Here is a 70,948-nt window from a genome sequence, read left to right on the forward strand (position 1 = left end):
GGGTGTGTGTGGCCCAGGGCATCTTTTGTAACAGGAATTCCTTTGCGTGTTAAGCCACACACCCCTGATGCAGCCAATCCTCCTGGAGCTTCCAGTAGGCCCTGAAAGAGAGCCCGGTAAGCTCTTGGAGGACTGGCTACATCAGGGAGGTGTGGCCTAATATGCAAAGGAGCTCCTCCTAGAATTCCACCCCTGATGCAGCCAATCCTCCCGGAGCTTACAGTAGGCCCTGTAAGAATAGCCCTGTAAGCTCTTGGAGGATTGGCTACACCAGGGGTGCGTGGCCTAACATGCAAATGAGGTTCATGCTACAGAAGTAGCCTTGTGGAACACTGTAAGTGAGTAAGAAGGGAGTCAGGGGCAACAGGCCATCCTTGGGCCTGTGGCAATCACACCACAACAGGCCACCGGCCCTGCCTATACACTGCCTTCCTGGGGAGGCTGCTCTGCTGCTCCCCTGAAAACCTCCACCCATTTTCTTTCTGCGTGACAGGACACTGTCTGAGTCGGTAGAAAAGGTGGCGGTCCTGCCCGCCGCGGCACCTCTCTCACACCCACCTCTCTCGGTCACCATTTCCCATGCTGTCCCCCGGATGTGGTCTCTCCAATTTCCTCGCCCTCGGCGCCCGGTCCCAGCTTGGTGATGTGGCGTAAGAAAGATGTGGCGTTGAACGCTCGCTGCAACAGGAAGAGAGAGAGAGCAGGGTCACGCCAAGGGGGCTGAAAAAGACACAGCACTGGTGCCTAAAGATCGTTTGGCTATTAAGGGCAGGGAGGTGCCAAGGCTGCTGCGAAATCCCATGGCCCTGGGTGAGAATGAAAGAACATCAGAAGAGACCTGCTGGATCTCACAAGCGGTCCATCTAGTTGAACATCCTGTCTCACACAGTGGCCAACCAGCTCCTCTAGAGAGCCAACAACAGGGGCAGAGAGGTTGAGACCTTCATAAGAACATCAGAAGAGCCCTCCTGCATTAGACCAGTGGTCCATCTGATATAGCATCTGGTCACACTCAGAGGCCAACCAATTCCTCTGGAGAACCAATAATGGGACAGAGGCCGAGGCCTTCACAAGAACATCAGAAGAACCCTGGCGCCTGAGGGATCAGACCAGTGGTTCCTCTAGTCCAGCATCCCCCTGTCTCACACAGTGGCCAACAACAGGGCGTAGAGGACAAGGCCTTCATAAGAACATCAGAAGAGCCCTGCTGGATCAGACCAGTGGTCGATGGGTTCCTCTGGAGGGCCAACAAAAGGGCACAGAAGCTAAGGCTTTCATAAGAACATCAAAAGAGCTCTGCTGGATCAGACCAGTGGTCCATCTAGTCCACCATCCTGTCCCACACAGTGGCCAACCAGTCCCTCTGGAGTGCCAACGACAGGGCACAGAGGCCGAGGCCTTCATAAGAACATCAGAAGAGCCCAGCTGGATCAGACCAGTGAGGGTCCATCTAGTCCACCATCCTGTCTCACAGAGCGGCCAACCAGTTTCTCTGGAGGGCCAACAACAGGGCACAGAGGTCAAGGCCTTCATAAGAACGTAAGGAAGAACCCTGCTGGATCAGACCAGCGGTCCATCCAGTCCAGCATCCCATCTCACACAGTGGACAACCAATTCCCCTGGAGAGCCAACAACAGGGCAGAGAGGCTGAGGCCTTCACAAGAACATCAAAAGAGCCCTGCTGGATCAGACCAGTGGTTCATCTAGTCCAGCATCCCCTCTCACACAGTGACCAACCAGTTCCTTGGTTAGGTTACTAGACTGTAATTTCTTCTAAATAAATGCAATACAATAAAAAAATAACTTTTTGGATTTGGGGACTTCAGAATCAGCAAACATCTCAAAAACCCAAGCGGCCAGAGGGCGGGGGTTGGGGGTGAAGCTCAGTCTTTTCTTGCTTTACCGGCTGACTCGGCGATAGTCATGCCACTGCACCTTGGCCAAAAAAAGTATTTCAGAAGGAAAAAGAATGGAAGAATTCCACCTGCCCCTGAGCAACTGCCCCCCCCCCCCCCGCTCACCTTCCACTGACTGCGGGCAAAGTTCTTCTGAATCTGCTCACACACAGAACCGTGGATGTCTTTTTCCAGAGCCGTGTCTCCAGAGATCCTGAGAGAAAGAACAGGTAGGGCAAGATTTTTCATTAGGCTTTTTAATGGCTGGCCTAACGGCAGGGCTTTCTTTGTAGCAGGAACGCCTTTGCATATTAGGCCACACTCCGCTGATGAAGAAGAATTGCAGATTTATACCACGCCCTTCTCTCTGAATCAGAGACTAAAAGCAGCTTACAATCTCCTATGTCTTCTCCCCCCACAACACGAATCCTCCACGCCGAAGATGATATTGGATTTATATTCCGCCCTCCACTCTGAATCTCAGAGTCTCAGAGCAGTTCACAATCTCCTTTCCCTTCCTCCCCCACAACAGACAACCTGTGAGGTGGGTGGGGCTCAGAGAGCTTTCCCAGAAGCTGCCCATTCAAGGACAGAGTCTCAGAGCGGCCTACAGTCTCCTTTCCCTTCCTCCTCCACAACAGACACCCTGTGAGGCGGGTGGGGCTCAGAGAGCTCTCCCAGAAGCTGCCCATTCAAGGACAGAGCCTCAGAGCAGCCTACAATCTCCTTTCCCTTCCTTCTCCACAACAGACACCCTGTGAGATAGGTGGGGCTGAGAGAGCTCTCCCAGAAGCTGCCGTTCAAGGACAACTCCTATGAAAGCTATGGCTGACCCAAGGCCATTCCAGCAGCTGCAAGTGGAGGAGTGGGGAATCAAACCCAATTCTCCCAGATAAGAGTCCGCACACTTAACCACGACACCAAACTGACTCCCATCATTGAGTTTTCTGGAGGAGGAGGAGGAAAAAGAAGAGAGGAGGAAGAAAAGGAAGATGACAAAGAGGAAGAAGAGGAAGAGAAAGAAGAGGAGAAAGAAGAAGAGGGAGAAGAAGAAATTGGATTGGTACCCTGTCCTTCACTCTGAGAGGAGTGAGGAATCTCCCAGATGAGTGCATGCTTAACCAGTACACCAAACTGGCTCTCCAGGAAAGAAGGAAGGAATCAGAGACTCAGAGTGGCTTTTATCTCCTACATCTTCTCCCCCCACAACAGACACCCTGTGAGGTGGGTAGGGCTGAGAGGACTCTCAGAGCAGCTGCCCTTTCAAGGACAACCTCTGCCAGAGCTATGGCTGACCCAAGGCCATTCCAGCAGGTGCAAGTGGAGGAGTGGGGAATCCAACCTGGTTCTCCCAGAAAAGAGTCTGCGCACTTAACCACCTCACCAAACTGGCTCTCTAGCAAATCCTCCTGGAGCTTACCAGGCTCTTAGTACTTTAAGCTCCAGGGGAGTGGGGCCAAATATGCAAAGGAGTTTCCTGCTACAAAAAAAAGCTCTGCCTAGCAGAATCAACCTATGAGTCTCCGGCGTCCCAGATGTCCACGAGGGAGTCTCAACGCCGAGAGCCGGTTTGGTGTAGTGGCGATAAATGACCTGGGGGAAGAAGGGAAAGGAGATTGTAGGCCGCTCTGAGACTCTGTCCTTGAAAGGGCAGCTCCTGGGAGAGCTCTCTCAGCCCCACCCACCTCACAGGGTGTCTGTTGTGAGGGAAGAAGGGAAAGGAGATTGTGAACTGCTCTGAGATTCAGAGTGGAGGGCGGAATATAAATCCAATATCATCTTCTTCAGAATTTTCACCTTAAAACATGCATGAAGAAGATCCACAGAACACCAAAGCAAAGGCCAAAGGTCAGTTCTGGTCATGCGCGATCTGTTGGCATGGTTACGCACTTGCTGCCTCATCACACAGCTTTCACAAGGGAGGACCGTTTTCCAAAACCAAGCAAAGTATTTAAAATTAGGTCTCTGGCAGCGCCAGAACTCCCAGTGGGACATGACGTGGACGCAATTAGAGGATGAGACAATTCCACGTGATATTTACCCTTCTCTTAGGGACTAACCATGCAAGAGCCTGAAACCGTTTCAAAAGAGGGAAAAAAAAGAGGAGATGGAGAGTGAGGGAAGGGTGATTTGCCTTCTAGAAAATCTCTCTCTCTCTCTCTCTCTCTCACACACACACACACACACACTCCCCCCCTCCCCAGAACTTCCTTTGGCAGGTTCAGAATGTGCAGTTTGGTGTAGTGGTTAAGTGCATGGGAGAACCGGGTTTGTTTCCCCACTCCTCCACTTGCAGCTTATGGAATGGCCTTGGGTCAGCCATAGCTCTGGCAGAGGTTGTCCTTGAAAGGGCAGCTGTTGTGAGAGTCCTCTCCAGCCCCACCCACCTCACAGGGTGTCTGTTGTGGGAGAGGAAGAGAAAGGAGATCGTAGGCCACTCTGAGACCCTGTCCTTGAAAGGGCAGCTTCTGGGAGAGCTCTCTCAGCCCCAGCCACCGCACAGGGTGCTTTTTTTTGGGGGGGGGGGAGGTAAAAGGAGACTGAGCTGCTCTGAGATTTGGAGTGGAGGGTTGGATATAAATCCAATTTCTTCTTCTTGGAGAGCCAGTTTGGTGTAGTGGTGAAGTGTGCGGACTCTTATCTGGAGAACGGGGTTTGATTCCCCACTCCTCCACTTGTAGCTGTTGGAATGGCCTCCAGTCAGCCATAGCTCTTGTAAGAGTTGTCCTTGAAAGGGCAGCAGCCTTAAGAGCTCTCTCAGCCCCATCCACTTCACAGGGTGTCTGTTGGGGGGGGGGAGTGAGAAGGTAAAGGAGATTGTGACCGCTCTGAGATTCAGAGTGCACGGTGGGATATAAACCCAATATCTTGTTGGTGGAAGGAACATCACCAACTCCAGAGTGGGAAATTTCTGGAAATTGAGGGGGGGAGTGGAGACTGGGAAGGGTGGGATTTGAAGAGGAGAGAGACTTCAGTTGAGTATAATGCCACAGAGCCCACTCTCCAAAGCAGCCTTTCACCCCAGGGGAGCTGAGATCTCTGTCTTCTGGAGGTCAGCCAAAATTCCAGATCTCCAGGCCCTATCTGGAGGTTGGCAACCTTAGGTGGAAGCTGAGGGAAATTTGGAGTACAGAAAGCTCTGCCAGGGAAGAGGGTGAGCCTCTCCCCTCCTTCCCCTCTAATACTGGCCCCCTGTGAAATTACCTTGTTTTAATTTTAAAAAAATGTTCTTGGGACTTTGTTCCCAAACAGGGCTTTTTTTGTAGCAGGAACTCCTTTGCATATTAGGCCACACACCCCCTGATGCAGCCAATCCTCCTGGAGCTTCCAGTAGGCCCTGGAAGAAGAGCCCTGTAAGCTCTTGGAGGATTGGCTACATCAAGGGAGTGTGGCCTAATATGAAAAGGAATTCCTGCTATAAAAAAGCTATCTATCTATCTATCTATCTATCTATCTATCTATCTATCTATCTATCTATCTATCTATCTATCTATCTATCTATCTATCTATCTATCGCCTTTTCTTGTAGCAGGAACTCCTTTGCCTATTTGGCCACACCTCCCTGATGTAGCCAATCCTCCAAGAGCTTACAGGCTCTTAGTACAGGGTCTACTGTAAGCTCTTGGTGGATTGGCTACATCAGGGAGGTGTGGTCTAATAAGCAAAGGAGTTCCTGCTACCAAAAAAAGTGCTATCTGTCTATCGCCTTTTTTGTAGCAGGAACTCCTTTGCCTATTAGGCCACAAACTTCTGTGTAGTCAATCCTCCAAGAGCTTACAGGGTTCTTCGTACAGGGCCTACCGTAAGCTCTTGGAGAACTGGATACATCGGGAAGGTGTGGTCTAATATGCAAAAGAGTTGGGCTACAAAAAAAAGCCCTGGTTCGGTACATCTTCACAGAACACCATAATTAAGGAGCACAGCAGGCAACGTGAAAAGTGGGCATTCCAGATGGGACACCTCAGCTCATGCAAAACAAACACAAGCTATTTATTATGTGTGTCAACGTCTCTACTTAAAAATATCGTGCTTTTCTGCGTTCCCATTTTGCTCGCTTGTAAGTTCCTGTTTCTTTGGGGGAGGGGTCTCTTCCACACGTTTTAGTCCTCCTTGTGGTCAATTCGATATTACACTGCTTTATTGCTAGCGTGAACACCTGCAAAGAGATACGCCAGACTTAAAACTGTTGCAATATCGAATTGACCACTAGAGGGAGCAAACACATGTAGAACAAAAAAAGGAAGCAAAGAAAATGAGAATATGAAAAGCCCATACATTTTGCTTAGCTACACCAAAGTCCTCCTCCTTGGCCGGTGTCCTGGGCCCTCCCAGAGAAAATGCTAGTTGGTGGTTAAATTTTAATGACCCCTCACCAAAACATGTCTTTCTCTCAGGTGGGGCTTACCAAGGATGCTGAAGGGCCTGTTCACAGGTGAACCGTTTCTCAGGGTCACGTTCTAGAAGGTGCCGGATGAAATCTTTAGCTGGCCAGAGACAAAAACACAGGGCTTACTCAGAGATTCCACCAAAGTTCTCACCTGGCTACCAGAAAGAACACTAAGCGCATTATCTTGAATGCAGAACAACCATTTTGTGGTTTTATGTGATGAGAAGAATGAATGGCATGATGAGGAAAATTCCGTTCCGTTTTGTTCTTGGTAACAGACAGCTGAAAGTATGTGGCGTACATAACGTCAGGCCTTGTCTCCTTCCTTCTCATAAGAACATCAGAAGAGCCCTGCTGGATCAGACCAGTGGTCCATCTAGTCCAGCCTCCTGTCTCACACAGTGGCCAACCAGTTCCTCTGGAGGGCCAACAACAGGGCACAGAGGCTGAGGCTTTCATAAGAACATCAGAAGAGCCCTGCTGGATCAGACCAGTGAGGGTCCATCCAGTCCAGCCTCCTGTCTCACACAGTGGCCAACCAGTTCCTCTGGAGGGCCAACAACAGGGCAGAGAGGCCGAGGCCTTCATAAGAACATCAGAAGAGCCCTGCTGGATCAGACCAGTGAGGGTCCATCCAGTCTAGCCTCCTGTCTCACACAGTGGCCTCCCAGTTCCTCTGGAGGGCCAACAACAGGGCACAGAGGCTGAGGCCTTCCTAAGAACATCAGGAGAGCCCTGCTGGATCAGACCAGTGAGGGTCCATCTAGTCCAGCCGGAAACAAGGCAGATGTTTTTATGCACCTTTCCTGGGATCTCCCTCATCTCCATCCTGGCGCCCACTCACCCGATTCCGAGATGTCGTCCCAGTAGGGGGAGTCGAACTCGTATTCCGCTTTCAGAATCTGGTTGAAGAGCTCAGAGTCATTCTCGTCGTAGAAAGGGGGGTAACCACAAAGCCTTCAAGGTGGAGGAAGAATCACATATCTTAGCTTTGGGCACCACAAGAAGGTCACTCCAAATTTTAACCCAGGAAGCGGGGAGATACTCACAAGATGTACGAGATAACCCCAAGGGCCCACGAGTCCACAGCTTTTCCGTACGGCTTCTGTTCCAGAATCTCAGGGGCTGCGGAGGCCACAACGGCCCCGAAATGAGAAAAGAAACCCTGTAACCTTATTTTATTTATTATTTAAGTATCTTTCTACTCCACCCATTCCCCGCAGGGCTCAGGGCGGAGCACAACATATAATAAAACAATAAAATACAATAAAAACATTTTATGAACAGACAACTCAACAGCACTCAGAAGATTTCCATATCATCGCAGTATTGCCCGGCCCGGCCATCTCATATCAGGACAGAATGTTATCCCATAAAGATGGCGGATATTCTTCCATTTTATAGCACAGGTGACAGTGGCGACAGGGGAGGCCAACCAGATTAAAAAAAAAACAGACGCCTGCAGCCTCAACTAAAAGTCTGGCAGAACAGCTCCGTTTTACAGGCCCTAAAGGTCAAGGTAGTCTTTCCCTATGAAGAAAGGTTGAAACGCTTGGGGCTCTTTAGCTTGGAGAAACGTCGACTGCGGGGTGACATGATAGAGTTTGACAAGATTATGCCTGGGATGGAGAAAGCAGAGAAAGAAATCCTTTTCTCCCTTTTCCACAATACAAGAACTCGTGGGCATTCGATGAAATTGCTGAGCAGACAGGTTAGAACGGATAAAAGGAAGTACTTCTTCACCCAAAGGGTGATTAACATGTGGAATTCACTGCCACAGGAGGTGGTGGCGGCCACAAGTATAGCCACCTTCAAGAGGGGTTTAGATAAAAATATGGAGCACAGGTCCATCAGTGGCTATTAGCCACAGTGTGTGTGTATATATAAAATTTTTTGCCACTGTGTAACACAGAGTGTTGGCCTGGATGGGCCGTTGGCCTGATCCAACATGGCTTCTCTTATGTTCTTATGTCCCCTGTGCAAGCACCAGTCGTTTTTGACTCTGGGGTGACGTTGCTTTCACAGCGTTTTCACGGCAGACTTTTGACGGGGTGGTTTGCCATTGCCTTCCCCAGTCCTCTACGCTTTCCCCCCCACACCAAGCTGGGGGACTCATTTGACCGACCTCGGAAGGATGGAAGGCTGAGTCAACCTGGAGCCGGATACCTGAACCAGCTTCCGCTGGGATCGTACTCAGGTCGTGAGCGAGCAAGAGGGCTCCGACTGCAGTACTGCAGCTTTACCACTCTGCGCCACGGGGCTCTACAGGCGCTACGGAAGGCTAATAAGTCAGGTAGGGCCCGGATCTCTAGAGGGAGCTGACTCCACCAGGTCGGGGCCAGAACTGAAAAAGCCCTGGCCCTAGCTGAGGCAAGGCAGGGGCCAAGGACGGCCAACAGATGTCGGGAGCCCGAACGTTACGACCTCTCGGGCCTTCTGCTTCTGCCCTCTATGGGCATAAGGAGGGGTAGGTAGTCTCTGGCAGAGACTGCTGACAATCGTTTCACCCTTCCTCTGCTGTACAACCTACTTCCAACCATGCTTCCCCCGTCTAGTCATGGAACAGCAATATCAGAGAAGTACCTCTGAGCATGCACAGTAGGCCCTGGAAGAAAAGCCCTGGAAGCTCTTGGAGGATTGGCTACATCAGAGGGGAGTGGCCTAATAGGCAAAGGAGTTTCTGCTAGAATTTCACCCCTGGGCCACACACCCCTGATGTAGCCAATCCTTCTGGAGCTTACCATAGGCCCTGCACAAACACCCCTGTAAGCTCTTGGAGGATTGGCTACATCAGGGGGGAGTGGCCTAATATGCAAAGGGTTTTCCTGCTAGAATTCCAACCCCTGATGTAGCCAATCCTCCTGGAGCTTACAGTAGGCCCTGTAAGCTCTTGAAGGATTGGCTACATCAGGGGTGTGTGGCCTAATATGCAAAGGAGTTTCTGCTAGAATTTCACCCCTGGGCCACTCACCCCTGATGTAGCCAATCCTTCTGGAGCTTACCATAGGCCCTGTACAAAGAGCCCTGTAAGGTCTTGGAGAATTGGCTACATCAGGGGAGAGTGGCCTAATATGCAAAGGAGTTTTTGCTAGAATTCCAACCCTGGGCCACACACCCGATGTAGCCAATCCTTCTAGAGCTTACCGTAGGCCCTGTACGAAGAGCCCTGTAAGCTCTTGGAGGATTGGCTACATCAGGGGGGAGTGGCCTAATAGGCAAAGAAGCTCCCGCTACAAAAAAAAACCCTGGACTGAGGCCCGCCCTCCCCCATTCTCCCCGTGACGTACTCACCCACGTAGCCAGGGGTGCCACATGCCGTGGACATGATCCCATCGGCCTCAATCTTGGACAGCCCAAAGTCCGTAATCATGATTTTGGCGTCCTCGAACGGAGTGGCATAGAGAAGGTTCTCGGGCTGTTCAAGGAACAAAACAGATGAGTTGCCTGCCGTAGACCTTCAGAGGTGCAGACGGGCGTCGGCCATTTTCTCCTCCCAGCAAGGTCGCCGAGGCACACAGAGCTTAGCCCAAGAGACCGCCTTCTGGTTGCCAACCCCCTGGTGGCGGCTGGAGATCTCCTGGGATTGCAGCTCACCTCCAGACAATACAGATCAGTTCAGTCAAGAACTGAAAAAGGATAGTTGCAAACTAATATAAGGCCAATTACTAAAAACCATACATGAAACCTCAGGGCTTTTTTTGTAGGAGGAACTCCTTTGCCTATTAGGCCGCATCCCCCTAAAGTAGCCAATCCTCCTGGAGCTTCCAGTAGGCCGTGTAAGAAGAGCCCTGTAAGCTTGTGGAGAATTGGCTACATCAGGGAGGTGTGCTAATTTGCCTAATATGCAAAGGAGCTCCTGCTACAAAAAATCCCCTGTAAAATCTAAATATTACCAAAAATGCATGTATTTATTATCGAATGGTTAAAACATTTGTGGGCTCAATTGTAGCCTCATTACATAGTCATATCCAGGACTTTTTTTTTTTTTCAGCTGAAACTCCTTTGCCTATTAGGCCACACACCCCTGATGTAGCCAATCCTCCTGGAGCTTCCAGTAGGCCCTGTAAGCTCTTGGGGGATTGGCTACATCAGGGGGGCATGGCCTAATATGCAGCGGTGGAATTCTAGGAGAGCTCCTTTGCATATTAGGCCACACCCCCTGATGTAGCCAATCCTCCTGGAGCTTCCAGTAGGCCCTGTAAGAAGAGCCCTGTCAGCTCCTGGGGGATTGGCTACATCAGAGGTGTGTGGCCTACTATGCAAAGGACTTCCTGCTACCAAAAAAAAAAGCCTTGGTGGTATCTATGCACACTCTCTATGGTACATTGGCTCTTTCTGTTCTGTAATCTCCATTTGTACTCTCTGGAGCAAAACTGGAAGGCGTTCAGGAAGAAACATCGCTCAGCACTTCTGCAGCTGACGAAAGGCACAAGGCCAGACTCGGGGAGGCCTCGCAAACATTCTTTCGCTTTGTGTAATCTATTCTTGATTTTTAAAACTCCTTTTTTGGTCCTGCATCAACCTGTATATTGTTTCCGCATATTATACTACTGCAGAGGTGGCCAGCCTGTGGCTTTTTCCCACATCTTGTGTGGCTCTCAAAGCCCCCACTGTCCCATTGGCTAGCTTGGAGGAGGCATTTCTCTCTTTAAATCACTTTGCCAAGCCAAGCCAGCCAGAGGCTTGGAGAATGCCTTTCAAGTTAAAGTTACTTTCTTTCCACCTCTGCCTCCCTCCCCTCATCTATTTGTGCTTCCTTCCTTCCTGCTCTCAAACATCTGACATTCATGTCTTGCAGCTCTTAAAACATCTGGCTTTTATTCTACGTGGCTCTTCTTTTAAACAAGTTTGGCCGCCCCTGTACTATTGCACCGTAAGCCTTTATGTACAGACCCTGTTTGACCATTAAGAAGGTCTATTTGGGCTGAAACACATCCGGTCGCAATAGTTCTCTTTTGTATACGTTGTTGTTTTGACGCTGTCGTGAGGCAATAATTGGGCCCGCAAATGGTTTTAACCTTTCAATTGTAAATACATGTATTTTTTTGATAATATTTAGGTTTCATATATAGTTTTAAGTAACTGGCCCTATATCGGTTCGCAACCGATGCTCCCTCTAAGCTGAGGAGTCTTGTGAGCAAAAATTCTACTTTGCGGCTACCGGCATTAAAGTCGGGAGCTCCTGCATTGTCACAGCCCCGTGGCGCAGAGTGGTGAAGCTGCAGTCCTGCAGTCCTAAGCTCTGCTCACAACCTGAGTTCGATCCTGGCAGAAGCTGGTTCAGGTAGCCGGCTCGAGGTTGACTCAGCCTTCCATCCTTCCGAGGTCGGTCAAATAAGTCCCCAGCTTGCTGGGGGGAAAGTGTAGATAGATGACTGGGGAAGGCGATGGCAAACCAACCCATAAAAAGTCTGCCGTGAAAACGTTGTGAGAGCAACGTCGCCCCAGAGTCGGAAATGACTGATGCTCGCCCAGGGGACTGCCTTTACCTTTTTTACTGCATCAATTAGCACGCTCTGGGGCCATTTTTTCTCAGCTGAGCCAGAAACGTGTGAGCCGGAGGCTTAAAAACCTGCGAGCTAGCTCACACTTACACAGCTTAGAGGGAACACTGCTCGCAACTAACCTTTTTGGTTCATGATTCAATTCTCCTGGGTTAAGTCCTCTCCTGGGTTGAGATTCTTTTCTTAATACAGATTTCCCCTGGAGAAAATGGCTGCTTTGGAAAGCGGATTCTGTGGCATTGTACTCCACTTTAGTCCCTCCCCGAACCTGCCCACTTCAGGCTCCACTAGGGTTGCCAAGTCCCCTATGGCCTCTGGATTGTACCATAGAGTTTTCCCTCCCAAAATGCTAGAGCGTCCGGGAAAACCATAGAGTTTTCCCGGAAACGCCTAGAACGGCCAGCGCAATGACGTCACTGAACCCCCGCCCGGCCTGGGGGCTTGGCAGCACAAGGCTCCACCCCCAAGATCTCCAGGAATATCCCAACCCAGGGCTGGCAACCCTGTCTTTCTAGGTGGCCAGAGATTTGAACCCAGCTCAATGATCTATCTCTACAGAGGCTGCCCCAGATACATTATTTATTTAAAAACATTTAAGGGCCGCTTTTCTTACTTATGGCACTCGACACAGACGGAAACGTAGAACGCATTAAAAACATAAAACCCGAAATTTAAAATCACTTCAGGAATCCTAGTAAACTTAACCAAATGAGGGCCTTAAAAAAAAAAACATTTTGCGCTGCCTCCAAAAGACAGAAAGTATACCTCCCTGAGGCGATTGTTCCATAACTTGAGGGGCTGCCGCCAAAAAAGCCATGACTCATGTTCCCATTAAACAAGTTTTCTTTGCTTGATGGGGAAGTGCAGAGGACCTCTCTTAGTGATCTTAATTCTTCGGCAGAACACACGTCCCAAGATCTGCGTTATTGCTTAAGACCAGACATCCATAAATGACGAACTGGTTACACCTCATGGGCTGAAGCTCAGCTACCTGCCTGGCCGTCCGCCACCCTTCGTCCTCTTACCTTGAGATCTCGATGGACAATGCCCAGGCTGTGCAGGTAATTCACCGCTTCCAACACCTGTCGGACGAGAAGACTGGCGTCCTTCTCCGTGTAGTAGCCCCGCTCAATGATGCGGTCGAAGAGCTCCCCTCCGGTTACTCTGCAGGCCAAAGACAGACTGGTTCACAGCCCGCTTTTCCCTCACAAGTGTTAAATTATTTCGCCGCAAGGCGCTTTCTCAAACTGCCAAGGGGTGGCCAAACTGTGGCTCTTTCACACATATTGTGTGGCTCCTGAAGCCACCACCGGCTTGGAGAACGCATTTGTTTCTTTAAACCACTTCTCTAAGACAGGGGTGGCCAACGGTAGCTCTCCAGATGTTTTCTGCCTACAACTCCCATCAGCCCCAGCCATTGGCCATGCTGGCTGGGGCTGATGAGAGTTGCAGGCAAAAAAACATCTGGAGAGCTACCGTTGGCCACCCCTGCTCTAAGCCAAGCCAGCCAGAGGCTTGGAGAATGCATTTGAAGTTGCTTTCTTTCCACCTTCCCCTCCCTCCGCCTCCTATTTTCTTTGTTTTCCTTCCTTCCTTCCTGTCTTGCGGCTCTCCAACATCTGACGTTCATGTTTTACAGCTCTCCAACACCTGACGTTTATTCTATGTGGCTTTTGCATTAAGCAAGTTTGGCTACCCCGTCCTAACACCTGGTCCACAGCTACAACAGTGCGACTGGTTTCCTTCTGAGGAGTGGTCCGGCCTCCCCAGAAGGTGGGATCAAAGTCTGGACACATCTGAGGCCCTTGGAAGGTCAAGCGAGCTGCGGATCCACCAACAGGAGAAACCGTCAATTCAATGTACTCTTTTCTTTCAAATCTCTTTTTAGAAATCACTTTTTGATTAAGGACTGGGCTCCCATCTCTTACAGCACACTGCCACTCACGACAACAAGACCAGCCCCCTCTCCTTCATTCTGTTAGCACAGGCCCTGTCATCCAGTGAGACAAATTTCCCCTTAAGAACATCAGAGAAACCGTGCTGGATCAGGCCAATGGCCCATCCAGTTCAACACTCTGTGTCATACAGTCGCCAAAAACCCAGGTTTCATCAGGAGGTCGTCAGTGGGGCTGGGACACTAGAAGCCCTCCCACTGTAGCCCCCCAAGCACCAAGAATCCAGAGCATCGCTGCCCCAGACAGAGAGTTCCATCTGTACCTTGTGGCTAAGAACCACTGATGGTCCTCTGCTCCAGATGTTTAACCAGTTCCCTCTTGAAGCAGGCTATGCTTGCAGTCACCGCCACCTCCTGTGGCAGTGAATCCCATGTGTTAATCACCCTTTGGGTGAAGAAGGACTTCCTTTTATCCGTTCTAATCCGACTGCTCAGCAATTTCATTAAATGTCCACGAGTTTTCATATTGTGAGAAAGGGAGAAAAGTACTTCTTTCTCTACCTTCTCTTATGCAAGAGACTCCTCCTTCCAAACCCACCCTCCATTGAAGGGAACCTCAGAAAGAAAAAAGAAAGAGGAAGGAAGGAAGGAAGGAAGGAAGGAAGGAAGGAAGGAAGGAAGGAAGGAAGGAAGGAAGGAAGGAAGGAAGGAAGGAAAGGGAAGGGAAGGGAAGGGAAGGGAAGGGAGGCAGGGAGGGAGGGAGGGAGGAAGGAAGGAAGGAAGGAAGGAAGGAAGGAAGGAAGGAAGGAAGGAAGGAAGGAAGGAAGGAAGGAAGGAAGGAAGGAAGGAAGGGAGGGAGGGAGGGAGGGAGGGAGGGAGGGAGGGAGGGAGGGAGGAAGAGAGAGAAGAAGTGAGAGAGGAAGAGAGAGAGGAAGGAAGGAAGGGAGAGAGAGGGAGGGAGGGAGAGAGAGAGAGAGGAAGAGAGAGAGAGAGGAAGGAAAGAATGAAATTGTGTTTATCTGTGTCCTTTATAAAGTTTATATTTCTGCTCCCTGGCATTACTTTTAATGACACACAAGGCCCAGCCCGACAAGGTCTCATTTATGTCAGATCCAGCCCTTGTAGCAAATGAGTTTGACACCCCTGCCCTAAAGAGTCTTGCAAGAACATCCCCTCCCGCATACACACACAGGTTGAAAAGCAAGACCGCATTCAGAGCGCAAAGGATCGGAACTCACAGCTGCATGGCCAGGTAGAGGTGAGTGGGGCTCTCGTAGATGTCCTCCAGAGCCACGATGTTCTCGTGCTGAATCCTGCAACGCCAACGACAGGAACAGAAGTCAGAGACAGAAGACCCTGACGTGGATGGTCCTGGAAGCTAAGCAGGGTCGGCTGGGGTTAGCACTTGGATGGGAGTTCATAGAGGAAGGGTCGCTACGCAGAGGCAGGCAACGGCAAACCATCTCTTGCCCTGACCTGGATGGCCCAGGGTGGCCTGCTACCAAAAAAAGCCCTGTTGCCACCTACTCCCAGAACAAAGAGAAAACTCTCTGTGCAAAACACAATTCTGACTTGTTATGAATAACAGGTATCAAAATACAAAGAGAGTATCAACAGTACACAGGATCTCGGTCATGCGCAAAGTTAAAACCTTTGCTGACAATGAATGCATTAACTAGGGCGTCCCTGTTCCTGTGCATGAAAATGAGAGAAGGCTAGGCATTCTGGACTGACGTGGCTGAGGACTGAATAATTTTGGGCACTACTGGACCTAGAAAATTGCACGTAATATACAAGATTGGTCCCTAGAAGGATTAGAGATCCGAAACGGCTTGCAAAGCGGACCTTTTTCTCAAGCGCTGCACTGAATATAATATAGTGGCTTTGAGCCACATAAGGACAGTAGGAGCATCGTGGAACTTATGAGGGTTTTAACTTTGTGCATGACTGAGATGCTGATATGTGCATGACTAAGAGCCAGTTTGGTGTAGAGGTTACATGTGCGGACTCTTATCTGGGAGAACCGGGTTTGATTCCCCACTCCTCCACTTGCAGCTGTTGGAATGGCCTTGGGTCAGCCACAGCTCTCGCAGGAGTTGTCCTTGAAAGGGCAGCTGCTGTGAGAGTCCTCTCAGCCCCACCCACCTCACAGGGTGTCTGTTGTGGGGGAAGGAGATATAGGAGACTGTAAGCCGCTCTGAGTCTCTGATTCAGAGAGAAGGGCGGGGTATAAATCTGCAATTCTTCTTCTTCTGTGTACTGTTGATACTCTTTTTGTATTTTGATACCTATCGTTCATAACAAGCCAGAACTGTGTTTTACACAGAGAGTTTTTTCTTTGTCGTGGCTTAGTTTCTCCTCCGTGGTCCCGTCAACACTGTGATGTCACCTACTCCCAGACCTACAAGACTGGTTATTCAATTTTTTTAAAAAACCCACTCTGTACATGCTCAGAGAAACTCTCCTGATCTTTCCTTATCCACATGACTTGGGGCTGCATCGTGGGTCCTGAAAGCAGCTTCCACAACTTCAGCACCGGTTCACAACCCCTGCTCTGAAAAGACCAGGCCCTGTTTACTTACTTCTTGAGTACGGCAATTTCGTTCTCCACCGCTGCTTCCTTCCCCTCAGGGCTTTCTTGGGAATACACTTCAACGCCACCAACCGCTGGGATCCATGTTCCTGGGCCAGAACCACTTCGGAGAAGGCTCCTCTGACAGACAGAAGGCAGCAGGAGGTCAAATAGAACGGCGGGGGAAAAATATTTTACACTTGGAATAATAGCCTCTTACTAGGGCTGCCAATCCCCAGTAGGGGCAGGGGATGCCCCAGATTGGAGGCCCTCCCCCTGCTTCAGGGTCATCAGAAAGCGGGAGGAGGGGGGGATGGATGGAAATGTCTGCTGGGAACTCTATTATTCCCTATGGAGACTTATTCCCATAGGGTATAATGGAGAATTGATCCGAGGCTCTGAGGGGGGGGGCTGTTTTTTGAGGAAGAGGCACTGAATTTTCAGCATAGCATCCAGTGCCTCTCCCCAATATACCCCCCCGAGTTTCAAAAAGATTGGACTAGGGGATCCAATGCTATGAGCCCCCAAAGAAGGTTCCCGTATCCTTCATTATTTCCAATGGAGGGAAGGCACTGAAAAGGCGTGTGATCCCTTTACACGTGAGGGCCAGAACTCCCTTTGGAGTTCAGTTAGGCTTGTCACACCCTTGCTCCTGGCTCCACCCCAAAGTCTCCTGGCTCCATCCCCAAAGTCCCCAGATATTTCTTGAATTGGACTTGGCAACCCTACCTCTTACTGTTCTCCAGCACACACAGCCAAATCCCAGGAAGCCTTCGTGAAGTTATGGTTTCCGATGGTCACATACCTCTCTGACCTTGACATTTTGCCAAAAACCCCACAAATTTTATCATAATCTGATATTTTTCTGAAAGCAGTGGCACGCCTTTACTATCGCATTGTGGCTTTATTGTGTAATTTTTTATTTGTTTGTTTGTTTCCCCTTTTCTGGGAAGTTAGTTTCCATGCTTTCTATAAACTGGGCTCTTCTGAACTCGTCAGTGCGTATTCTCTACGCAGGGAGTTTACTTTGCAGCTTTTTATTATGATTGTATTGACTTGTTGTATCTGCCTCTTGAACTTCGCCTGTCTGAATCTGATCCTACGACAGGGGTGGCCAAACTTGTTTAATGTAAGAGCCACATAGAAGAAACGTGAGATCTTTGAGAGCCACAAGACATGAATGTCAGATCTGGGAGGGAGGGAGGAAGGGAGGAGAATAGATGGGGGAGGGAGGAGAGAGGGAAAGGTGGAAAGAAAGCAATTTTAATTTTAAATTTTATCTGAGCTGCCAGCTGGCTTAGCTTGGAGAAGTGATTTAAAGAGACAAATGCCTTCTCTAAGCCAGCCAATGAGGCGGTGGGAGCTTTGAGAGCCACTCAGTGTGTGTGAGTGAGCCAAATGTGGCTCCCAAGCCACACTTTGGCCACCCCTGTCCTAGGATATAGATGCTTTATTGCAGGTTTTTGTCTGGTGGGAAGGGGGATTCAAAGGGAGATGGATTTTGTAACTATTTGACTGCACTTGTCGTTTTTAAAAGTTTAATTTTAAAAAAGAGAATGAAAAGGGGAAAAAATATTCACAAGGAGCCTCGTTGCTACATTAGAAAGAGAGAAATCCAAGAAGTCCCCTAAGAGCTTTGGCAAGATCAACTAAAATCTGCAACGCGTTTGGCTACCTTTTTCAGAGTCACAAATGCTTCCCCCGCAGCTGAGAACCGAAACAAAACCGTGGGGAATAAACAGCGTGCGGCTGTTTATGATTCAAGAAGCTCTTTTTCTGGAGGGGAAAGTACTCAGGGTCAAACTATCTTGGAAAATATTTCCAAAAACACCAGTTTGAATGACGCTGCTTAAATAAATCAAATGGTTTTTGTTTTGATTTGTTTTGGGGTGGGTGGGGCTTGTTCAACTTGTCCGAACAGTCCCAAACCGTAGAAAGACGGAACCTTAAGGGGGAAGGTTTGCCCAAAAATCGCCACAGACAGGATTTTTTTTTTCCTAGCAGGAACATCTTTGCCTATTAGGCCACACACCCCTGATGCAGCCAGTCCTCCTGGAGCTTCCAGTAGGCCCTGTGAGAAGAGCCCTGTAAGGAATTCTAGCAGGACCTCCTTTGCCTATTAGGCCACACTCCCCTGAGGTAGCCAATCCTCCTGGAGCTTCCAGTAGGCCCTGTACGAAGAGCCCTGTAAGCTCTGGGAGGATTGGCTACAGCAGGGAGGTGTGGCCTAATATGCAAAGGAGCTGCTACTAGAATTCCACCCCTGAGGTAGCCAATCCTCCTGGAGCTTCTAGTCGGCCTTGTACAAAGAGCCCTGTAAGCTCTGGGAGAATTGGCTACAGCAGGGAGGTGTGGCCTAATATGCAAATGAGCTTCTGCTAGAATTCCACCTCTGAGCCACACACCCCTGATGCAGCCAATCCTCCTGGAGCTTCCAGTAGGCCCTGTAAGAAGAGCCCTGTAAGCTCTGGGAGGATTGGCTACTGCAGGGAGGTGTGGCCTAATATGCAAAGGAGCTTCTGCTAGAATTCCACCCCTGACCCACGCACCCCTGAGGTAGCCACTCCTCCTGGAGCTTCCAGTAGGCCCTATACAAAGAGCCCTGTAAGCCCTGGGAGGATTGGCTACAGCAGGGAGGTGTGGCCTAATATGCAAAGGAGCTTCTGCTAGAATTCCACCCCCGGGCCACACACCCCTGATGCAGCCAGTCCTCCTGGAGCCTACAGTAGGCCCTGTACGAAGAGCCCTGTAAGCTCTGGGAGGACTGGCTACAGCAGGAAGGTGTGGCCTAATATGCAAAGGAGCTTCTGCTAGAATTCCACCCCTGAGCCACGCACCCCTGAGGTAGCCACTCCTCCTGGAGCTTCCAGTAGGTTCTGTACGAAGAGCCCTGTAAGCTCTTGGAGGATTGGCTACAGAAGGGGGTGTGGCCTTATATGCAAAGGAGCTCTTGCTACCAAAAAAGCCCTGGTCACAGAATCACAGAGCTGGAAGGGACTTCAAGGGTCATCTAGTCCAGCCCCCTGCGCAAGGCAGGAAATTCAAAACGACGACTCCCCTGCGCTCGCCCAGTGACCCCTTGCTCTGTCCCCAGAGGAAGATGGTAAACTCCCAGGATCCCTAGGCCAATCTTGTTCGTGGTGGTCCTGGAAACGTTTTGCCCTCTTCTGAGCCTGAAGCACGCGGTCACTGGGAGAAGAAAAAGAAATTGGTTTTTTATCCCGCCCTATACTCTGAATCTCAGAGTGGCTCACAATCTCCTTTACCTTCCCCGCCCCCAACAACAGACACCCTGTGAGGTAGGTGGGGCTGAGAGAGCTCTCCCAGAAGCTGCCCTTTCAAGGACAACCTCTGCTATAACTATGGCTAACCCAAAGCCATTCCAGCAGCTGCAACTGGAGGAGTGAGGAATCAAACCCAGTTTGATGAAGTAGATAAGTGCAGGAACTCTTATCTGGAAGAACCGGTTTGAATTCCCATTCCTCCACTTGCAGCTGCTGGAATGGCCTTGGGTCAGCCATAGCTCTTGCAGAGCTGTCCTTGAAAGGGCAGCTGCTGCAAGAGCTCTCTCAGCCCCACCTACCTCACAGGGTGTGTGTTGTGGGGCGGGGTGGGGGGAGAAAAAGGAGATTGTGACCGCTCTGAGACTCTGAGATTCAGAGTATAAGGCAGGATATATATCCAATATCATCATCATCTTCTCCCAGATAAGAGTCTATGCAGTGCGGGGGAGGTCGTCATGAATTTAGGGGGTTCCCCAGTTCTCAGACCTGCAACCCAAATATCCCATATTATAAATTTACATCAAAAGATGCAACTTTGCATCTGTGATGACCGACCTGCAGTTGCTCGTGCGCAGCCATGCAACGCATTATCACTCGATGCGAGAGAGGGGGGGGGGAAACAAGCCTGCACGGTTGCAATTTTCTGGCTCAAGCAGATGTGCTTACTGTGGGAGAGCTGTGATTCATACTCCGGAACGCTTTTTAAAAAAATTCTAGATTCCACAACCTCTTGAAATCACACGCGCTTCGCTCCCTCCCCCCATCCCACGCTCCACACTGCATCACCCCCTTCCAAACTGGAGAAGAAAGCAAGATTCTTGGACTCGGCTAGGAAAGGGTTACACCATTCCCGACTCTTCCTTCTCCTTCTCAACCCCCCCCCCCAACTCCCTGAACTCCTGAGCTATTCTTGGTCCATGCGCGTCAGAGATGTCTGGGCGGGCCCCTCGGCCAATGGGAGGAGAGCATGCAAATGCAAGCGCATCAGGCTGCCGCAGCCCGGGGTTGCTCTGCAGAAAAGTGGCGTTTGTAGGGGAGCACGTCTGCCCACTAGAGCAGGCGAGGTTGGGGGTCTGGAGGCTGGAAACGTCCTGCAGAGCAGACGTGGGGTGCTAGGATACAGGGGAGCAGCAAAGGTGCAGGGCGGAAGACTCCAGAAAGCCACAACAGCGCCAATCAACACAAGTCATCATGTTCCCCCCCCCCCATGGGAAAAGCATTTTTTTTTTCTTTTGTGCATGCCACTGTACTGAACAGAATGCATGGAGTCCCCCCCCCCCGCAACTACCAACGCCCAGTCGTGAAGCTGAGCAGAGATGGGAAACGGCAGCTTCAATCAGCTTTGATACAGGATGAGAGACGGGGCTGCCAATCCCCAGTTGGCAGCAGCGGGTCCCCTGGTTTGGAGCCCCCCCCCCTACTTCAAGGTTATCAGAAAATGGGGGAGGGGGTTTGAATGTCTGCTGGGCACTCCATTATACACTATGATATTGGACTTATCCCACCCTATACTCTGAATCTCAGAGTCTCAGAGCAGTCACAATCACTTTTACCTCTTCCCCCCACACACACAAACAACAGACACCCTGTGAGGTGGGTGGGGCTGAGAGAGCTCTGACAGCAGCTGCCCTTTCAAGGACAGCTCTTTGAGAGCTATGGCGGACCCAAGGCCATGCCAGCAGCTACAAGTGGAGAAGCGGGGAATCAAACCCGGTTCTCCCAGATACGAGTCCACGCACTTAACCACTACACCAAACAGGCTCTCTATGGTGACTGGTCTCCATAGGGTATAATAACGAATCAATCTATGGGTCTCAGGGTGGCTATTTTTTGCAGCAGAAGCACCAAATTTTCAGCATAGCACCTAATGCCACTCCTCAAAAAAAAAAAAACCCCAAGTTTCAAAAAGATTGAATAAGGGGGTCCAATTCTATAAGCCCCCAAAGAATGAGGGGGTCCAGTTCTATAAGCCCCGTCCTCCATTATTTCCAACAGAGGGAAGGCATTTAAAAGAAGTGCGATTCCCTTAAATGTGATGGCCAGAAATCCCTTTGGAATTCAGTTTTGCTTCTCACACCCTGGCTCCTGGCTCTTCCCCCAAAGTCTCCTAGCTCCACCCCCAAAGTCCCCAGATATTTCCTGAGTCAGACCCAGAGGACAGTCTGAGACAGAATTTTGGGCTAGGAAAGAGGAGATTCTTGCAGAGATGGGTGTGGGAGGGGGGCCGTTGAGCCCCTTAGAAGCCTCCCAAACTTGGGAGGGTATTTTGAGGAGAGATACTGGATGCTATGCTGCAAATTTGGTGCCTCTATCTCAAAAAAACACCACCACCACAACCACCACCACCACCACCATGCCCAAGCCCCAGTTACCCGTGGATCTATTCTCCATTACACCCTATGGGAATCAGTCTCCTTAGGGAATAATGGAGAGCCCAGAAGTCATTTCCCTCCCTCCCCCCGGGGTGAGGGCCTCCAAACCGGGGGGGGTCCCCTGCCCCCACCTGGGGATTGGCAACCCTACTCCACGCTGATCCCTTAGCAGGCCTCTCCGTCCACTTACGCGCCCAGCTTTTCTTTGATGTCATAGACGGCAGTGATGTCCTCCACCTTTTTCTTCCAGCCTTTCCCGAACGGCATGGTGGTCAGTGATGGGTGACCAAGGCAGGAAGTGCTGCGGAGACGGGGGAAGAAGAGGAGGAAAAGAAATGTACACAAAGCGCCAAAGGTCACTAAATGGGGGGGAGGGGAGTCAGCCTGTTCCCACGACTTTTGGGGCCGAAAACCTCTCAGAGTTTCTTACGTCACGGCCTACTGAAAAATCCACCCACCAGAAGATCTGGGAGCTTGGAGTAGGATTTCAGGGCTCCAGATACACACGCAGGCACTGAATTCAGCAAGAGCTCACAGGAGCACAGCTCCCGAACCTTTCTGAAGGTTCCCCCTCTTCCTCCTCACCTACCTTGTCCATGGACTAGTCGGTGCAGCTGCATAACAATCCCTGGATTAGGAGAGCGGGCAGCCAGCCAGCCACCAGGGGCTTTGCCACACCCCCAGCAGCCCTTATTAACCCCTGGAGAAGCCCGCACCATCCTTTCTCCACTTCTTATGTGATTTTGGGCAGCGGGTGGCTTGCTGGCCTTTTGACTGGGGAAGGGGCAGCCAAGGAGAGCCCCAGGTGAGCGAGGCCTGCTTGGGCTGGCTGGATCTCTAGCCAGCCCAAGCAGGCCTCACTCGTCTGGGGCTCTCCTTTCTTGTGTCAGTTTGCTTTTGGCTGGTGGAGGGGGGAGGCATATGCTAATGAGTTATGCTAAGGAGCTCCACCACCTATTTTTCTACAAAACGACCCCTGTACACACGTATTGACCCTGGGCACATTCCTGACATGAAGCCGAGGCTAGAACGTCAGAACAGAATCTAGGCAGGTAGCCGCGTTGGTCTGGGGCCATAGAACAAAGCTCAGTGGCACCTTTAAGACCAGCAAAATTTTATTCAAGGCGCCTTTCATGTGCAAGCACAGTTCCTCACATACACTGAAATGGAAGCTTTAACAGTTGTGTATGTCAAAATGTAATTAAGTTGTATGCTAAACTGCTGTTCACCTATATAGAGCAGCGGTGTCGAACTCATCTGTTACGAGGGTTGGATCTGACATAAATGAGACTTTGTTGGGCTGGGCCATGTCGGGTTGGGCCGAGCCATGCCAGGCTGGGCCGTGTGTGTACCTATTTAAGATTAGGTAGCAGAGATATAAATTTTATAAAGAACACAGACAAACACAATTAAATATTTTTTAAAAAAATTAAAACATGCTTAAAACGTTAGCATTCATTGGTCTTAAAGGTGCTTTCTTTTTATCTCTCCCATGGGATCCGGGGAACTGGGCAAAGGAAGATCTGGCTCTTTCCTTCCTTCCCCAGGGGACTGGGGGGAGCCTCAGCCAATAGAGGGAAGAGAGGCTTGGCTCAATAGCTGTGTTGTGCAATTGAGAGAGCCTGGCAAACAGGATATTCCTCCCCCCTTCCTCCCCAAGGGAGGAGCCTCAGCCAATGGAGAAAATAGAGGTTTTGCTCTGCAGCTCCTGTGCAATTGAGCAAGCCTTGCAAAGCAAGCTGTGCTGCAGAAGGAAGCAAGATATATGGAGGAGGCAGGTGGCAGCCAGTTGCTTGGGGGCCTGATTTGGCCCCCACAACTGCATGTTCAACCCCCCTGTAGAGTATCTGTCTCTATATATGAACTGTTAGCTTTCATTTTGATGTATCTGAAAAAGTGTATGTGCACACCAATGCTCCTTCTAAGCTGTGGAGTCTTGTGAGCAAAAATTCTACTTTATAAGCTGCTGACTTTGAAGTTGCAAGCAACTGCATAAATTAGTTTGCTCTCTGTGGGCATTTTTCCTGAGCTCACACAAAAATGTCTGAGCCAGAGGCTAATAAACCTGTGAGCTAGCTCACATTAACTTGGCTTAGAGGGAACACTGGTGCACACAAATGCTCATACCTTGAACAAAACTTTGGTGCCACTGGACTCAAACTTGTCTAGAAAAGGATCTGGAATACAATCATCACTTGGATATGGATCTTGACTGAACAATGTCATACCAGCCCCTCTCTCTACCTAAACATGCCTCACAAGGTTGTCATGAGGGTAAAATACAGGAGCACCACAACAACTACCATGGGAGGGGGGTGGTTTTCAACTACAAAATGGCGGCTACTGCACCACACAAATACACAAAGCCGAAGTATAGAGACATCATTTTCCACACATGAATGCCTCAGACCACATATGATTTCTCCTCAGGGTCATCTTTTGCTCTGAGGTGGGGTCTCACAGAGGTATGACTATACTGTCCTCAGGACTGAATGGTGACAATAGTGGATTTTCTAAGTTTCCCCCACTGTTTCCCCTGTGGGGAGGGAATGCCCGCAAGGGGAAAATAGTGCCAAATTGGGCAGTCCTTTTTGAACCATATGAAATTTTCCCTCAAGGTATCAGTGCCTGAGCTGTATATCCAGCAGAACCATCAAATCAAAGGCGGTTTGAGAATGCGCAGAGAAACAAGAAACACAAAACTGGCACTCCCAAGAAAGTGCAGAGAAAAACCACTGTGGTTAGGATGTAGAGTAACCATCCTCCAAGTCAGTTAAAGTAATCGGAGAGATCACGACAAAATGGCCACTGCTGCACCACACATACACACACAGGAAGCCAATGTATAGGGTCCAAGAGACATCATTTTCCACACATGAATGCTTCAGACCACATATGATTTCTCCTCAGAGTCATCTTTAACTCTGAGGTGGGGTCTTACACGTGACTCTAGGCTGAACTGTGACAACTGTGGAGTTTCCATGTGGTAAAACAGTAAATAATTAAATAGTAACAACTGTGATATATTTACAAAAAAAAGATTCAATTTTTCAAGTGTTTGATAAATATTAATACAGTTCTGTGAATTCACTTGGACATAAATATCTTTCAGCAGTATTTAACAAGCACAGTCCAATAACATGATGTTCTTCTCTGTTACAGGAGGCTGTCTGGTCCTCTTTCGTTTCAAGCATCTTCCAAAGCAATTGAAGTGAAAAAAGTCAAGAAAACGGTCTTTATGTCTTTGCGTCTCTGGTATTCAAGGAGCATAAGGAGTCACGACTCTGCAGACAGGCTAGCTTAAACATCTGTTTCAAAAGACTTCCTCAGAGCAGAATACAAGTACATATGAACATATGAAGCTGCCTTATACTGGATCAGACCTTTGGTCCATCAAAGTCAGTATTGTCTTCTCAGACTGGCAACGGCTCTCTAGGGTCTCAAGCTGAGGTTTTTCACACCTATTTGCCTGGACCCTTTTTTGGAAATGCCAGGGATTGAACCTGGGACCTTCTGCTTCCCAAGCAGATGCTCTACCACTGAGCCACCGTCCCACCCAGTAGACTGCGCAAAACCTTGTCCCACTCAGTTCCTCATAAGAACTTAGGAGAAGCCATGTTGGATCAGGCCAATGGCCCATCCAGTGTAACACTCTGTACACACAGTGGCCAAAAAAACCAGGTGCCATCAGGAGGTCCATCAGTGGGGCCAGGACGCCGGAAGTCCTCACACTGTTGCCCCTCCCAAGCATCAAGAATGCAGAGCATCACTGCCTCAGACAGAAGAACATAAGAGATGCCATGTTGGATCAGGCCAATGGCCCATCCAGTCCAATACTCCGTGTCACACAGTGGCAAAAACCCCCACCAAAAAACAGGTGCCATCAGGAGGTCCATCAGTGGGGCCAGGACACTAGAAGCCCTCCCACTGTGGCCCCCCTGAGCACCAAGAATATAGAGCATCACTACCCCAGACATAAGAATGTAAAAGAAGCCATGTTGGATCAGGCCAATGGCCCATCCAGTATAACACTCTATACACACAGTGGCCAAAAAAACCAGGTGCCATCAGGAGGTCCATCAGTGGAGCCAGGATGCTAGAAGTCCTCACACTGTTGCCCCTCCCAAGAACCAAGAATACAGTTGCCCCAGACAGAGAGTATCCTCAGCTTTATGTTCTCTTTCATAGGCATGCAGAGCCATTTATCAAACACTTAAAGAATTGGTTTTTCTATAAATATATCACAGTCGTTATCGTTTAATTTTCATTCACCCTCCACATGGGGCCTGGGTTTTTCTGAAATTACAACTGTTCTCCAAACGCTCGTGATCCATTTTCCTGGACAAAATAGTAGCTTCAAAGGGCTGATTATACAGAGCGTTGTAGAGACCACCATTTTACTGAGCTTTCCCCCCAAGCTCTACCTTCCCCAGGGAACCACCCCCAAAGCACCACTACTGGCAACCCTTGTTGGGAGCCATCCTGGTATAAATGACCTGTGGGGGGGGGGGGGTATCAGCAACCTCTGCTGGCAGCTGGAGAGCTACCAGAATTAGAACTGATCCCCAAACCACTTATTTTTAAAAAAAAAAAATTATTATTCATTCATTTTTAAAAAAATTATTCCACTTCTCCTAGAGAAAATGGCTGCTTTGGAAGGTGGACAGCATGGCATTATACACTGCCAAAGTCCCTCCAGTTTTGCTGTAGTGGTAAAGTGCGTGGACTCTTATCTGGGAGAAGTGGGTTTGATTCCCCACTCCTCCACCTGCAACTGCTGGAATGGCCTTGGGTCAGCCACAGCTCTAGCAGAGTTGTCCTTGAAAGGGCAGCTTCTGGGAGAGCTCTCTCAGCCCCACCTACCTCACAGGGTATTTGTTGTGGGGGAGGAGAGTAAAGGAGATTGTGAGCCACTCTGAGATTCATTGTGAAGGGCAGGATACAAATCCAACATCATCATCATCATCTTCTCTTCCTTAAACCCCACTCTCTCAAGCTCCACCTTCAAATCTCCAGGTATTTCCAAACCTGGAGTTGGCAGCCTTGAAGATTAGACTCCTCCCACCCACCCACCCCCATCAGACTCCTAAACTTGGAGGCTGCGCAAGGCGAAAAACACTATTATGTAAATACAGAACCTTGTGATATACACAGAAAGTTAAAAACGAGAGATTCATACATAATAACTCCAACTCTCGCTTTGTATTTTAAATTCTGGAGAGAGCAAAGGATAACCAAGGATAAAAGAACGGCCGGCGGGTTGGGGGGTGGGGGGAGAGAACGTGCGATAATGCGTTTGTCAGAAAAACTGACTCGCTGTTTGCGCACAAAAGACAGCAGACCGAGAGTATGTAATTATTTGGACAGATGGTCTCATTAAATTAATTTCCAGAAGAAGAAAGAGTGGGTCCCGGTCAAGTGCTAAGAACCGTTTAAGGACTTAAATGCGGCGAGAAATTCTCCTGCGTAATCCCCCATTTGGATGAATGAGATTTGTGCACGGATGTGCGCTGCCGATTCCTCAGGAGGGAAAGATCCCGGCGTGGCCTGATATGGCAAACTGATAAAATATTCCAGACTGGAACGCCGCGTCCCTCTTTTGGATTCCATCCCTAACAGACTGACAAGGTATCATGAGCATGCATATCAGCACCTAACGCTCTGCCTTATAGGCATACGGTATAGTAGGGGGGGGCCCAACGGTAGCTCTCCAGATGTTTTCTGCCTACAACTCCCATCAGCCCCAGCCATTGGCCATGCTGGTTGGGGCTGATGGGAGTTGTAGGCAAAAAAACCGTCTGGGAGAGCTACCGCTGGCCACCCCTGCGGTATAGAACGGCGAAGGTCTTCTTGCTAAGATGGGTTATTATCTTTTTGCATAAATAGATGGGCCGCTTGCAAAAAAAATATACCCCTGAGCGACTTTGTGACGCTCAGAAAGATCCTCACGAACGCAGAGGGCGGCTTTCCCAGGATGTCTCTCGCAACGCTTAAAAGGTTATGCATGAGCATTATGTAATTCCAGTCCACTGCAGCAAAAACAGGGTCTTGTGATACCTTAAAAATCTGACACAATTTATGCCAGCGTGCCCAGACTGCCCAAACCTGGATAGTCGAGACTGGTCCAAGCTTGTCAGAAACTAAGCAAGGTCGGCCCTTCTTCATACATGGATGGAGACCTCTAAAGAAGGCCAGGGGTTGCAGGCAATAGCAAACCACCTGTTTGGCTTCTGCCTTCACCTGAATGGCCCTGGACAACCTCATCTCATCAGATCTCAGAAGCTAAGCTGGGTTGGTCCTCCTTGGTACGTGGAGCGAGACCTCTAAAGAAGTCCAGCGGTTGCTGTGCAGAGGCAGGCAATGGCAAACCACCTCTGCTTGGCTTCTGCCTTGACCTGGATGGCCCAAGCTAGTCCCATCTCATCAGATCTCAGAATCTAAGGAGGGTTGGCCCTGGTTAGTACTCAGAGAGGAGACCACCAAGGAAGTCCAGGGTTGCTACGCAGAGGCAGGCAATGGCAAACCGCCTGTGTGTCTTGCCTTGAAACCCGCCTACAGGGTCACCGTAAGTCAGCAGTGACTTGCTCCCCCCAACCCCTGCATGGCCTAGAACCCCCTTTTCAGAACCAAAAAGTGAATCTCCACTTCACCCTTGAGAAGCCTGCAATGGAATCAAACAGTGCCGTAACCCTCCTATTTAAGGATTACGGAAGACAGACGTCTCATTCCCCTCCCCATTTCTGAATGTATTTTATTTCGAGCCATTCTGAGTCCTGCTTTTCTCCCCCCCAAAAGGATTACAACAGGATGTAAAAGCAACATTCATAAGAACACAGGGCCGACACCACACCGTCCCACGCAGTCCAAAGCACAATGACGTCTGTCACCACTAAAGAGTTGCCCTGAGGGCCAGTATCACCACTAAAGAGTTGCCCTGAGGGCCAGTATCACCACTAAAGAGTTGCCCTGAGGGCCAGTTGCCCTCTGGAGGCATGTAAGGGAAGTTTGAACAGCCTTTCTCACCTCAATCCTTAATCAACACGTGAGGGAGAAGGTTCCCCACGAGGGAGAAGGTTCCCCACGCTAGCCCCAAACCTAGGGCTACCATCCTCCAGTTTGTTTCTATAGGGCAGGAGTAGCCAAACTTGCTTAAGAGCCACATAGAACAAACGTCAAATGTTTGAGAGCTGCAAAATGGAAGGAAGGAAGGAAGGAAGGAAGGAAGGAAGGAAGGAAGGAAGGAAGGAAGGAAGGAAGGAAGGAAGGAAGGAAGGAAGGAAGGAAGGAAGGAAGGAAGGAAGGAAGGAAGGAAGGAAGGAAGGAAGGAAGGAAGGCTGGCTCTCCTTCCTTGGAGGTTTTTAAACAGAGGCTAGATGAAGAAGAAGATATTGGATTTATATCCCACCCTCCACTCCGAAGAGTCTCAGAGTGGCTCACAATCTCCTTTACCTTCCTCCCCCACAACAGACATCCGTCCCACATGCCCCCAGCCTCAGGGTCAGTTGTGGCAAGTAAAGGGGGGAGTTCTGGGATGTCTGCTCCTTTTACTCCTCCACAGTAGGAAAGTGCAAGCAGGAACCTTTCCCAGAGCCGTTCTTGAGGGAATGGCCTAGTGCACCCAAATTCCTCTGGCAAGCCATGGGTCAGGTCTATCTGGAAGCAAAGCATAGGGCAAATGGCTAACAACCATCTGTATAACCTGCATTTTATCAAAAATACATGTATTTGTTATCAAATGGTTAAAAACCTTTATGGGCTCGACTGTAGCCTTGCGACAGAATCTCTCTCTCGGCTTGGCTTCGCGAACGAAGATTTAAGAAGGGTGCAATAGTCCACGTTTGCTGCAGGCTCGCTGGTGGCTGACAAGACCAATGTGGGACAGGCAGGTCCGGCCACAGCGGCTGCAGGGAAAAGTCTGATTTAGGGTTGGTCCTGTAGCAGTGCGATTCTTCCTCAATCTCCTTTTGTCCTCAAGACCAGCTATGCTGTCTCTTCAAAGGAAGAGACAGCCTGGTGGATGGTGTGCCTCCATGCTTTGCGATCTGAGGCTAGGTCAGACCACTGGTGATGGTTGATGTGACAGGTGCTAAGGGATTTCTTCAAGGAGTCCTTGTACCTCTTCTTTGGTGCCCCTCTATTTCGATGGCCGGTGGAGAGTTCGCCATACAGGGCAATCTTGGGAAGGCGGTGGTTTTCCATCCTAGAAATATGCCCTGCCCAGCGCAGCTGCGTCTTCAACAGCAGTGCCTCGATGCTGGTAACCTCTGCCCGCTTGAGGACTTCAGTGTTGGTCACAAAGTCACTCCAGTGGATGTTGAGGATGGTGCGAAGGCAGCGCTGATGAAAGCGCTCAAGGAGTCGCAGGTGATGAGCTATTCGGCCTAGAAGTTAGTCTGAAGAAGACAGAAGTTCTCCACCAGCCTGCACCCCAGGAAGATTATCACCCTCCCTGCATCACTGTGGGTGAATCAGTTCTGAAGACAGTCCAGCAGTTCAGCTACCTGGGGTGCATCATCTCCTCAGATGCCAAGATCGACAAGGAGATTGCGACAGAATAGAAGTAGAACATATACACAAGCAGGAACTATTGTGACCTGAGGCATTTTGGCCCTGACAGGCCTTCCTCAATGGTCAAGCATTGGTCAATATATATATATATATATATATATATAAGCGCATGACGCAATAGTGAAATAATTAACAAATGAATGTAGAACCAAAAAAGGGGGTTTCAACAATCAATTGACTCAAGGCACAGAAATGTTTCTCCTGAAATCTGTCCTTGTGTTCTCAATCTGCTGAGTAATGTTGCTATTGTATGCCTTCCAGTTTTGGTCCAAAACAGGGGAGGCCAAACTGTGGCTCAGGAGCCACATGTGGCTCTTTCACACATATTGTGCGGCTCTCACAGCCCCCACCGCCCGCCCAGCCAGCTCGTAGAAGACATTTCTCTCTTTAAATCACTTCTCCAAGCCAAGCCATTATTTCTTTCTCTTTCTCTCTCCCTCCCTCTTTCTTTTCCTTCCTTACCTTCCCTTTCAGATCTCAAACATCTGACGTTCGTGTCTTGCAGCTCTCAAACATCTCTCATTTATTCTATGTGGTTCTTACGTTAAGCAAGTTTGGCCACCCCTGGTCCAAAAGATACACATGCAAACAACTAACCAGAACCAAAACACATCAGGTCCCAATAGCTGCCACTTGTGTATATGAAATTCCGTAATGAGGCTACAATTGGGCCCATAAATATTTTTAACCATTTGATAATAAATAGATGTATTTTTGATAAAATCCAGGCTACTAATTGACCCTATACTTTGTTTGCAACCAGCCTTTCTGGTCCTGGATTCAAATTCCTTTGAGGTTAAGTTTTTTCCTCTCTTTCTTCTCTTCTCACAGATCTATCTGGCCCAACCCTTGAATTCCTCAAGTACCCAGCACTTAAGAAGGATAAAATACCTTCCAATCGGCCTCACAGCAAATAACTGCCATCTGAAGATGAAGAAGAAGATGATATTGGATTTATATCCCACCCTCCACTCCGAAGAGTCTCAGAGCGGCTCACAATCTCCTTTCCCTTCCTCCCCCACAACAGACACCCTGTGAGGTGGGTGGGGCTGAGTGAGCTCTGACAGAAGCTGCCCTTTCAAGGACAACCTCTGCCAGAGCTATGACTGACCCAAGGCCATGCTAGCAGGTGCAAGTGGAGGAGGGCGAATCAAAACCCTGTGAGGTAGGTGGGGCTGAGAGGGCTCTCACAGCAGCTGCCCTTTCAAGGACAACTCCTGCCAGAACTATGGCTGACCCAAGGCCATTCCAGCATGTGCAAGTGGAGGAGGGGGGGGAATCAAACCTGGTTCTCCCAGATAAGAGTCTGCACACTTAACCACTACACCAAACTGGCTCTCTGATTGGGGCTGACACTGTTGACATCCTTGGGCAGTCTAAGTTGCCTATGATAATTACGCCTGCTGTGTCCACAATATCCAGGCCGCCCTCAATTAATTCTTATCTGTTGTTTTAACTGTTTAATTGCACATGTTTAATCGTTTTATTATGTTGGAATCCACCCTGAGCCTGCTATGGGAAAGGGCGGAATATAAATATACAGAAATAAATAAATAAATATACCCCACCCTTCCTTCAGCTCACTTCATAACCTCATGATTGGGCCATTTCTGGTGGGGGGGGGGGGTGGAGGGAGAGATCGACACTGCAACCTAACAGGGCACATCTGAATCAGGATTGGAACAGACACTGAGTAGCAATCGTTTCCAACTCCGGAAGCTCATGTTGTTCTTTGCCAAAATTCTGTAAATGGGCTTTTGTACCCTAGAACAAGAGTTCTAGGTGCCTGATGTGGGCCCGCTCAAACCTTTCTGGGCACCTACAAAGGGTTTTTAGAAAGTGCAGGGGTGGAATTCTAGCAGGAGCTCCTTTGCATATTAGGCCACACACCCCCGATGTAGCCAATCCTCCAAGAGCTTACAAGACTCTTTTGTGTAAGCTCTTGGAGGATTGGCTACATCAGGGGTGTGCAAAGGAGCTCCTGCTGGAATTCCACCCCTGAGAAAGTGGGTGGGGCCGGGTGGGGCTTTTGTCCAGCAAGGCTGCTAATTGGCCACCGGAGATTTGATTGGCTGCACAGATTTTTTTTACAACGCTGCCACCACAGTGCAAGGATCTACACTGGGTGACTGAAGGCAAATCATAGAAACCATTGGCTGCCCAGCACCCTGTGAGAGAGTTTCAAACAGGAGAGCCAGCTGCGGTATAGTGGTTAAGCGTGGTGGACTCTAATCTGGGAGAACCTGGTTCGATTCCCCACTCCTCCTCCACATGCAGCCAGATGGGAATCCTTGGGCCAGTCTCTGTTGTCTCAAGGGCAGTTCTCCAAAGGATTCTCTCAGCCCCACTCCACCTGCCTCACAGGCAAGGGTAGAATTCTAGCAGGAACTCCTTTGCATATTAGGCCATACCCCACTGATGTAGCCAATCCTCCAAGAGCTTACAAGGCTCTTTTTTGTAAGCTCGTGGAGGATTGGCTACATCCGTGGGGTGTGGCCTAATATGCAAAGGAGCTCCTGCTAGAATTTCACCCCTGCTCACAATGTTCTCTCTAAGCTGCAGAGTCTTGTGAGCAAAAATTCTACTTTGTGAGCTCCTGGCCTTAAAGTTGTGATCTGCTGCATCAATTGGTGTGCTCCGGGGTCATCCTTCCTGAGCTAAGACAAAAATGTGTGAGCTTGAGGCTCAAAATCTGTGAGCTAGCTCACGCTAACTCAGCTTAGAGGGAACGCTGCTCACAGGGTGTCTGTTGTGGGGAAGGGAAGGGAAAGGAGATTGGAAGCCGCTCCTTTCGTGGAGCGTGAGGTATAAATCCAATCTCTTCTCTACTTCATGTTGTGTCAGAATTCCAAATTGTCCAAGAGCTCTAAAAAGCTGAGGATGCCCATTCTAGACAGCCTCCTATTTGGACTGCCAGCCTCCAGCCTTCGACAACTAATCTCCAGCTGGCAAAGATTAGCTCCCTTGGAGAAAATATACAATAGCACAGGTACCGGTGTATTAAGCACAATATATCCTTCAAAACCTCACCGGTTGAATTATCACTCACACACAAAAAGTGTGCAAACAAACATTTAGTGCGCAATTTATAATAAGTCCATACAGCAAAATAATAGAACAAACACCCTTACAACGTTCTCCCAGGCTGTTTTCTAAAGTCACGTCCCAAAGGCACTGCCTTCAGCCGTTTCTTGCAGTTCAGAATCTGGGTGGATCTGCACAACTTCTCCCAAAGAGATCAAAAGACCGTAACTCCTGGATTTCCTACGGTTTCGTTGGTTTTACCCTTCGTCAGTCTTCTCTCAATGCTGTTTTAACTGGAGCCACGGTACAAAGAATTCAATCACGGATCAACGCGTACACGCTCAAGTCTCTGCTACTGGCTCTCCAGTAACCGTAGGAAATCCAGGAAATACGGCCTTCTGGTCTCTTTGTGAGAAATTGTCTCCACCTAGATTCTGAACTGCAAGAAGTGGCTGAAGGCAGTGCCTCTGGGACGTGACTTTAGAAAATAGTCTGGGGGAGCGTCGTATGGGTGCTCGTTCTATTATTTTGCTGTATGGGCTTATTATAAACTGCGCACCAAATGTTTGTTTACACACTTTTTGTGGGAGAGTGATAATTCAACCGGTGAGGTTGTGAAGGATATATTCCCCTGGAGAAAATGGCTGCTCGGAAGGGCGGGCTCTGAGCGAAGGGTGGGGTATAAATCCAGTTCCTCCTCCTCTTCTTCTTCTTTCATGCTCACAGACCCCAAAATGCTGCAGACCCCTGTTCTAAAAGTCCAGTTCCTGATTTGCGGTCACCTTTTAAAACTGGAGTAGGTAAATGTTTTGGAACTAATATAGAATGGGACTTAGGTTCTCACAGATTCAATTCTCTTTAAAGGTATTCGATTATGAGAGAGTAAACTTAGCTATGAGAATTGGGTAAAGTTCATCTGAATTCTAAATGCATAACCTTCTATTGCAGTGATCCCCAACTTTTCTGGCACCAGGGACCAGTTTTGTGGAAGACAATTTTTCCACAGACTGGGGGGGGGGGGGGGGAGGGCGGTGGTGGTTTTAGGATGATACAATTGTGCACTTTACGTCTGTTAATTTGGTGTAGTGGTTAAGTGTGCAGACTCTTATCTGGGAGAACTGGGTTTGATTCCCTCCATTTGCAGCTGCTGGAATGGCCTTGGGTCAGCCACAGCTCTTGCAAAGGTGTCCTTAAAAGGGCAACTTCTGTGAATGCTCTCTCAGCCCCACCCACCTCACAGGGTGTCTGGTGTGTGGGGAAGGAAGGTAAAGGAGATTGTGAGCTGGTCTGAGACTCTGAAATTCGGAGTGGAGGGCAGGATATAAATCAAATGTTGTCGTTTTCTTCTTCTTCTTATGAGTACATTGTAATATATATAATGAAATAATTATACAACTCACGGCCCAGTTGCTAACAGGTCACAGACTGGTACCGGTCCACGGCCCGGGGGTTGGGGACTCCTTTTCTACTGTATCCAAAAGCTGTACTATCGTTATCTATTGTTTTGCCTTTCGATTTATGTATCTTCAAGCCTTCTGTCCAGAGTAGAAAATTAAATTGGAATAAAGTTTATCTGTAAGTTCCTGAGGTAGCTTGAGTTACTGAAGGTACAGTGAGGTGTATATAAATAAAATCTCGCCTCAGGAATGTGTGCAGGTTAAAATGTGATGGCCACCTGTGAAGATGCTAGGGATGCTGGCCAACACAGAGAGAGCCGAATTTGGCTAGATGCGCTGGAAGAGAACCAAGCTTTAATAATGTTTCCAGCACCTCAGGGATTCACCTCGGACTTGGCTGAGTCCAGAAGGCAAGGACAGTCACGAGCCATGTTCCCTCTAAGCCAGGGGTGGGGATACGGCCCACAAGGTCACTTGGTGTGGCCCTCAGGGATTGCTGGAGTGAACCGAGCCATGTGGCAGCCTCCCTGGGGCCTGGCTGGCCAGCAAGGATTGTGAGGCTTAGCCGCACTGTGCGGCGGCCTCCCCAGGGCCAGGCAGGGATCACAGGGCCCAGATGTACTGTGCGGCAGCCTCCCTGGGGCCTGGCCGGCCGGCCAGAATTGCTGCAGGGCCTGGAAAAGTTACTGTCATTGTTCAGCTTGCACTTGATGATCCCAGAGGGTGTGGCCTAATATGCTAATGAGTGTGTGACCTAATATGCTAATATTAGGGGATGTGGTCTAATATGCTACTGAGTTCCCACTGGGCTTTTTCTACAAAAAAGCCCTGGCCCTATGCATTTCCCTAGGGCGGCGGGCCGGGTGTGTGTGTGTGTGCCAGATTAGGCTCTCCCCACATGACTTCAAATAGAAAAACAATGATTTGCATTAATTTTGCCAGCCTCCCTCAGCGGAGCACTGTTTTTTAAGTTGATAATTTTTTATGGCCCGCGAATGATGTTATAAATATCCATAAGGCCCTTGGCAGAAAAAAGGTTTCCCACCCCTGCTCTAAACTGTGGAGTCTTGTGAGCAAAAAATCCTACTTTGTGAGCTACTGGCTTGAACACTGTGAGCTGCTGCATAAATTAGTTTGCTCTGGGGCCATTTCTCCAGAGCTAAGACAAAAATGTGTGCACCAAGGGCTAAAAAAACCTGTGAGCTAGCTCACACTAACTCAGCTTAGAGGGAACACCGGCAACAAGCCGTATTAGTCACCTTCTCTGTCTAGGATGGGCATGCTATGGATTGCAACAACAAGTTCTAGCTGTCTGGCCTGAAAGACCCAGAATACCAGGTAAGTAGAGGGCAGGAAGGAATTAAATTATGAACATATGAAGCTGCCTTCTACTGAATCAGACCCTCAAAGGTCCATCAAAGTCAGTCGTCTACTCAGACTGGCAGCGGCTCTCCAGGGTCTCAAGCTGAGGGTTTTCACGCCCACTTGCCTGGACCCTTTTAAGTTGGAGATGCTGGGGATTGAACCTGGGACCTTCTGCTTACTAAGCAGATGCTCTACCACTGAGCCACCATCCCTCCCCAACGTTCCTCTAGAGCAGGGGTGGCCAAACTGTGGCTCAGGAGCTACATGTGGCACTTTCACACACATTGTGCAGCTCTCAAAGCGCCCACCACCCCATCGGCCGGCTTGGAGAAGGCATTTCTCTCTTTAAATCACAAGACTGGACTACTGCAATGCTCTCTACATGGGGCTGCCCTTGTCTTGAATCCGGAGACTACAGCTGGTGCAGAATGCAGCGGCCAGGCTGTTATTGGGGCTCTCCATGCGGGAACACATACAGCCAGGGCTGCGGGAGCTGCACTGGCTGCCAGTGGTGTACCGGATTTGCTACACAGTGCTGGTCATTACCTTTAAAGCCCTATAAGGCCAGGGACCTGTCTACTTTAGGGACCATCTCTTCCCACATGTTCCCCAGAGGGTACTTAGATCTGGAGCACAAAATCTTCTATCGCTCCCCAAGCCAAGGGAGGCATGATTGAAAACCGCTGGAGATAGGGCCTTTTCAGTCACCGCCCCCTATTGGTGGAACCAGCTGCCAGAGCCTTGCAGGACCTTGCCCTGTTCCGCAAGGCCTGCAAGACAACGCTATTCCGGCTAGTCTTAAATTAAACTGCCAAAGTAGCGATACTGAGAGTGCCTAAGAGCTCAAAATACCATCAAAAATTAATCTGATTAGCACCGAACTGTTTTTATTGTTTTAAACTTTCTTAATAGTTGGAACTGTTCTGTCGATGTTTACTGCGATCCAGGGTTTCCTAAACTTTTTTCCCCCGCAGCTGGTTATTTTTACACTTCTCCTTCATGGCCCACTAAAATTCGGGGGTAGTGCCGGGAGACTTTGGGGGTGAAGCCGGGAGACAGGAATTACGTCATGTCCTGTGGTGTCACTTCCAGGTCAAGGGCCAACACAGAGACGCTGGGGGATGTAAAGAAGGAAGGAGCTCAGGTTTTGCAGCCTGTATCAGTCTTCAAGCCTAGCTTTTATCTGCACAACACAGAGATGTTGGGGGATGGAAGGAAGGAAAACGGAGGTCAGGCTTCAAGCCTAGCTTTTCTCTGCACAACAGACAGATGGGAAAGGAAGGAAGCAGAGCAGAGCTCATGCTTTGCTGGGGGTGGGGCTAGCTTTGGCTTTTCTTGCGACTCGATATTGAGGCTTCCATGGCCCAGTACCGGGTCGCGACCCTGCAAATGGGAAACGCTGCTGTAGTCTATTGTGAGCTGCCATGAACCTGCTTCAGCAGGGAGGGCGGGATATAAATCCAATAAACCTAAACCTTCTCCAAGCCAAGCCAGCCAGCAGCTTGAAGAACACATTTAATGTTAAAGTTGTTTTCTTTCCACTTCTACCTCCCCCATTTAGTTGCCTTCCTTCCTCCCTTCATCTGACATTCACACCTGGTGGCTCTCAAACATCTGACATTTATTCCACGTGGCTCTAACTTTAAGCAAGTTCGGCCACTCCTGTTCTAGCGATTCCCTCCTTCCCACTCTGGTCGTTGCAGTACGGAACCTTTCTCTCCGCAGACTCTCGCCTGCCAAAATCACAGTCATTCTGTTAGTCCTTAATTATTATCATTTGTCTCTGATCACTCCTGCTGAGCGCGCACAGATCTTTACAAGCACATGAGACAGTCTCTCATCCGTAGCGTGTGTTTACTCCCCAAGGCTGGAGAATATATACACAAAGCTGCCTTCTACTGAATCAGACCCCCTGTCCATCAAAGTCAGTACTGTCTACTCAGACCAGCAGCGCCTCTCCAGGATCTAGGGAGCCAGAGTGGTGTAGTGGTTCAGACTGGCAGACTGCGATCTGGAGAACCGGGTTCAATCACCCGCTCCTCCATATGAAGCCCGATGGGTGACCCTGGACCAGTCACAGCTCCTTCAGAGTTCTCTCAGCTCCTCAAAACAAGCCTAGCTCACCACTAGCATAAGACTAAGAGCCAGAACTTGCGGATGCCGGGTGATCGTAGGATCTTCTGACTATTCTACACACAATGCCATATGATAAATTTTTTTCTCTCTCCAAGATCTCAGGTCTTTCCCATCAACTCCTTTTTACAGGAGATGCAAGGGATTGAACCTGGGACCTCCTGCATGCCAAGCAGAGGCTCTACCACTGAGCCAGGGTCTCAAGTCAAGGTCTTTCCCATCCCCTCCTGCCTGGTCCTTTTAACTGGAGATGCTGGGGATTGAACCTGGGACCTTCTGCATGCCAAGCAGAGGCTCTGCCACTGAGCCAGGGTCTCAGGTCAAGGTCATCCCATCCCGTCCTGCCTGGCCCTTTCTAACTGGAGATGCTGGGGACTGAACCTGGGACCTTCTGCATGCCAAGCAGAGGCTCTGCCACTGAGCCAGGGTCTCAGGTCAAGGTCTTTCTCATCACCTCCTGCCTGGTCCTTTTAACTGGAGATGCCGGGGATTGAACCTGGGACCTCCTGCATGCCAAGCAGATGCTCTGCCACTGAGCCAGGGTCTCAAGTCAAGGTCTTTCCCATCCCGTCCTGCCTGGCCCTTTCTAACTGGAGATACCAGGGATTGAACCTGGGACCTTCTGCATTCCAAGCAGAGGCTCTCAGGTCAAGGTCTTTCTCATCACCTCCTGCCTGGTCCTTTTAACTGGAGATGCCAGGGATTGAACCTGGTACCTTCTGCATACCAAGCAGAGGCTCTGCCACTGAGCCAGGGTCTCAGGTCAAGGTCTTTCCCATCACCTCCTGCCTGGTCCTTTTAACTGGAGATACCAGGGATTGAACCTGGGACCTTCTGCATGCCAAGCAGAGGCACTGCCACTGAGTCAAGTCTCAGGTCAAGGTCTTTCCCATCACCTCCTGCCTGGTCCTTTTAACTGGAGATACCAGGGATTGAACCTGGGACCTTCTGCATGCCAAGTAGATGCTCTGCCACTGAGCCAGGGTCTCAGGTCAAGATCTTTCCCATCACCTCCTGCCTGGTCCTTTTAACTGGAGATGCCGGGGATTGAACCTGGGACCTTCTGCATGCCAAGCAGAGGCTCTGCCACTGAGCCAGGGTCTCAGGTCAAGGTCTTTCTCATCACCTCCTGCCTGGTCCTTTTAACTGGAGATGCCGGGGATTGAACCTGGGACCTTCTGCATGCCAAGCAGCGGCTCTGCCACTGAGTCAAGTCTCAGGTCAAGGTCTTTCTCATCACCTCCTGCCTGGTCCTTTTAACTGGAGATGCCAGGGATTGAACCTGGGATCTTCTGCATGCCAAGCAGAGGCTCTGCCACTGAGCCATAGTCAAGGTCTTTCTTATCACCTCCTGCCTGGTCCTTTTAACTGGAGATGTCGGGGATTTGCAGCCACATGGCAGCCATTGAGGCTTTACTCTTTCTCAAAACTTTGCCGCAAAGCTGGTTTGACATAGATGTGAGAAAAGCTGCAGAAACCCTGGGAAGTGCCCCAATGCAGCATGACGCCGTGGTGCGGGGGCGGAATCCTGACAGCATCGAACCCAAGGCCATGTGAAAACGGCCTGAGAGAATTTGCTCTGCTATCCCGCTGCTCTTCACAGCAGGCACACAAAGAGAAGCAGGAGGCATGCTGTTTTTGCACTCTGCGCATGCACAGAAAGGTCTTTCCCGCGGGCAGCAAAAAACGGCAGCTCTGCAGTGGGTCAGGACTCAACAGCAGCAACTCCAGTTTGATATAGTGGTGAAGCGTGTGGACTTTTCTCCGGGAGTTTGATTCCCCACTCCTCCACTTGTACCTGCTGGAACGGCCTTGGGTCAGCCATAGCTCTGGCAGAGGTTGTCCTTGAAAGGGAAGCTTATGTCAGAGCTCTCTCAGCCCCACACACCTCACAGGGTGTCTGTTGTGGGGGAGGAAGGTGAAGGGGATGGTGAGCCGCTCTGAGACGCTGAGATTTGGAGTGGAGGGCAGGATATAAATCCAACGTCTGATTATTATTATCATTACTACTAAAAAGGTAAAGGCAGTCCCCTGTGTAAGCACCAGTCGTTTTCGACTCTGGGGTGACGTTGCTTTCACAACATTTTCACGGCAGACTTTTTTATGGGGTGGTTTGCCATTGCCTTCCCCAGTCATCTACACTTTCCCCCCCAGGAAGCCGAGTCCTCATTTTACCGGCCTCGGAAGGATGGAAGGCTGAGTCAACCTGGAGCCGGCGACCTGAACCCAGCTTCTGCTGGGATTGAACTCAGGTCGTGAGCAGAGGGCTCCGGCTGCAGTACTGCAGCTTTACCACTCTGCGCCACGGGGCCTTGCACCACATGCGAGCACAACACGACCACACACACCACCACAATCACTACATTGTAATATATAATGAAATAATGATACAACACAGCCTGATTGCTCATAAGCCATGGACCGGTACTGGTCCACAGACTGGGGGTTGGCGACCTCTGCTCTAAGGGGATGAATGTGTGAATGAGCAAAACACTATTTTCTGCTCTTTCAGGGAAGCAGGCACAGATTTCTCCTCGCATCCAGCCCGCGAGAAAAGGTAGGCTGAAAGACGACGGCTTCCCCAAAGCCAGTTAGAAAGATTAATGACCCAGCAGGGCTTGAAAGCTAGATTTCCTCCATCCAAATCTATTACTTCGCGTTCTGCCTGTTCGTTCCATTCTTTTGGGATGTTCCTAGACAGGATCCGCGCCGGGCGCTGCACGGCACAGAGCTGCAAAACACTAGCTGTTGTTCAGCGGCTCGAACATGAGATCGTGGTGGCATGCGTACACGGCAAGGCGGAGTGGTCGTGGCGCGGACCAGGAATCCCACGGCGTGTAAATACACAAGACTGAGAGCCAGTTTGGTGTAGTGGTTAAGTGCACGGACTCTTATCTGGGAGAGCAGGGTTTGATTCCCCACTCCTCCACCTGCAGCTGCTGGAATGGCCTCGGGTCAGCCATAGCTCTCATAGGAGTTGTCCTTGAAAGGGCAGCTGCTGTCAGAGCTCTCTCAGCCCCACCCACCTCACAGGGTGTCTGCAGTGGGGGAGGAAGGTGAAAGAGATGGTGAGCCACTCTGAGACTCAGTCCTTGAAAGGGCAGCTTCTTTCAGAGCTCCCTCAGCCCCAACTGCCTCACAGGGTGTCTGTCTGTTGTGAGGGAGGAAGGTGAAGGAGATGGTGAGCCGCTCTGAGACTCGGTCCTTGAAAGGGCAGCTTCTGTCAGAGCTCTCTCAGTCCCACCCACCTCACAGGGTGTCTGCAGTGGGGGAGGGAGGTGAAAGAGATGGTGAGCCCCTCTGAGACTCAGTCCTTGAAAGGGCAGCTTCTTTCAGAGCTCTCTCAGCCCCAACTGCCTCACAGGGTGTCTGTTGTGAGGGAGGAAGGTGAAGGAGATGGTGAGCCGCTCTGAGACTCGGTCCTTGAAAGGGCAGCTTCTGTCAGAGCTCTCTCAGCCCCACCTGCCTCACAGGGTGTCTGTTGTGGGGGAAGAAGGTGAAGGAGATGGTGAGCCGCTCTGAGACTCAGTCCTTGAAAGGGCAGCTTCTGTCAGAGCTCTCTCAGCCCCACCTGCCTCACAGGGTGTCTGTTGTGGGGGAAGAAGGTGAAGGAGATAGTGAGCCGCTCTGAGACTCGGTCCTTGAAAGGGCAGCTTCTGTCAGAGCTCTCTCAGCCCCACCTGCCTCACAGGGTGTCTGTTCTGGGGGGGGGGCGGGGTAAAGGAGATTGTGACCGCTCTGAGATTCAGAGTGCAGGGCAGGATATATATCCAATATCATCATTAGCAATAGCATAAGAGAAAACGGTGCAGTGTATCATAGCACGTTATGGTGTTGTCCAAAACATTATGGTGTGCTGGAATCCGGGATGCATGTGCAAAATCACAGCACGCAAGCCAGTATTCTGGGAGGCGAAATGCTGCTAACCAGCACTGTCGACCTCTCGCCGCATGCGGATACCGTTCTGAAAACTGAGGAGGTCCAGCAGCTACGTGCCCATCCTATCAATGGGATGTGCAGGGGCATGAAACCAGTGGCATCAAAACATTACCGGCTTCCCTGGCTGAGAGCGAGACCGGGGCTTGTGCGCAGGACCGTGCTGCGCTAATAAAACCCGATGGTCGCAGAGAGAGAACTGTAAAGGCACGAATGATAGAAAGGGGCATGAATGGGGGGGCGGGGAGAGGCGGAGGGAGCAGGAGAAGGGGATGCGCCCCCCTGGGGCAAGAACGGAGGGGTGGGGGATTGGGTGGCATTTTCCTAGGGAGGAGAGAAGCATGTTTATAGGCAAAGGGGAATATTGTTGTTAGAGGAGGGGAGGGACGGTGGCTCAGTGGTAGAGCATCTGCTTGGGAAGCAGAAGGTCCCAGGTTCAATCCCCGGCATCTCCAAAAAAGGGTCCGGGCAAATAGGTGTGAAAAGCCTCAGCTTGAGACCCTGGAGAGCCGCTGCCAGTCTGAGAAGACAATACTGACTTTGATGGACCAAAGGTCTGATTCAGTATAAGGCAGCTTCATATGAGGAGGCACCTGGGAACGGATGAGGGGTGGAAGGAAAGACGGGTGGATGAAAAAGGGTCAGCCTAAAGGGAGGAGGAAAATAAAGATTTTTTGTGGAGGAGGGGGGAGATGAATAAGAGCCCAGGAGAAGAAGGTAGATCGGTGGAGGAAGGCGGGAAACCACCCAGCATCTCCGAGTGCATCAGCCAAACCTGGAAAGCATGAATATAGATCTATACATAGCCTGTTTTCCAGGTTTGGGTAGCTGCACGGTGGATCTATTGTGCTAAAATAGCTATTGTGCAAAAATAGATCTCTTCCTGAAAGATCCCGGCTCCCCAGTCCAAAACACGTCCTCCACCTGTTTGGACGCGGGGCGAGCCAGCGACGCGCGCCTCTCCAGAAAAGGCGCAGGCGGTCTCCGCCCCGCCAGACCTCAGTTCCCTATGCGCACCCCGGCAAGATCCCACGCCCGGCTCCCAGGGAACGCGGTTGTTTTCCAGCGCGCAGCCGAGATCTGCGCCTTGCGCCACATGCGAGCACACCAACACGCACACACACGCACCCCACCACAACTCGCGCGCCCTCCCCTCCTGCAGAGTTCGCACAGCGCTGCCCTGCGGACGAAAGGCGCCACGGCAGCGCCGGGCCGAGCGCCAGAAACTGGGGATCTGGCGCATGCACGCACACAAACACCCCCATGCACAAGGGCCCACCCATGCACAAGGGCTCACCCATGCACAAATGCACAAGGGCCCACCCATGTGCTAATGCACAAGGGTCTCCCCCCTCCCTGGGTTTCCCCCTACCTCTCAGCCCTGCTGTTGCTGCTGCTGCTGCTGCTGCCGCCTCCCCGCACCTCTCCACCGCCTGCAGCCGGGCTCGTTGGCATTCGCGGGGCGTCCGCATGCTGCGCGCTTCCAAGCCCAGGCGGCCGGCGCGGGAAAGGAGGGAGGGAGGGAGCGCGGCGCAGGCCTCCCCCCGGGGCCCCCCGGCCTCTCCAAGGCGCCCCCTCCTTCCCCCGGGCCCGCCGCGCCTACCTGCTGCAGATGGCCGTGCGCCCTCGCCGGAGCAGTCAGCCCATGGCTCGCCGGGCCGGCCCCCCTTCCTCGCTCTCCACGCTTGGCGCGCCGGCTCCTTACTCCGCCCCGCGGCCGTCGCCCTTAAAGCGCCTCTCCCTCTTCGCCGGCCTTGTAAGGCAATAAGCGCCCCAGGCGGCACTCTGGCCGGCCCGGCCGCTCGGCAGGGGGCGCTCTCGCCAAGGCCTCGCCTCCATCGCGCGCGGGTCACGCCGGCCTACTCGGCGGGGTTGTTGTGCAGGCGGGCTTGGAGCAGGCCCGTCTGCTAGATCTGGGGTAGGGCTGGCCAAACTTGCTTCAGGTAAGAGCCCCGCAGAATAAACAGCACGTGTCTGAGAGCCGCAAGACGAAGGAAGGAAGGAAGGAAGGAAGGAAGGAAGGAAGGAAGGAAGGAAGGAAGGAAGGAAGGAAGGAAGGAAGGAAGGAAGGAAGGAGAAGATGATATTTGATTTATATCCCGCCATATACTCTGAATCTCAGAGTCTCAGAGCGGCTCACGGTCTCCTTTATCTTCCCCCCCTCACAACAGACACCCTGTGAGGTGAGTGGGGCTGAGAGAGCTCTTACAGCAGCTGCCCTTTGAAGGACAACTCCTATGAGAGCTACAGCTGACCCAAGGCCATTCCAGCAGCTGCAAGTGGAGGGGCTGGGAATCAAACCGGGTTCTCCCAGATAAGAGTCTGAGCACTTACCCACGACACCAAACAGGAAGGGAGGGAAGGAAGGAAGGAGGGAGAAGATGATGATATTGGATTTATATCCCACCATATACTCTGAGTCTCAGAGCGGCTCACTGTCTCCTTTATCTTCCCCCCTCACAACAGACACCCTGTGAGGTGAGTGGGGCTGAGAGAGCTCTCCCAGAAGCTGCCCTTTCAAGGACAACTCCTATGAGAGCTACAGCTGACCCAAGGCCATTCCAGCAGCTGCAAGTGGAGGAGCGGGGAATCAAACCGGGTTCTCCCAGATAAGAGTCTGCGGAAAGAAAGAAAGAAAGAAAGAAAGAAAGAAAGGAAGGAAGGAAGAAAGGAAGGAAGAAAGAAAGAAAGAAAGAAAGAAAGAAAGAAAGAAAGAAAGAAAGAAAGAAAGAAAGGAAGGAAGGAAGGAAGGAAGGAAGGAAGGAAGGACAGGGAGAAGAAGGAGAGAGAGGTGGAAAGAAAGCAATTTTAACTTTAAATGCATTCTCCAAGCCACTGGCTGGCTTGGCGAAGTGATTTCAAAGGAGAAATGCCTTCTCCAAGCTGGCTGATGGGGTGGTGGGAGCATCAAGAGTCACACAATATGCATGAAACAGCTGAAAGAGGTTGCCAGGTAGACCCCAGTGGGGAATGGAGGCTAGGGTGGCCAGTGCCCTAGAGTCCCCCCTCCAATGCATTCATTTCTGCAGTGGGAACTGATTTCTGGAGATGAACTGAAATCCCAGGGGAACCCCAGGTCCCACCTGGAGGTTGGCATCCCTAAGCCTCAGTGGGGTCCAAGGCCGCAGAGCCCCCCCCCCCCCCTCCAAAGCAGCCATCGTCTGCAGGGAATCTGATCTCTGTAGTCTAGAGAGGAGCTGTGATTCCAGGTCGCAGCTGGAGGTCGGCATCCCTGAGCCTCAATGGGGCACACTGCCACAGAATCCACCCTCCTAAAGAAACATTTCTCTCCTGGGCACCAGCTCTGTGGTCTGGAGATGAGCTGAGATTCCGGGCAGGGGGGCGGATCTCCAGGTCCCACCTGGAGGCTGGCATCCCTAATGCAACCATAGTACACACACACATCCCCCCTCGCTGTGGTCTTCCCAGAAACATCTGGCCAGTCGCTGTTGGAAGCAGGATGCATTTTTGGTGTGTTCCGGGAAAAGGATGCTTTCCTAATACTCTGAGCGCAGGGGAGCGGATGGGGGGGAAAAGGTAAAGGCGGCCCCCTGTGCAAGCGCCAGTCGTTTTCGACTCTGGGTCCTCCACACTTTCCGCCCAGCAAGCTGGGGACTCCTTTGACCGACCTCGGAAGGATGGAAGGCTGATTCAACCTGGAGCCGGCGATCTGAACCAGCTTCCGCCGGGATCGAACTCAGGTCGTGAGCAGAGGGCTCTGACTGCAGTACTGCAGCTTGACCACTCTGCGCCACGGAGTTCCAACAAAATGGATTCAGCCAGAATATCCTTGGACGGGCCTCTCGCCCACCACTGGGGATTTCTAGAATGAGAAAGGACTGGTGACGAAGGAGGAGACGGTTGCTGATAGGACACCCCCCTCCCCATTGGGAGAGGAAGGAAGCGGGTTGGGATTTCGGGTTGCCAAGTCTCCGCCCCCCACCCACCAGTAGGGATTGTGGGGTTGCCAACTCCAGAGTGGAAAATTCCTGAAGATTTGGGGATGGCGCCTGGGGAGGACAGGGATGTCAGTCAGGTACAAGGTCATAGAGTCCACCCCCCAAACCGTCCATTTCCTCCAAGGGGACTATCTTTGTAATCTGGAGATGAGCAATGCTTCTGGGGGATCCCCAGGTCCCCCCTGGAGGCTGGCATTCCTAAACTGTGGCTTTGCCACAGGACGACACTAGAGGGCAGTGTTGCATCATCCAGCCAAGGTTGGAGGCTGGTCAAGTCGGTGGAGGTAGTCTATATATAGGGCTAGTTCAAGCCTGCCTTTTCACCCCTTAATTAAAACGGTCAGGTCAAGTAGAGGATTTGCATGTGTGAATAAGCTGGGTTGGCCGGATGCCCGCCGGGGATCGCCTGCTCCCAGTGGTCCTTGCCCGATGGCACTCCAGCGGCTGGAAGGAGAAAGAAAAACTAAAAATGGCTGTTCGGGTGGGTCACTATGCTGGACCGATGTGACAGAACAAAGTTGGGAGTCCAGTGGCCCCTTTTAAGAAGAAGACGAAGAAGAAGATATTGGATGTATATCCCGCCCTCCACTCCGAAGAGTCTCAGAGCAGCTCACAATCTCCTTTACCTTCCTCTCCCACAACAGACACCCTGTGAGGTAGATGAAGATACTGGATTTATATCCCGCCCTCCACTCCGAGGAGTCTCAGAGCGGCTCACAATCTCCTTTATCTCCCCCCCCCCATAACAGACACCCTGTGAGGTGGGTGGGGCTGAGAGGGCTCTCCCAGCAGCTGCCGTTTCAAGGCCAACCTCTGCCAGAGCTATGGCTGACCCAAGGCCATGCCAGCAGGTGCCATTGGAGGAGTGGGGAATCAAACCCGGTTCTCCCAGATAAGAGTCTGCACACTTAACCACTACACCAAACTGACTCTCTTAAGACACACAACTCTTGGCACATAGGCTCTGACTTTACTTGATCCATTCTGGACCACGTGGCATACAAAAAAAAACACTGAATGCTATAGGTAAGCCCTCAATTAAGACATAAGGCTATAGAACAAGAGGCCTCAAGAATATCTCTAAGCCTTTGTCACTCCACTAAATTTCCTTGTGGTCCAGTATTGTTCTATTGTTTTATTCTGTTCTGCATTATCAGCCAATACCTTTCTGACCTCTGAAGAAGACCAATTTAGGTCGAAACGCGTCAGGTCAAGTTGAGTGGGTTCCCATTGAGGTTTTATGATTTTACATAGGATAGAGGCTTATGAGGGGCCCTTAAGTGGGTTCCGCTTTCAACCATAAATACATGTATGTTGATTTATGATTTTTTTACACTTTGTTTTTAATGTTCGGCCCTTTAACCTTTTAGGTTTCTCACTCCAGTTTTTGGGTTAAGTTTCTTTCCCTTCTTCGTTTTTCTTTGCCCTTTTAAGACCAACAAAATTTAATCCTGGACATAAGCTTTCGTGGTGTGATGTCATGCCTCTCTAGGAATCACTGAAAACCCTATGGTTTTTACTATAGAATTCCTGGTGATTCCTAGAGACCCGTGATGTCACTTCCGTTTTTTCCCCCAGAAGGGATGTCACACTGCTGTGGATGGCTGCCCCCTGTCCTCCCCCCCCCCCGCCATGTCTCCCACGGAATGCCTAGAACAGGGGTGGCCAAACATGCTTAAAATAAGTGCCACATAGAATAAATGTCAGATGTTTAAGAGCCGCAAGATGGAAGGAAGGAAATAGATGGGGGAGAGAGATGGAAAGAAAGCAACTTTAATTTTAAATGCTTTAAATGGAGAAGTGCTTTAAAGAGAGAAATGCCTTCTCCAAGCCAGCCAGAGGGGGCCTCAAGAGTCACACAATATGTGTGAAAGAGTCACAATCACAAGTGAGTAGGCAACCTAGATCAGGGGTGTCAAAAATGCGGCATGGGGGCCGAATCGGACCCCCGGAGGGCTCCTATCAGGCCCCCGAGCAACTGGCTGTCATCTGCTTCCTTCTCCCTCTCTCTTGCTCCCTTCTGCATCACAGTTTGCTTTGCCAGACTTGCTCAATCACACAGGAGCAACGGAGCAAAGCCTCTATTTTCTCCATTGGCTGAGGCTCCTCCCTTGGGGAGGAAGGGGGGAGGGAGAGCTTGCTTTGCTAGGCTCTCTCAATTGCACAACAGAGCTACTGAGCCAAGCCTCCCTTCCTTCTATCGGCTGAGGCTCCTCTCCCTCCTCATCCCCCAGGGAAGGAAGGAAAGAGCCAGAGCTTCCTTTGCCCAGTTCCCTGGATCCCATGGGAAAGCTACAAAGAAAGTACCTTTAAGACCAATGACTGCTAATGTTTTAAGCATCTTTTTAAGTTAAAAAAACCCAAAACTTTAATTGTGGTTGTCTGTGTCCTTTATAAAGTTTATGTCTCTGCTTTGTTGTTCAGTCGCACAGTCGAGTCCGACTCTTTGCGACCCCATGGACCAAGTCACGCCAGGCCTTCCTGTCTTCCACCATCCTCCGAAGTCTGCTCAAATTCGTGTTAGTCACATGAGTAACGCTGTCCAGCCATCTCCTCTTTGGCCGCCCCCTTCTTCTTTGGCCTTCCGCTACCTAATCTTAAAGAGGTACACACACATGGCCCATCTGACATGGGCCAGGCCATATTGGTCTCCTTTGTTTCCGATTTGACACCCCAGCCTCTCTAAACCTGTAGACACCTTTCCAATTCTGCCACACGTGGCGGGCACAGCCACGAAACGGCTGCCACAAGATAGCTATTACAGCAGGCAGTTTCCCATTCTCACCAGGCAGAACATGAAAGCTTTCTGCCCTATAGTTTTTCTGCCCCCCCACCCCACCCCTCCAGCAAACCGGTATTCAGAGAGACTGCCTCTGAACCCAGAGGTTTCATTTAGCTGCTACAGCTAACAATTATTGCTTGAACCAACCGGCTGAAATGAAAGCAAGAGTTTTCGGCTAAACATTCAGAAGAGCTTCCTGATGGGAGTGATTCCTCAGTGGAACAGGCTTCCTCCGGAGGTGGCGAACTCTCCTTCTTTGAAGGTTTTCAAACAGGCTGGATGGCCATCCGGCAGCAATGCTGATTTTGTGAACATAGGCCAGTCATGAGAAGATGGGCAGGAAGGCTTGCATCAGTGCTTAGTTCTTTTGAAGAAGAAGACTGCAGATTTATACCCCGGTCCCCGCCCTCCTCTCTGAATTAGAGACTCAGAGCGGCTTACAATCTCCTATATCTTCTCCCCCGAAAACAGACACCCTGTGAGGTGGGTGGGGCTGAGAGGGCTCTCTCAGAAGCTGCCTTTTCAAGGACAACCTCTGCCAGAGCTATGACTGACCCAAGGCCATTCCAGCAGCTGCAAGTGGAAGAGTGGGGAATCAAACCCAGTTCTCCCAGATGAGAGTCTGCACACTTAACCACTACACCAAACTGGCTCTCTTGTGACCCTTTCTTACACGCCAGGGAAATCACAGAATCATAGAGTTGGAAGGGACCGCTAGGGTCATCTAGTCCAACCCCCTGCACAATGCAGGAAACTCACGAAGACCTCCCCCCTAAATTCACAGGATCTTCATTGCTATCAGAGGGCCATCTAGCCTCTGTTGAAAAACCTCCAAGGAAGGAGAGCCCACCACCTCCCGAGGAAGCCTGTTCCACTGAGGAATCATTCTAACGGTCAGGAAGTTCTTCCTCATGTTGAGCCAGAAACTCTTTTGCATTAATTTCAACCCATTGGTTCTGGTCCTACTTTCCGGGCTGACGGAAAACCATTCCACACCATCCTCTAGATGACACCAAGTACTTGGGCTAGATGACCCAGAAGGTCTCTTCTGATTCGAGGATTCTATGACCTATTCTCCACTAACGTTTATAATTTCAGAAGTTGTCACTACATCTTGGGGTGGTGAATTCCACCCGATTGTTTTGTTTGGCGTGAAGGACTTTCTTTTGTTTGTCCCACCCACCGGTTTCACAGACCAACTGTGAGTTCTAGTTCTCCACGGTTGCTTGTTCTTTTCACTTTGAATTGCTATAAATCATCAGGCAATTTGTGTTTCGAGCTCAGCCCCCTTTCTTGCTTACAGTTGATACAACCAAGCCCAGACGGAAGCCAAATTTAATTATTTGTTCCTGGTTGTCTCTCGACACAAAATGCCAGAGATTGGCTTTCTGTTCCTTTCCCCTGAACGGCCTGTCCAGATACTTAAAGGCAAAGTGTTTGATTTGCAACTGGAGAAAGGACAATCATGAACATGAACATATGAAGCTGCCTTCTACTGAATCAGACCCTTGGTCCATCAAAGTCAGTATTGTCTTCTCAGACTGGCAGTGGCTCTCCAGGGTCTCAAGCTGAGGTTTTTCACGCCTACTTGCCTGGACCCCTTTTTGGAGATGCCAGGGATTGAACCTGGGACCTTCTGCTTCCCAAGCAGATGCTCTACCACTGAGCCACCGTCCCTCCCCGAACCATTATAGGTTCCCTCCCCGTCCCTCCCCGAATCACAACCATTGTGAGCTTCACCCTTTCCACACACACCCCAATTAAAATAAAATTTAACGGCTCTTTTTCTAGCAGGAGCTCCTCCGCATATTAGGCCACGCCCCTCTGCTGTAACCAATCCTCCTGGAGCTTACAGTAGGCGCTGTACGAAGAGCTCTCTAAGCTCTTGGAGGATTGGCTGCATCAGTGGGGTGTGGCCTAATATGCAGAGGAGCTGCTGCTAGAATTCCACCCCTGATGCAGCCAGTCCTCCTGGAGCTCCCAGTAGGCCCTGTACGAAGAGCTCTCTAAGCTCTTGGAGGATTGGCTGCATCAGTGGGGTGTGGCCTAATATGCAGAGGAGCTCCTGCGAGAAAAAGAGCCCACAGGGCAACCGATTCCATAGTTAAAGAATGTAGGTGGCAGAAAAGAAACTTCACCTGAGTACAAGAAATAGGTGGCAGGCAGTTGTCGGGTTCATTGTCAGTAAGTGTAAGGTGATCTACGTCGGGACAAAAAAAACCCAACTTCAGATATAGGTAGGGTTGCCAAGTCCCTTGCAGCGTCCGGCGGGGGATTTTCTTATTACCTATAATAAGAAAGGGGTGGAGCCAAGATCGAGGCTGTGACCACCATAATTGAACTCCAAAGGGAGTTACCTATTGCAGGGGTGGCCAACGGTAGCTCTCCAGATGTTTTTTTTTGCCTACAACTCCCATCAGCCCCAGCCATTGGCCGTGCTGGCTGGGGCTGATGGGAGTTGTAGGCAAAAAACATCTGGAGAGCTACCGTCAGCCACCCCTGAGCTATTATACTATTATTATCTATCGTACCAGAGAGTTTCCCCTCTCAAATGGCTAGAGCGTCCAGGAAAACCATAGAGTTTCCCTGGAAATGCCTAGAGTAGCCACCCCGTGATGTCGCCGTTGCGATGACTTCACTTCTGGATGACGTCACCGCACTGGCAATGTTGGGGGAAGTTCCTCCTGCCAGCCCAATGTGGTCCGGCGGGTTGGGAACCTCCCAGGCGGGGGAGCCCCGCCCGGACCGGGGGCTTGGCAGCCCTAGATATAGGCTCATGCGGGTCTGAACTTGCTGAGACCGAGTGGGGAAATAGGGTTGCCAAGTCCAATTCAAGAAATATCTGGGGATTTTGGGGGTGGAGCCAGGAGACTTTGGGGGTGGAGCCAGGAGACATTGGGGGTGGAGCCAAGATCAAGGCTGTGACAAGCATAATTGAACTCCAAAGGGAGTTCTGGCCATCACATTTAAAGGGACGGCACACCTTTTCAATTCCTTCTTTCCATAGGAAATCATGAAGGATAGGGGCACCTTCTTTTGTGGCTCATAAAATTGGACCTCCTGGTCCAATCTTTTCGAAACTTGGAGGGTATTTTGGGGAGAGGCACTAGATGCTATACTGAAAATTTGGTACCTCTACTCCAAAAAACAGCCCCCTCCAGAGCCCCAGATACCCACGGATCAATTCTCCATGATTTTCTATGGGAATAAATCTTCATAGGGAAAAACAGAGTTCCTGGCAGACATTTCCCTCCCCTCCCCCTGCTTTCTGACGACCCTGAAGCGGGGGGAGGGCCTCCAAACCGGGGGATCCCCTGCCCCCACCTGGGGATTGGCAACCTTATGGGGAAAAGATCTTGGGGTCGTAGTGGACAGCTCAATGAAAGTGTCAATGGAGAACCCTGCAGCGGTGAAAAGGGCAAACTGTGTTCGGGATTGTTAGATCACGATGGCTAGCCGTAGTCTGTCTGCAGCTGAAGAAAACAGCAGGAGTCTAGCATCCCTTTAAAGACTTAACAAAAATTGAGGCAAGGAAGGAACTTTTTGTAAGTCGCTGCTCTTTTCTTCTGAGAGCCGGTTTGGTGTAGCGGTGAAGTACATGGATTCTTCTCTGGGAGAACGGGGTTTGATTCCCCCACTCCTCCCCTTGCAGCTGCCGGAATGGCCTTGGGTCAGCCTTAGCTCTGGCAGAGGTTGTCCTTGAAAGGGCAGCTTCTGGGAGAGCTCTCTCAGCCTCACCGACCTCACAGGGTGTCTGTTGTGGGGGAGGAAGATATAGGAGATTGTAAGCCACTCTGATTTAGGGAGAAGGGTGGGGTATATATAAATCTGCAGTCTTCTTCTCTTTTTAAGATAGAGGAGGAGGAGGAGATGAGGAGGAGGAGGAGGATAATTTGGGGGGAGGAAAACCCCTTTGGGGGCTTAGAGGCTCTTGCAATCCCCAGTGCCATCTTTATTTTGCCCCTCAGTCAGTGCCAGATTAAACCTTATGGAGGCCCCTAGGCAGTCAAAATCTCACAGGGCCCCACACAGATTATCTCAGAGCCCCCGCCCTGCCGCCTGCGGTCTCCGCTGCAGCCTGCAGGCCCCTTCTCCAAAGCCCCTTTGACGAAGCTGCGGGGGAGAAGCAGAGAGAGGCAAACTTGGCAACGACGCCGGCAGCAGCCGCAGCAGGCAAGTCGGGCAAAGAGCGACTCAGTTGCCGGCTGCGCATGGAGGTTGGGAGGGCTGCAAGCAGGGGGGAAACTGGAGGGGGGAGCCAGCCCAGGGCTCCTAAAAGTGTGGGGTCCCAATTGTGGCCTAATTGTTAATCTGACCCTGCCTACAGAGTCTGGGAAGACTTGCCCCCTGAAGGTCCTGTAAGTGAAGGCATGGTGAAATTCCATAAAGGAACAGCAGGGGGAGCCCACTCCACACGTATGTTGGAGGCAAAAGTCCCTGGACTTCAACTGAAACCCCTCTGGCTTGGAAGAAGGGTGATCTTTTGGAAATATTTGAAGGGAAGCATCTGAAAACCTAAAGGGGGAGGGGAAGAAACCAGGGCAGACCAGAGAGCCAGTTTGGTGTAGTGGTTAAGTGTGTGGACTCTTATCTGGGAGAACCGGCTTTGATTCCCCACTCTTCCACTTGCACCTGCTGGCATGGCCTTGGGTCAGCCACAGCTCTGGCAGAGTTGTCCTTGAAAGGGCAGTTTCTGTCAGAGCTCTCTCAGCCCCACCCACCTCACGGGGTGTCTGTTGTGGGGGGGAGAAGATATAGGAGATTGTAAGCCGCTCTGTGTCTCTGATTCAGAGAGAAGAGGGGGGTATAAATCTGCAGTCTTCTTCTACAGTCCATAGCAGCAGAGATTAAAAGTCTGGGGGAGTTGGAGACCCACAAGGAATCATAGTGGGGCAGGGTGGGGGTATAACCACTTTGGACTCGTCCCCCCCCCCCCCCCAATCTGCCCTTTAGTGTCTTCTGTGTATGGATCAACATCTGGAGCAGAGATCCAACAGTGGCTATTAGCCCCCAGCATATTATTGGAACTCTGTCTGGGACAAGTGATGCTCTGTATTCTTGCTGCTTGGGGGGGCACAGTGGAAGGTCTTCTAGTGTCCTGGCCCCACTGATGGACCTCCTGATGGGACCTGGGTTTTTTTGGCTCCTGTGTGACACAGAGTGTTGGACTGGATGGGCCATTGGCCTGATCCAACATGGCTTCTCTTATGTTCTTATGTCTCAGGCAGTGATGCTCTTGGTGCTTGGGAGGGGAAACAGTGGGAGGGCTTCTAGTGTTCTGGGCCCCCTGATGGACCTCCTGATGGCACCTGGGGTTTTTTTGCTACTGCTGGAATGGCTTTGGGTCAGCCATAGCTCTCGCGGAGCTGTCCTTGAAAGGGCCGTTTCTGTCAGAGCTCTCTCAGCTCCAACTACCTCACCGGGTGTCTGTTGTGGGGGAGGAAGGGAAAGGAGACTGTGAGCTGCTCGGAAACTCTGAGATTCATAGTGGAGGGGGGACTATAAATCCAATATCTTCTTCTTCTTCCTCTTCTTCTTACCAGTGTTGGACTAGGATCCAAAGACCCAGGTTCGGATCCCTGCTCTGCTATGGAACCTAGCGCTGGGTGACTTTGGGCCAGTCTCAGCCAAACCTACCTCAAAGGGTTGTTGTGAAGATAAAACAGAGGAGAGAAGGACGTAAGCCGCTATTTCAGTCCCCACTGGGAGAAAAAGGTGAGGTAAAATGCATTGAATTTAAAAAAAATAATAAAAAGAAATCAGCTATGTAAAAGACTAATTGGATTAAAACCCCTGTGCGGTGGGGTCATAAAACTCAGGGAAGATCAAGTGACATGGCCCAGGTTACACAGGCAGTATGCTACGGAGGAAGAGTCTGGTCAGACGTCACCTGGAGTCTTGTGTTCAGTTTTGGGCACCCCATTTTAAGAAGGATAAAGACAAGCTGGAACGGGTCCAAAGGAGGGTGATGAAGATGGTGAGGGATCTGGAGACCAAGTCCTATGAAGAAAGGCTGAAGGAGCTGGGGATGTTTAGCCTGGAGAGGAGGCGGCTGAGAGGTGATAGGATCACCATCTTCAAGTACTTGAAGGGCCGTCCTATAGAGGATGGTGTGGGATTGTTTTCTGTGGCCCCAGAAGGTAGGACCAGAACCAATGGGTTGAAATTAAATAAAAAGAGTTTCCGGCTCAACTTCCTGACCTTTAGAGCGGTTCCTCAGTGGAACAGGCTTCCTCGGGAGGTGGTGGGCTCTCCTTCCTTGGAGGTTTTTCAACAGAGGCTAGATGGCCATCTGACAGCAATGAAGATCCTGTGAATTTAGGGGGAGGTGTTTGTGAGTTTCCTGCATTGTGCAGGGGGTTGCAGTAGATGACCCTGGAGGTCCCTTCCAACTCTGAATCTTCCCCTACTTCTTCTCTTCCCATTCCCCCCCGCCCCGCACCAACCCGTTTAGGCCCTTTCCTGAAAAGCACTTAAGTACCGTCACTTCCAAGAAGTCTCTGGGGACGTGCCAAACTTCGGTGCCAAGCCCAGAATGTCGAGAGGCTGGACTGCCACCAAACCCTAGACGTTTCCGTGTGATTTTGCAGAGGAAACGTCACCTCTTTCTGTGTCCACACAGAAATCTCCCCCACACACTTGCCCCGTATCCATCCACGTTTTTATTCCTTTGCCCCGATTGCTCATCCAGCAGAAGGGATACGACTCACCATCTGGTGACTTTTTCTCCATCGGGGGCTCAGTCATAATCATGTGGTGTCTATGAAACCGGTGTCTTCCCGGGCATAAATGGTATTCCCCAGAGGCCGTGACCTTTCCCTTCGTGGAAGGGGAAAGGAGAAACTGGAAAGGGATACGGGTCCTGCAGGGAGGGCGGGGGGAGAGAGGCATGTGGGCAAGCAAAGTTTTCTGGTCTCAGTGGGGGGAGAAGAGGGGTGGGGAGTCTTTTTATGGAGCAGGCCTTGGGTAGATTCAGATTTATTAACAGCCCACGGGCAGTATAGAAATATCACAACAATCACACAAGGAAAATGATTACACAATAAAATGATTAAAACTTACTAAAATTGAAGACATAGATTTACAGCTCTAGTAAGACAGTTACTGCCCCGTGGCGCAGAGTGGTAAAGCTGCGGTACTGCAGTCCGGAGCCCTCTGCTCACGACCTGAGTTCGATCCCGGCGGAAGCTGGGTTCAGGTAGCCTAATATGCAAATGGCCTAATATGCAAATGAGCTCCTGCTAGAACCCCACCCCTGGCTCTATGGCGCTGTAGCACACCGAAGTTCTTTGTCGAGTGGAGATGAGATGTAATTCCAAGGGATCCCCAGGTCCCACCTGGAAGCCGGTATCCCTAGATAGGACCCAAGATCACCTCAAGATGGGTAGCCATGTTAGTCTGTCTGTAGCCATTGAAGAGGCCCCTAGTACCTGAAAGACTATTAGAGCCTGATTATAGAATCATGGGGTTGTCAGTTTGGTGTAGTGGTTGTGTGGACTCTTCTCTGGGAGAACCGGGTTTGATTCCCCCACTGGCAGCTGCTGGAATGGCCTTGGGTCAGCCATAGCTCTGGCAGAGGTTGTCCTTGAAAGGGCAGCTGCTGTAAGAGCTCTCTCAGCCCCACCCACCTCACAGGGTGCTCGTTGCGGGGGAGAAAGGGAAAGGAGATTGTGAGCTGCTCTGGGACTCTTGAGTGGAGAGCAGAATATAAATCCAATGTCGTCTTCTTCTTGCTGTATGTAACTAAGATTTTGAATAATCTAATACAGGGGTGTCAAACTCATTTGTTATGAGGGCCAAATCTGACATAAATGAGACCTTGTTAGGCCAGGCCATGTCGGATTGGGCCGAGATATGTTGAGCCGGGGCCATGTGTGTACCTATTTAAGATTAGATATCAGAGATACAAGTTTTATAAAGAACACAAACACAAATATATAAACGTAAAACATGCTTAAAACATTAGTCTTAGAGATGCTTTCTTTGTATTTCTCCCATGGGATCCAGGGAACTGGGCAAAGGAAGCTCTGGCTCTTTCCTTCCTTCCCCAGGGGACTGGGGGGGGGAGCCTCAGCCAATAGAAGGAAGAGAGGATTGGCTCAATAGCTCCACTGTGCAATTGAGAGAGCCTGGCAAAGCAAGCTATTCCTTCCCCCCTTCCTGCCCAAGGGTGGAGCCTCAGCCAATGGAGAAAACAGAAGTTTTGCTCTGTAGCTCCTGTGCAATTAAGCAAGCCTGGCAAAAGCAAGCTGTTATGCAGAAGGAAGCAAGAGAGAGGGAGAAGGAAGCAGATGACAGCCATTTGCTCAGGGGGCCTGATAGGAGCCCTCCAGGGGCCTAATTTGCCCCCAACTGCATGTTTCAATCCCCTGATCTAATATGTTAATCTTAGAGTCCTTGACGGCTGTTAACTTGTAAATTGCTGTAATTGCAATGGCCCATGGTTTTACGCAACACATTTTTACTGCAGTGTAGTCTTTAAGGTGATGCTGGATCCTTGCTCTTCCCTACTGCTAAAATCACCTCAGGCAAGTTAATTATCCTGACCCCTCTTTCACCTGCGAAGAGAGGCCTTGTTTCAGAGCTCAGATTTCAGATCTGGCCTTTTCCCTTTCCCCTCTCCTTGCAAGGGGGCGCAGGATTCGAGCAGGTGTTTCAGAGAAATCACGATGCCAACTATGTGGTCGTAGTAGCACATTTCAACCCGATGCTCTAATCAGACAAGACTGAGACGCTGGAGAGCGTTCCAGATCATTCCCAGCTCCCTTGAAAACGGGCGAGGGATCGGCGACATCGAATCACGCCCCGGATAGGCACACCGTCTTGCGTTTCAACGCATCGGCCTTCGTGGGCTTTGGGTCGCCTCTCCCACCCCACCTATAAAAATGGGTTTCGTGGTTCAGCTGGGATTCATACTCGAAACCTAGACTCGTGTCTTGAACATCAGTTCTGAATTTCATTCTGCTATTTCGGAGTTTAAGAGCAAGGTTCAAAAGAGCTATCCTTTTACAAGGACCCGTCCCGAGTTCGAGTCCCCACTCCTGCCTAGGTGGCCAACCTCTGGGTTAGGGTTGCCAAGTCCAATTCAAGAAACATCTGGGGACTTTGGGGGTGGAGCCAGGAGCAATGTTGTGACAGGCATAATTGAACTCCAAAGGGAGTTCTGGCCAGTACATTTAAAGGGACCGCACACCTTTTAAATGCCTTTCCTCCATCGCAAATAATGAAGGAGAGGGGCACCTTCTTTTGGGGCTCGTAGAATTGGACCACTTGGTCCAATCCTCTTGAAACTTGGGAGGGTATTTTGGAGGCTGCAATGCTACAAATTTGGTGCATCTACCTAAAAAAAAAAATACTCCCCCAGAGCCCTACAGATCTATTCTCCATGATACCCTATGGGAATTGGTCTCCACAGGGAATAATGAAGCGCCCAGCAGACATTTCCCCCCCCCCCCCGCTTTCTGATGACCCTGAAGCAGGGGGAGGGCCTCCAAACCGGGGGATCCCCTGCCCCCACCTGGGGATTAAAGTAACAGAGAAGAGAAGCGCGGAAAGTGGAGCAGGAAAAAAGGCAAATACCTCCGCGAGTAACCAGCCTCAAAACTGAAAAACTGTAGAAAAAGAATAAATATTGATAGCAATGTGACGTGAAATCAATCACAATATAGAAGCCACACCCGCACCCCGGTTTCAAAAAATGGCGAAATCATCCAAAATTACAGCACAGGGGTCCGAGCGCTGGCAGAGGAGTAGTATTCACAGGAGTCCCAAGCTCCAAATCTTCTTTACAACAATTTGATGGAAAGATTCCTGTGCAGCGAGGCACAAATACAACGCTTACAGGGTTGTGCTAAATTCCCTGTTTCACAATAAAAGCTTCCACGAGCTGCACAAGAGAAACAATGTAAAGGATATTACAATCCGTAAGTTAAACACTAAAATAAAATAAATTTATCAGCATTAATAACATGCCTTTGCAGTTTCTTTATACATTTTACAAGAGCACTAGGCTTCAGAATTCTTGGCTGGCGCAGGAGCCCAATCAGATAATGATGTACAGGTGGCATAGGGACACAGCATATTTAAAGAAACAGACAAACTAATCCCACGGTTACTTACAACAGGATATAAAAGTTTCAGTCAAAGAAAACACGACAGATCCCAATCATTATTAAGTCCGTGCGGTACACGGGTTTGCAGTTTAAAAATCCAGCGCGTTTCCTGCCTGAGGATCCATTTGTTAGCATCAGTTTTGCCATATAACTCAAGAGGAAATTTTTGCAAAACAAAAAATCTTAGAGAGTCAGCGTTACGTTTAACGTCCCGAAAGTGCTCCGCAAGGGGAGCGTCAAGCACAAGATTCTTAATGCGGGACCTGGTTGTTTAACAAATATCCTAGAACTCCCATTTTTTATATTCTTCCAAAAATCCACAAACAAGGTTTCCCTCCTTCGGGTAGACCTATTGTTTCTGCTTCATCCTCCCCCTTAGAACCTTTGTCAGTATGTGGACTTTTTAAAAAAACCTCGTCGTGAAATCAAGAACGTATATTAAAGACATTATTTTTGCAATCCCACAATCAATCCCTTTTGGGATTCCATCTCATAGTTCCGTCGGGGAAAGTGATGCTCTGTATTCTTGATTATTGGGGGGAGGGCACAGTGGAAGGGCTTCTAGCCCCACTGATGGACCTCCTGATGGAGCTTGGGTTTTATAGCCACTGTGCGACACAGAGTGTTGGATTGGATGGGCTACTGGCCTGATCCAGCATGGCTTCTCTTATGTTCTTACGTCTGGGGCAGTGATGCTCTGTATTCTTGGTGCTTGGGGGGGGGCACAGTGGAAGGGCTTCTAGCCCCACTGATGGACCTCCTGATGGCACTTGGGGGTTTTTTGTTTTTTTTTTTGTGGCCACTGCGTGACAGTGTTGGACAGATCCAACATGGCTTCTCTTATGGTCTTATGTGAGTATATTGTAAAATGTGTCTATGTTTATGGTGCAGGGTATGTAATTAGTTTTAGTAAATGATTGATGTTATGTTTCATTAACAATATTTGGAGGAGGAAGAATTTGGAGTTGCCTTCCAGTTTGATGTAGTGGTTAAGTGTGCGGACTCTTATCTGGGAGAACCGGGTTTGATTCCCCACTCCTCCACTTGCACTTACTGGAATGGCCTTGGGTCAGTCACAGCTCTGGCAGAGGTTGTCTTTGAAAGGAGCTCTCTCAGCCCCACCCACCTCACAGGGTGTCTGTTGTGGGGAGGAAGATAAAGGAGATTGTGAGCCACTCTGAGATTCAGAGTGGAGGGCGGGATATAAATCCAATATCATCATCTTCTTCTTCTTCTGAGTATTCTTAAAATTGCCGAAGTTGTGTAAGTAATATGAAAGAAAGTAGAAAGATTTATTGTACGTGTCCACTGGCCATCACAATATAAATTAAACACAATATCATAAAAAGTAATCAGACAGAAATAAAAACGGTCCAATAAATATACCAATGGGTTACATGGGGCATAATGCAACTATTACAACCTTAAATGCATTACTAAAATGCTAAAATACAAACATTTAGGTTTAAATTGCTAAGATATTATAACACCATAATGCCGAGACAATATCCAAACAAGTTAAAAATGTTGTCATTCCAATGAACCCATTTATGGTAAATATCAATATACTATAAAATTATAGACGTCTAAAATAAAGTAATACGCTTGTATCAGGGTGTGAGTGGTTTGTGGTTTGCCTATGAATTATCTTGGATAATACTTACCTTGCAGCTCCGCTGAAGAGAAAATCGTAGAGTATACCTTTGCTGGAAGAAACTTCGAAGCAGGATATGGAATCGAGCTCCTGTACATCGGAACTCTACTTCATATTGGAAAACACTTTGCAGAACTTTATTTTGTATCGAGATTGTTCCTTATATGTAGGTGTCTTTATGAACTATGTTTCACCTATAAATGTTATGAATTGCAGTACTACATTACACTTTAGTAATTTTTGGTCACTATGACCTTTTTGGGTTGTTTATTGTTGCACCACCTGGAGTCTGGTAACCCTAGGCAGGAGCTGGGACTCGAACCCAGCTCTCCCAGAACCTAGCTGAAATTCTACCACTGCGCCCAACTGCAAAGGGTTTGGTCACAAGAGCTTCCACGAATTTGGAGTGTGATGCGGTTCAGCCAGGTGCACTCGGGGAAAATGCTGCAGCTGTTTACTAAAAAAAAAAATTAAACATCTGTCTTCAGTTCTGGCGTCCTGCCTGGCTTTTATACACAGTGTTTTGGCAACCGGCCCAGAGGCCACTGCCTCCCTCAAAAGCACCCCCTTGGCTAAGACAAGGTGTTTTGTTTTTGGTTTCTGAGAAGTTGACAATCACCACACAAGCCTCATAAAGCTTCTTTCTCTTTCCGTATCAGGAAATAGAAACCCAGGCAGTGGGAGGAATCAGAAACAGCTACTGAGGTCTGGAGTGGCGGTCAGGAAGAAGCAGCCGGGTTGACAACTGCCACAAGAGGTGGTGGTGGCGGCTACAAGCATAGACAGCTTCAAGAGGGGACTGGATAACCATATGGAGCAGAGGTCTATCAGTGGCTATTAGCCAAGGCTTATCGTTGGAACTCTCTGTCTGGGGCAGTGATGCTCTGTATTCTTGGTGCTTGGGGGGGCACAGTGGGAGGGCTTCTAGTGTCATGGCCCCAATGGTGGACCTCCTGATGGCACCTGGGGGTTTTTTGGCCACTGTGTGACACAGAGTGTTGGACTGGATGGGCCACTGGCCTGATCCAACATGGCTTCTCTTATGTTCTCGTAACTCTGGGCTGGGAAACACTTGGATATTTGGGGGTGGAAGAGGAGCCCACCTTTCCAAAGCAGCCATTTTCTCCAGGGGAACTCGTCTCTGTACTCCGGGGGTCGGTTGCAATTCCAGGAGATCTCCAGGCCCCACCTGGAGGCTGGCAACCCTAAGAAGGAGTCAATAATAATAATAATTTTTAATTTATATCCCACCCTCCCTGCCAAAGCAGGCTCAGGGTGGCTTACATAGCATAAAATACAACGTTACAATAGTACAATAATAAAATACCCCAATTTCATAACAGTTAATTAAATATACAATTACATTTAAAACAACAATTAAACTAACCATTTAAAACCACAATTCCATTTGGTTCAAAGGCGCCTTGACTCTACTGTAAGGTTCCGGATGAACTAGGGCTCACCTGAGCTGAATCCCAGACCCTTTTTGTGGCGTCAGAGAGTGGAGAAAAAAAGAGTGCCACTGAGCATATTTAGAGTGCACTCTCTGACATCCAGGATTTGGGATCAAGGGTTCTTGGGAACAGAGAGTGGGAATTTCAAGAAGGGCTTCCACTTACTACTGCCTAGTTTTGAGAAGGAGGAGAAGATGATGATATTGGATTTATACCCCCCCCCCTATACTATGAATCTCAGAGTCACAGAGCAGCTTGCAATCTCCTTTATCTTCCTCCACCACAACAAACACCCTGTGAGTTGGGTGGGCCTGAGAGAGCTCTGACAGAAGCTGCCCTTCCAAGGACAACTCCTACGAGAGCTATGGCTGACCCAAAGCCATTCCAGCAGCTGCAAGTGGAAGAGTGGGGAATCAAACCCTGTGAGGTAGGTGGGCCTGAGAGAGCTCTGACAGAAGCTGCCCTTCCAAGGACAACTCCTACGAGAGCTATGGCTGACCCAAAGCCATTCCAGCAGCTGCAAGTGGAGGAGTGGGGAATCAAACCCTGTGAGGTAGGTGGGGCTGAGAGAGCTCTCCCAGAAGATGCCCTTCCAAGGACAACCTCTGCCAGAGCTATGGCTGACCCAAGGCCATTCCAGAGGTGCAAGTGGAGGAGTGGGGAATCAAACCCGGCTCTCCCAGATAAGAGTCCGCGCACTTCACCACGACACCAAACTGGCAGAGCCTGGGGAGGGCTGGATTTGGGGAAGGACTTCAGCAGGGTTCCAGAGTTTTCCCTCCAACGCAGCCATTTTCTTCAGGGGAACTGATCTCTGTTGCCTGGGGAACAACTGCCACTCTGGGAAATCTCCAGGTTCAACATGGAAGTTGGCAACTGTAAGGATTACGGTGGAGGTCACTGGTACTCTGCCCTGGAACTTTGTTTCAGTGCCTTGGTCCTGACCCGAGATAAAAATAAACGGGAAAGGAGTCTCCAAAGATGGACAAAAACAGGCTCCCACGGAGAACCCGCAGCCATTTCAGTCCCAGAGTCCTGCAAGTTCAGGGTTCGGATCCCCCGCTTTGTCATGAAGCTTGCTGGATAACATTGGGTCAGTTTCTGTCTCTCGCTCTGGCCTGCCTCGCAAGATAGAGAAGGTAGAGAGAGAAGTCCTTTTCTCCCCTTCTCACAATATGAGAACTCTCGGACATTCCATGAAATTGCTGAGCAGTCGGCTACAAGCATAAGCAGCTTCAAGAGGGGAGTGGATCAAAATATGGAGCAGAGGTCCATCTGTGGCTCTTAGCCACAACAAGGTATAGATGGAAGTCTCTGTCTGGGGAAGTGATGTTCTATAGGTGCTTTGGGGGGGGGGGCAACAGTGAGGGAGGGCTTCTAGTGTCCTGGCCCCAGTGATGGACCTCCTGATGGCGACTGGGTTTTTGGCCACTGTGTGACACAGGGTGTTGGACTGGATGGGCCACTGGCCTGATCCAACATGGCTTCTCTTATGTTCTTATGTGACACAGAGTGTTGGACTGGAGGGGCCACTGGCCTGATCCATCATGGCTTCTCTTATGTTCTTATGTGACACAGAGTGTTGGACTGGAGGGGCCACTGGCCTGATCCAACATGGCTTCTCTTATGTTCTTCTGTGACACAGAGTGTTGGACTGGAGGGGCCACTGGCCTGATCCAACATGGCTTCTCTTATGTTCTTATGTGACACAGAGTGTTGGACTGGAGGGGCCACTGGCCTGATCCATCATGGCTTCTCTTATGTTCTTATGTGACACAGAGTGTTGGACTGGAGGGGCCACTGGCCTGATCCATCATGGCTTCTCTTATGTTCTTATGTGACACAGAGTGTTGGACTGGATGGGCCACTGGCCTGATCCAACATGGCTTCTCTTATGTTCTTATGTGACACAGAGTGTTGGACTGGATGGGCCATTGGCCTGATCCATCATGGCTTCTCTTATGTTCTTATGTGACACAGAGTGTTGGACTGGAGGGGCCACTGGCCTGATCCATCATGGCTTCTCTTATGTTCTTATGTGACACAGAGTGTTGGACTGGAGGGGCCACTGGCCTGATCCATCATGGCTTCTCTTATGTTCTTATGTGACACAGAGTGTTGGACTGGATGGGCCACTGGCCTGATCCAACATGGCTTCTCTTATGTTCTTATGTGACACAGAGTGTTGGACTGGATGGGCCATTGGCCTGATCCATCATGGCTTCTCTTATGTTCTTATGTGACACAGAGTGTTGGACTGGAGGGGCCACTGGCCTGATCCAACATGGCTTCTCTTATGTTCTTATGTGACACAGAGTGTTGGACTGGATGGGCCATTGGCCTGATCCATCATGGCTTCTCTTATGTGACACAGAGTGTTGGACTGGATGGGCCATTGGCCTGATCCAACACGGCTTCTCTTATGTTCTTCTGTGACACAGAGTGTTGGACTGGATGGGCCACTGGCCTGATCCAACATGGCTTCTCTTATGTTCTTATGTGACACAGAGTGTTGGACTGGATGGGCCACTGGCCTGATCCAACATGGCTTCTCTTATGTTCTTATGTGACACAGAGTGTTGGACTGGATGGGCCACTGGCCTGATCCAACATGGCTTCTCTTATGTTCTTCTGTGACACAGTGTGTTGGACTGGATAGGCCATTGGCCTGATCCAACATGGCTTCTCTTATGTTTTTATGTCTGGGGCAGTGATGCTCTGTATTCTTGTGCTTGGGTGAAGGGGGGCACAGTGGAAGGGCTTCTAGCCTCACTGGTGGACCTCCTGATGGCACCTGTTTTTTTGGGTCACTATGTGACACAGAGTGTTGGACTGGATAGGCCATTGGTCTGGTCCAACATGGCTTCTCTTATGTTCTTATGTGACACAGAGTGTTGGACTGGATAGGCCATTGGTCTGGTCCAACATGGCTTCTCTTATGTTCTTATGACTGGTGTGAGAAGAACGCAAAGAACACGTCCATGCTTTTCAGAAGAAGAAAAAAGCCAATTAATCCACAATGCCAAAGATCAGTAGCAAAATCAAATTCTTTGCAATAAATTGTCGTATTCAAAATAGTCAATAAACAGGTCCCTACCTGATCAAAAAACGTCCGTTTCTTGCACGGTAATAAATCCAGCACAAAAACACGTACATAAAAAATATGTCAAGGATAACAGCTCATTAGTAGCAAAACCACGCTTGGAATGATTCCACACAGAAAGTAATGCCTTGCAGCTATATAGTTACATAATCACTGCAACAAGCGAAAGTAGAAAATGGTTACGAATCTCAAGATAAAAAATGTACCACATTAGAAGGGGGGGGGGAGTGAGAACTTGAGGTTCTTCAGGCATATACAGATGTTATAGTTGCACCTATATTAATATATAGCCAGGGAGCGCTCCAGGGAGAAAGAAACAACCCCTGCATTGGATGGTATCTGGAGGCAGGGAGCTGGTGGGTCAGCGGAAGGGAAGATCAAAGTCTAGGAGCACCAAGAAGTAACAACAGGGGCCTCTGAGCATGTGCCAAGTGATTTCTCTACCAAGTCCATCTGTATGGCACCATACAAAGAAATGAATCCCGTTTAATTCCAGAGGACTGAAGTGGATAGATCAGCGAGACTCCTGGCTTCAGCCTCCCCCTCCTATATCTCTGGATAAATTGGCCCAGGGTAGGAATAAGGTTGGCAACCTCCAGGTGGATCCTGGAGATCTCAGAGAATTATAGGTGACAGGTCAGTTCTGGTGGAGGAAAGGGTTGCTTTGGAGGGTGGACTCTAGGGCACTGCACCCCACTGAGCTTTCTCCTTTCCCCAAACTTTGCCCTCTTCGGGTTCCACCCCCCCTCCCCCAAGTCTCCAGGAATTTTCCAAACTGGAGTTGGCAGCTGTAGCAAGAAAAGGGAGGAGCAGGGGTTGATCCAAAAGAGTAATGGGGCCGGATTCTTTGTGGAGAGAGCAAAGGTTTTGCTCTAGGTTCTCTAGGCGTGTTTACTCGGGTGTAAATCACACCTGGTTCCATGGGGTTTCCTCCCCAACGCGTCTGCAGAATAGCCATGGCAACCGAGAGAGGATTTTTATGGGCCGATCCTGAAGGCAAGCGCCCCAATCCAGGGCAGCAATTGGCAGGCCAGCCGCAGCCCTCGAAAGCCCGTTCCCACATGCGGCAAAACCCTAGATGCGCAAGACGGTTGCCAATCTCCAGGTGGCGCCTGGAGACCCCCCCCCCCCCCCCCCCCCGAATGACAGCTTTTCTCCAGACGACAGAGAGCTGGTCGACCAGAGTCAATTTGGCTGCTTTTGGAGGATGGACGCGACGGGTTCGTCCCCCGCTTCGATTCTCCCCCTCCCCTCCAAATCTCCAGGAAGTTTCTCCACCTGGAGCTGGCAACCCGGCATACAGGCGCGCACACGCCCGTGCAATACGCATGCAGGGCATTCCGCGGGGTTAATTCACACCCAGAGGATGCATTCACACTACACTAAAGCATGCGTTTTGCAGCTGGGTTTTTACTGCGTAAGCCACGGGGAGCCAAACTGCAGTTCGGGAGCCACATGTGGCTCTTTTCACACACATTGCGTGGCTCTAAAAAGTCCCCACCGCCCAGCTTGGAGAAGGCCTTTCTCTCTTTAAATCGAACAAAGCAGGAGTCAAGTGGCACCTTTAAGACCAACCATATTTTTATTTAGAACGTAAGCTTTCGTTCTAAATAAAACTCGGTTGGTCTTAAAGGTGCCACGACTCCTGCTTTGTCCAGCTGCTTCAGACCAACACGGCTGCCCGCTTGGATCTCTTTAAATCGCTTCTCCAAGCCAAGTCAAGCCAACCAGCAGCTTGGGGAAGGCATTTAAAGTTGCTTTCTTTCCATCTCTCCCCCCATCCATTTTCCTTCCTTCCCTTCCTGTCTCGCGGCTCTCCAACATCTGACGTTTATTCTGCGTGGCTCTTACGTTACGCAAGTTTGGCCTCCCCCGGTGCAAGCCCTAGCAAAAAAAAAATACTTGCCATTTGCAAAAAAAAAAAAAAACCGCGTGCTACAGCGCGGCGCGCGCGCACCGAGAGAGACCCCTGCCCACGACAACAAAACCAAAACCCCGCCTTCTGTTTCTTCCAGCGTTTGCAAAAAAAAAAAAAAAAACCCAATAAAAAATAATAATCGAAAAAGAAACAAACGCTGCGGGAGAGCTCTGGGGAACAGGTGCAATGTGCAAATGTGCAATCTTGCAAGTGTGCAATGTGCAATTTTGCAACGGCGGGTTCTCTCTTCCGGCTGCAATCCCAGCCATCCCACCGCCCCCCGGCTCCCCCTTTCCCTCTCCCCCCACCCCCTTACCACCGGCGTTGCAAAGGAAAGCGGCGGCTGTGACGCCGGCAGCGGCGGGGAGGAGGAGGGGAGGGGGAAGGGAGGCAGGGGGAGGGCTGCTGACGTCACGGGCCCGCCCTCCCCCCCCCGCCCCAGTCTCTCTCTTTCCTCCAGCCGAGGGAGGCGAGCGGCAGAAGCTCGCTGCAGCCGGGCCAAGGAAGAGGCAGGCGAGCCTCGACCGGGCGCGCTGGTGCATGCGCCCAGGGCGCACAGCCCGCTTCCCCCAGGCGCGTTTGCAGGTGGGCTACCGCGGGGGTCTTTCCCCCCCTCCGGGCCGCCCGATCCGACCTTCCCCGGCCGCCGGACTCCCGCTTCTCTCGCGTCCCGCGTTGAACACATGAGGTTTTTCAGGTTGACCTTCAAGTGCTTCGTCGACTGCTTCTGAGCCTCGGCGCCGCCGATCGCCCCCCCCCCACCCCTATCCAAGGAAAAGACACCCCCTTCAGCCCCAGCCGGACTCCCAGCCCCCCATCCCGCCGCTCCGAAGGGGCTTCCCCCCCCAGCAGCAGCAGCAGCGGCCCCGATCCCGCCTGGAGTGGGGCTGGGGGGCGCCCCCCGAGGGGGCCATGGCCAAAGGGGCTGCCTCGGAGGGCGGCGTGGGCGTCTACAGCGTCTCCAGCGAGCAGCAGCCGAAGCGGAAGACATCCCTCGCCGGATGCCACCCCCCGCCGGGAGGCGAGAAGGGGGCCGAGGCCGCCGATCCCCCCAGCCCGACGCCGCTGGCCCTCCTGCCCCGCGAGAGGGAGACCTGGACTCGCCAGATGGACTTCATCATGTCCTGCGTGGGCTTCGCCGTCGGCCTGGGCAACGTCTGGCGCTTTCCTTACCTGTGCTACAAGAACGGGGGAGGTGAGTCCGGGCCGGGGGGGGGGTGGGGTGGGGAGAGGCGCGACCCATTCCTGCGAGAGGGGGGCAGGCTGCACCCGCTTCCCTTCCCTAGGGTCAAATTCCGAGGACAGAAGCCCAGAGTTGGAAGGCATCCCCGAAGGTCATCTAGTCCAGCCCCCTGCCCAAAACGAGACATTCACAAATACCCGCTTCCCCCAGTCCAGAGGAAGGCCAGCAAACCTCCAGGATCGCTGCGCCGAGCTGGCCTGGAGAACACTTCCTTCCTGAACCCAGTCTACTCAGTCACCTGTGGTTTTGCCATAAGGGGGAGGAGATCCAAGGGACCCGGGTGGACCTCGCCTGCTGCAGGTCCCCCAGCGATGGGTTTTGGAGATCGGACCGTGAAGGGGTTTCACAGGGGTCGTTTTGTAGAAAAATAGGCGGTGGAGCTCATCCAGGGATTGTTATGCAGCTGCACCTACTAGTCAATGGACAAGGAGCTGGAGGAGGTGGGACTCTCAGAAAGGTTCCGGAGCTGTGCTCCTGTGAGCTCCCACTGAATCCGAGGCCTGGGGTTTGGCGGTCTGAACGGCAAGAAGTTTGGAGATCTGACCACTGTACGGTTTGGAGATCTGACCGTGGAGGGGTTCGGAGACCTGGCCACAATCCTCTGACCGCTGTAGGGTTGGGGTTTTGGAGATCCACCCTGGGTTTCGAAGTTCAGACTATGAAGGAATTTGGAGATGTGACCCCTTTAGGCCTTGGAGATGTGACCCCTGAAGGGCTTGGAGATCTACCATGGGTTTCAGAGTTCTGAACAACCAGAGGTTTGGAGATCTGACCTCTTGTGGCAATTGCAGTCGGTCCGGAGACCCGGGGAAGGAAAAAAGGACGAAGGCAGGATACAAAGATGAATGAGAGCTTAAGAGAGCTGGTCTCCAGAATCAGGGCCAAGGCCTGGAATGCGCCTACAGCGTACCTGGGGAGAGAAGCAGAATACCTGCTGCGGGGACCCGGTTGCTCTAGAGAAAGGCAGCCTTGTCAGTATTCTAACTAAACAGATTATTTTTAGACCAAACGAAGCTGGGAACCGGAGAACCCGACCGGCCTCCCATGCCGGCGGAGAGAAGATCCCAGCGAAAAAAAAAATCATGCGGTTTCTAGGCAGCCGGCAATCTGGGAGTTTAGAAATTAAACATCTTGCCTTTGAGATTCCTAAATGTCACTCAGGGAGCCGTGCCAAGGTGAAGTCCAAAAGGCAGCATACGGAATCCAAAAGGTTGGAGATGCGGGGGGGGGGGGGGGGAGGTACAGTCCTGTAAAAGAGACTCCAGTCTACAGCTGTGGCTCTTCTAGCTTGGGGGGAGAGAAAATATGCTTGCTTGTGGGGGGGAGTGGCACCCAAGGAGGAAGCAAGGAATGGGATCCGATCTATCCCGAGTCTGAAAGATGAGCGTACGGTGATTAGATACTGGAGGAATCCTGTCTAAGCTGGAATTACATGGGCAGCGGGTGGGGGGGGGAGGGGGAGGGGCGGAAGATGCTGCTTGGCACGGAGTGGGCCTGTGAGTATCACCCCACCCTGCACATCTCTCGCTCTGCAGGGTTCAAAGTGCACCCTCCGACGTCCAGAAAGGGAGCGCCTGTTTTATGGGATGGGCCGTCTCCCCCACCCCGCTTCTCCTCTCTTTCTCTCTCTCTCTCTCTCTCTCTCTGATTCGGCTAAGAGAGGTACAAAGGCTAGAGGGTCCGGCTGGGGTCTTCCATGCTACCATGGAAGCTTGCTCAGTGGTACATGCGCTCAGCGAACCTACCTTGCAAGGTTGTTGTGAGACTAAAACGGAGGAGAGGCGGAGGATATTAAGTTCCTATTGGCTCTCCTAGTTAGCAAGAAAGGAGGGATGTTGGCTCTCCTAGTTGGCAAGAAGAAGAAGGTATTGGATTTATACCCCTCCCTTACTCTGAATCGCAGAGTCTCAGGGCGGCCTACAATGTCCTTTCCTCCCCCACAACAGACACCCTGTGAGGTGGGTGGGGCTGAGAGAGTTCTCCCAGAAGCTGCCCTTTCAAGGACAGAGTCTCAGAGCAGCCTACAATCTCCTTTCCCTTCCTCCCCCACAACCGACGCCCTGTGAGGTGGGTGGGGCTGAGAGAGCTCTGACAGAAGCTGCCCTTTCAAGGACAACTCTTTGAGAGCTACGGCTGACCCAAGGCCATTCCAGCAGCTGCGAGTGGAGGAGTGGGGAATCAAACCCGGTTCTCCCAGATAAGAGTCTGCGCACTTAACTGCTACACCAAACTGGCTGTTTCTGGAGTAAATCAGTCAAGTGGGAGGCCCATATCCCACCCGCTTCTCCTCTCAAAAATTACTGGCTAGGTGAGGTGAAGGCCCTTCACCAAAAACCTTACAGGAGAGCAAGAAATTCAGCCTGGCCGTGGGGTATTCCTATCCCCCCCAGCG

At 50.5% G+C, this 70,948-nt stretch overlaps 2 protein-coding genes across 2 annotated transcripts in view; one reads left to right on the forward strand and one right to left on the reverse strand.

The window, feature by feature from the left end:
- Window positions 1-567: 567 nt before the first annotated feature.
- Window positions 568-22,228, reverse strand: PNCK (pregnancy up-regulated nonubiquitous CaM kinase). The gene is given in 11 exon segments (XM_060252383.1): window positions 568-678; window positions 2,022-2,109; window positions 6,301-6,379; window positions 7,127-7,239; window positions 7,332-7,407; window positions 9,574-9,697; window positions 12,812-12,950; window positions 14,919-14,993; window positions 16,263-16,308; window positions 16,311-16,393; window positions 22,099-22,228. Coding segments are annotated over 11 exon segments (1,011 nt in total). The 5' UTR covers window positions 22,176-22,228.
- Window positions 22,229-68,343: 46,115 nt separating this feature from the next.
- The window catches only part of SLC6A8 (solute carrier family 6 member 8), a 70,850-nt gene continuing 68,245 nt past the window's right edge, over window positions 68,344-70,948 (forward strand). The window contains 1 exon segment of the mRNA XM_060252747.1: window positions 68,344-68,508. Within this exon segment, the coding sequence (XP_060108730.1) occupies window positions 68,421-68,508 (88 nt within the window). The 5' untranslated portion in view covers window positions 68,344-68,420.

Source organism: Heteronotia binoei, chromosome 13, assembly GCF_032191835.1.
Source record: "Heteronotia binoei isolate CCM8104 ecotype False Entrance Well chromosome 13, APGP_CSIRO_Hbin_v1, whole genome shotgun sequence".
Lineage (NCBI taxonomy): Eukaryota > Metazoa > Chordata > Lepidosauria > Squamata > Gekkonidae > Heteronotia > Heteronotia binoei.